General features: G+C 32.5%; 3 protein-coding genes across 4 annotated transcripts; 2 read left to right on the top strand and 1 right to left on the bottom strand.

The window, feature by feature from the left end:
* Nucleotides 1–689: 689 nt before the first annotated feature.
* On the bottom strand, nt 690–2,309 carry LOC114184565. The gene is made up of 2 exons (XM_028071871.1): nt 1,909–2,309; nt 690–1,818 (listed from the first exon to the last, which is right to left on the bottom strand). The coding sequence occupies exons 1-2, from the start codon at nt 2,307–2,309 to the stop codon at nt 690–692; spliced, it is 1,530 nt and encodes a 509-aa protein (XP_027927672.1).
* A 7,518-nt stretch (nt 2,310–9,827) lies between these two features.
* On the top strand, nt 9,828–16,460 carry LOC114182961 (plant UBX domain-containing protein 1). 2 transcript variants are annotated; one of them, XM_028069773.1, is made up of 7 exons: nt 9,828–10,076; nt 13,358–13,451; nt 13,587–13,655; nt 14,614–14,681; nt 15,039–15,168; nt 15,388–15,492; nt 16,017–16,460. In XM_028069773.1, exons 1-7 carry the CDS (start codon nt 9,984–9,986, stop codon nt 16,208–16,210), a joined length of 753 nt encoding a protein of 250 aa, XP_027925574.1. In that variant the 5' UTR covers nt 9,828–9,983; the 3' UTR covers nt 16,211–16,460. The 2 variants fall into 2 exon arrangements, with proteins under 2 accessions (XP_027925574.1, XP_027925573.1); XM_028069772.1 differs by having other exon boundaries at nt 13,584–13,655.
* A 32,211-nt stretch (nt 16,461–48,671) lies between these two features.
* LOC114185287 (glucose-6-phosphate 1-dehydrogenase, cytoplasmic isoform) lies at nt 48,672–56,852 on the top strand. Its single transcript, XM_028072932.1, has 16 exons — nt 48,672–48,916; nt 49,435–49,640; nt 49,944–50,029; nt 50,447–50,513; nt 50,629–50,815; nt 51,407–51,564; nt 51,656–51,724; nt 52,462–52,520; nt 52,797–52,833; nt 53,333–53,404; nt 53,672–53,819; nt 53,994–54,089; nt 55,506–55,576; nt 55,983–56,098; nt 56,338–56,383; nt 56,465–56,852. The coding sequence occupies exons 2-16, from the start codon at nt 49,464–49,466 to the stop codon at nt 56,630–56,632; spliced, it is 1,557 nt and encodes a 518-aa protein (XP_027928733.1). The 5' UTR covers nt 48,672–48,916; nt 49,435–49,463; the 3' UTR covers nt 56,633–56,852.
* Nucleotides 56,853–72,089: the final 15,237 nt, after the last annotated feature.

The raw sequence follows: 72,089 nt of genomic DNA, 5'->3' as shown, positions 1-72,089 counted from the left end.
CCATCTTGAAGAAGCCCTCCACAAAACGCCTGTAATACCCGGCTAAGCCCAGAAAACTCCGTACCTCAGTGACTATTTGTGGCCTCTCCCACTTCACCACTGTCTCGATTTTGGCCGGATCTACTACTATTCCTTGGGTTGAAATCACATGACCCAGGAACTTTACCTCTTCCAACCAGAACTCGCATTTCGACAGTTTCCCATACAGCTGATGCTCTCTGAGAATCCCCAAAACCACTCTCATATGTTTTGCATGTGCTTCTTGGCTCTTAGAATAGATCAAGATGTCATCAATAAACACCACTACAAATTGATCCAATTATGGCCGGAACATCCGGTTCATATAATCCATGAATATGCTCGGCGCATTAGTCACCCCAAATGGCATCACTACATACTCATAGTGGCCATAGCGCGACCGAAAAGCTGTCTTCTGAACATCCTCCGGCCTGACTAGGATCTGATGGTACCCAGATCTCAAGTCAATTTTTGAGAACACTGCAGCTCCCCTCAACTGGTCTAGAAAATCGTCAATCCTCGGCAGTGGATACTTATTCTTAATAGTTAACTTATTTAACTGCCGGTAATCGACACACAATCTGGAGCTGCCGTCTTTCTTCATCACTAACAACACAGGCGCACCCCAAGGCGATGCACTCAGATGTATAAACTTTTTCTCAAGCAGATCTTTAATCTGCTTCTTCAGATAACTCGGCTGGTGCCATCCGATAAGGTGCCATGGACACTGGACCAGCCCTAGGGATGAGATCTATAGTGAAATCCACATCCCGGCTCGGTGGCAATTCCAGAATCTCATCCGGAAAGACGTCTGCGTACTCCTCCACCACAGGAATTTTGCTGATTCTCTCTACAGTACTCAACTTCTCTGCATGAGCCACTATCATGAAACATGTGGCGCCATCCTCTATCTCCTTCACAGCCTGATTAGAAGAGATGAGCTCCAACCCTATTGTCTCAGGGAATACCACCCTGCGTCGTCCGCAATCGATCACCACATGATTGCTCGACAACCAGTCCATACCCAAAATGACATCAAGACCCTTCATGGGCAAGCAAATCAGATTCACCTTAAATCTGCGACCCGCCACCTCCATATGGCATCCCACGCAAGCAGAACTGGTGGACACCTCGCCTGACGCTGGTGTGGCGACTATTAACTCGCACCCCAGCTCCCGTATCACAAGCCCGAGCCTCCTCACACATTCATTAGATACGAATGAATAGGTAGCTCCTGAATCATACAACACTACCACACGGTTACCAAACAACAAACAAGTATCCTGTACCAGATTACCTAACTGAGTCGCCTCTGTGGTCGTCAGCGCAAAGACACGCCCTGGTGCTCGGGGCCTATCTCCCACTGGTTTCCTGATTGGTGCACCTCCAACTGATTTCTTATTAGGACAATGTCTGGCATAATGTCCTGTCTGGTCACACACATAGCACTTGCTAGTGCTACTGCTGCCTCCAGCACTGCTAGAGGGTTTTGGACAGTCCCTCCTTAAGTGCTCACCACCACAGTTAAAACACTGCAGTTTCCTGGATGGAGATGATGGTTTGGTGTATGGTTTCTTTTGTTGACGGGGGTCGGTTGTGGTCCTCTGTGGTCGAGTCCCACCACTGGGTCCCGTCTTTAGCTGCTCCACCGCCTTGGCCTGCTCCACCAAGATCGAAAACTCTCTGATGCGGAGTGGTACTATGAACCGGCGCAGCTCATGTTTTAGTCCGCCCTCATACTTCCTGCACCTCCACTCCTCAGTGACTGCAGGTGAATAGAATCGTGCCAGATACTCAAACCTGTATGTTTATGCCTACACAGTCAGATTCCCCTACTGGAAAGTGAGGAATTCAGCTTCCCTCTCATGTCTCGCCGAGTTTGGAAAATACTTCTCGAGGAATTTGGTCCTGAAGGAAGTCCAGGTGATCTCCTCGTCACGAGTCTGTCTCAACTGTTGCATGCCAACCCACCAGTACTCCGCATCTGCCACTAAAAGGAAAGTGACAAATGACAGCTTTTGTGCATCAGTGCAGTCTATCACCCTACAGATCTTCTCCCACTCTCTCAACCATGCGTCTGCCTCGTCAGGGGAAGATTTTTCAGAGAACTTCGAGGGCTTATGTCTCATGAAATCCTCCATCGTCACCGGGCGTACGGGTGCCACCACGACTCTGGGCTGAGCAGCAATAGGATGCATCGCATCCACCATGCGATGAATCACCTGAGCAATCTCGTTAGCTCCAACAGTGTTTCTCCACCTCCTGTTAGCCATGGCCTGAGCACGCCACATTTTTACAGCTGATTAAATTACACAGCTTAAAGCAGAATTCTACATCTAAGATTAAATCAACATGAAAGCACACAATCAATTTGTCACACAATTCGTGACACGATGAGCTCACTCCCCTTAGCCCCAAAAATCATTTTGAAAACAATGCTCTGATACCAAATGTAACATCCCGTCAGGATATTACTGGTTTAAATAAATAAAAGAATTAAATATATAAAGTCAACGCTTTTATGAATAACCTCATTTCCCAAAAACGCGAGAAATTTAAAATTTATTAAATGTTTGCATAAAGTTTATAACCATTTATTCCATAAACCAAAACATCAATGTTATAGTTTCACCCATCAGGGTTTACAACAGTTTCTAAAAACAATGTTATAGTTTCAACCAAAAGCATTTGTCACACAATTCGTGACACGATGAGCTCACTCCCCTTAGCCCCAAAAATCATTTTGAAAACAATGCTCTAATACCAAATGTAACATCCCATCAGGATATTACTGGTTTAAATAAATAAAAGAATTAAATATATAAAGTCAACGCTTTTATGAATAACCTCATTTCCCAAAAACGCGGGAAATTTAAAATTTATTAAATGTTCGCATAAAGTTTATAAGCATTTATTCCATAAACCAAAACATCAATGTTATAGTTTCACCCATCAGGGTTTACAACAGTTTCCAAAAACAATGTTATAGTTTCAACCAAAAGCATTTGTCACACAATTCGTGACACAATGAGCTCACTCCCCTTAGCCCCAAAAATCATTTTGAAAACAATGCTCTGATACCAAATATAACATTCCGTCAGGATATTACTGGTTTAAATAAATAAAAGAATTAAATATATAAAGTCAACGCTTTTATGAATAACCTCATTTCCCAAAAACGCGGGAAATTTGAAATTTATTAAATGTTTGCATAAAGTTTATAACCATTTATTCCATAAACCAAAACATCAATGTTATAGTTTCACCCATCAGGGTTTACAACAGTTTCCAAAAACAATGTTATAGTTTCAACCAAAAGCATTTGTCACACAATTCGTGACACGATGAGCTCACTCTCCTTAGCCCCAAAAATCATTTTGAAAACAATGCTCTGATACCAAATGTAACATCCTGTCAGTATATTACTGGTTTAAATAAATAAAAGAATTAAATATATAAAGTCAACGTTTTTATGAATAACCTCATTTCCCAAAAACGCGGGAAATTTAAAATTTATTAAATGTTCGCATAAAGTTTATAAGCATTTATTCCATAAACCAAAACATCAATGTTATAGTTTCACCCATCAGGGTTTACAACAGTTTCCAAAAACAAAATAAAGTAAATATAAGAAGTTCCCCTAGAAGGACCCCCACTCGCGACTATGCATCACCGGCTCCACCTGCATCAACATCCTCTGCTCACGTGTACCGCGTACACGATCATCACCAAACACAAGCAGATAGGGTGAGCTTATGAAAACAACATACATCATAATAGATATCATATAATCAATTAACAGATATAAGCCCCAAAAATATCAAAGTACCATCACTTAACCAATTCTCTACCGTCTGGCCACAACCAGACTATTCGGGTTTTACCTCTTCTAGTGATTACCCCAAGGTAATTTGCTGCCAAACTATCGGCCACAACCGACAGAGCACGTGCGGGAACCAATGCCACGGATTACACACCGTAACGCCAGGTGGAGTTCCCAATTACGAACATAGTCCTTAATGTCCCAAGACTACCAAACTCGTTAGTCAACAACTGAGGAGGGCAATCTAACTAGACCCATCCGTACTGGCCACAACCAGCACACTAACACCAGCAACACTCGCCAACCCAAGCTCAACTCAAGGGTTCCACGTGTTCATCCGCCATCCCGAGCTCAACTCGAGGGATGCCATTCCGAGCTTAACACGAGGAATGTACGTGCTTAACCCCTATCCCGAGCTCAACTCAAGAGATACGTTCCGAGCTCAACTAAAGGAACCCAGCAATCTTACCTCTAAAGCACCACCAAAAGCCTTGTAGAACACCGTACAAAGTCCAATAACAAGGACTCACTACAGCCAAATCGCCTAGCGGGGGACACATACCGCTAGGCGCTATCCGCTTCCAGACCGCCTAGCGGGGGACATATACCACCAGGCGCCAAGCGCCTCAAAACTCACAAAGTCTGCAACCACCGCCTAGAGGGACCATTCACATCGCTAGGCGGACGCTGCTCCAGGAGCCACTGTTCTTGTCGCTATCGCCTTGCGGGACTTTTCCCCTCCGCCAGGCGCCACTAACTTGCAACCCCCTCTATTTAACACTATCGCCTGGCGGTTCTCACATTACTGCCAGGCGCCATGACAGTATTTTCAAAACAACCATTCTGTTTTGGTTCAGGGACCATTTACAATGTCTATACTCCATTTCCCCTTATTCAGAGTCTCTATAATTGGTAATCTTTGCTACCTGTAATGTCTCCAGTCCAAGTAATTTCGCAATTGTATTTCACGTTCTAATTGTAACCATGAAGATAGTTCCAACACTCATAATCATCCTGTCACATTCGTGGCAACACTACCACCATATTTCACAACCTTATTACTCACTTGCTCTACAGTCCTTAGATTTCCAATGGGCGAAGTTAACTTATCCAACCATTTAAGCTATTATTTGGACTTAAAGCTAACCCAACTCAACATCATACCCTTCTGTTTTAACTCAGTCATACCACTCTTAAAATCATCAGATTCTACTTCATCCTAGAATCCTCAACTTATTTTATGTATCAATCCCAATCATTACTAATACCGTCACCCTCATGACAAAACTACTTTCACCTATAATCATCAAACATGTAATATAACCCTAGCTTTTTCCAAAATAATCCCAAAACCTCAAACTTTCCGCAGTTATAGACACACCCAAGGTTCTGTGACAGCGTTTGGCGGCAGATCCTGTGCCGCCAGGCGGTTCATGAAGTTCTGGCAATTTTCCAGAATTCCCGCACTAGCAACTCCATCCAATTCCCGCTTTTCTGACCCAATCTGATTCGCTACCCAATGGATGCACTCAGGTATTGATAATCAGGGTCTATTTCCTCAGGTTCCTCACACACCATCTCAACAACACTTCTCATTAACACATGACGAATCGAAATGATCCTACATCATCGCCCCTAGAATATATATATATATATGGCACTGTTCCATTCAATTTAACTATCCATCCCGTGGAATTCAAAGACTAATCCACATCAAATCTTCCTCCCATGAGTAACCCCAATTTTTCCTTTATCAAAACCACCCCTGGTACCTCAACATTGTCAAATCCGAACCAAAAGGGGTCCGTATCGCCTGGCGGTTCGACAGCCACCGCTAGGTCCTTCATAAGACCTAGAAACACTGAGTATAGCCATGTGTCGCCTGGCGGCCAAGGAAGGTGCCGCCAGGCGGTTCCTCTTCAGGAACCCACAACAAGTAAGGAAATGCATGTGCCGCCTAGCGGCTATGAACAGCCCGCCAGGCGGTTTCTGGAAATTTTCCAGAATTGCGAGAATGCACAAACAGCAGAGGTTCAAGATACATTTATATACAATTTGCATACCAGTCATGATTAACATAAAATTTAGCGCGAGTAAACTCCCCTAACCTGGTTGTTCTCCGCTTAAAGCTTAACGAGTGAATATCCTCCCTTCCCAATTTGGCTCCTTCACCTACTCTCAATCCAACCCCAAAATCACACTAGAACCTCTCACACTCTCTATGATTTTCGCTCTCTCTTTTGGTCTAGTTTCCAGCTTGCCAAAACCCTCCCATTTACCTCATTTTCACCTTTTAAAGTATGCCTAAAAACTAGCCAAATGCTTTAGGACGAAATTTACTTATTAAGTGGTGTTTATTGTTATTTACCAACTCATTATGGCCATTTTCCAACCACCCCTCATACCACTAGGGTTTCCTTTAAACCCTTTCATATTCAACCCAATCCAAAAACACCAAAAAGATAAGGTTTAATGTAAGTTCTCCAAGACTTGAACCCACAACCATGCAATTCCCCAAATCAATATCAAACCATCATGCCAATTCATATTTCATGCTAACAATCATAATTCAATATTCATACTATTCCACAACATGATTATCACATTTTAAAAATAACAACGAATAATAACACAAAAAGGCATACATAGGACTCGAACCCAAATCCTCTCACATAATCAAAGTACTCTCAACCACATGAGCTAGTACTTTTCCACATCATTCCCCTCATAATTAATATCATAATTAATTCTCCTACCCGCATTTATTAATTATTTATTTATTTAATTAATTAAATTTCACGGGTCTTACAACCACCCTACAAGTAAACTATGTTAATAAGATATAAAAAAATTCTATAACCACTTCATAACAATAATGAACAAAAAGATTACTTATACCTGTAAGGTACACCGAAATATGTTACACTCCTATACAACTTCATGAAGTCAACTTTAAATTCAGTCATTGATGATTGTTGTGCAACATATGGAACTATAACTTGAAGCGATGCAACTTCACCATAAATGCCAACATCGGATGCAAAGTTCAAATCAAAAGTTTTCCCAACATCATAACCATTCATTCTTTCAATGACATGTGCAGTGTCAGGACAAACTTCATCATCATGCTCACGAGGTTCAACCTCAACCTCATCACCTTCTTCTCCCTCAACATCTTGCCCACCTTCATCATCCCCACCATGACATCGAGAAGATATTTCTTCGCGGAATACACTCATTTCCTCCTTCATCCTCCGTAGGCGTCTTCCATGATTTCTCAACCTCTTTAGCAAATCTTTTGCCGAAGCCAACTTTACATCCACATGCGATTTTTTGGAGTTTGGTTCCTCACCCAATTGCAACGCTTCACGAATCATTTTATTTTGCTTATCTTCTTCTCTCAGCCTCCATTCCTAGAATATCTAAAATAACACCAAAACAAAGAACTTAGTGTTAAAAAATAGTAAACATTGTTATAAACCATAAATTGTATGAACTTTTACTTGGCTCTCTTGGAATAACTTCTCAATGCGTCTTGACTTGAAGTGAACATCTGACCAGGCCAATATTCTCGGAAACATTAACTGCAATTCTGGCCCACACAAAGAAAGTCTTTCTACAGCCCAAATCTACACCAAACAACATACTATATTACGACATTTTAAACATAGTACAAATAAAGAATACGAATTAAATGAAGTACTATGTACCTGCAAAACTGTTGCTGACCCACTTAGGCAAAGCTCCGTCTGTCGGAGTGCCAAAAACTCACGACTTAAACTTTTAACCAAATAATTATAAACTGCTTTACCCCAATTGTAATTTGACAACCTGTCTATATCATCTAAAATGCTACAAGGAATATTACTAATAGTTTTCGAATTCCTAGGAAAGTAAAGCACAACAAAACAAAAAAATATGTACAAACGACATACGTTATCAACTTCATCAGAATCACTCTCAACCAAACTCTTAATGATTTCAATAACAGTTTCAACAATTATTATTCTGTCTTTCAAAAGTCCACCCACTACCCCATAAACATTTTTATCAAAATCTACATCTAACCCAACAACCCCCAATCCTAAACACTTGCAAATGTCAACACAAGTAAATGGGATAGACCGTTGCATCACACGAAACGATTCCTGAGCAGGTAACCAACGCTTCAACATCTCAAGCAAAAGAGGGTTACATATCTGTAATGGTTTTCGCATGTACAAACACCATTTGAATGGTGTATCCTCAATCCTTGCACGATGACTATCCAAGATCAATCCATTCATTTCGGCAATGCACTTTATGTAACAAAATGTACGTAATCGAGCCTAACAATCAACAAAATTGCAAAAATTAATACTTCATTATAATTTTGATAGCAAAAGAATCACAACAGAATATAGAAATAACATCATGCCAATACCTTGTCATTAAATCCAAATTGACCAGCCACAACATTTTCATATCCTACTACTACAAAAAAAATTGCAACCAATGTCATTATTCCAAATACCAACACAAACCAGAGGACATTTCTTACACAACATGAAATACAAACAATAGGACATTGCTGAACCACCACACGTTGAAAACCACCTTCTCTTGAAACCCCAAAAATTACATAACAATCAAGTAACTCACTACAAAATTAAAATCCAAACAACAACACACCAGGACCCAAATACGGAAATACAAAACATGTGCTTTCTTTAAAATTTACAAAGAACCACAACTCTAGAGCACACAACAACAAACTACAACAATGGCCACTAAAAATGCACAAAACACTCATGACAACACCATCAAATCAGTTTTCCAAACTTCCATGAAAAACGAAAATCTTCAAAACCAACTTTTTCACACAAAAGCTCAAAACTTTACGAAAACGAAATAAAATTCATCACCATTGAACACCGTAGGAAAATGTCTAATGGAAGCACAACAAACTTACAATGCAACGCTGTGGATGACGAAATCCTTGCCGTCGACGACGAAAGGTGGCTGTAGTCTCCGCAAACCCACATCGAACTCTCATTCAGTTCTCTCTTTCAGTTGCCAAAGAAACCAACCCCCGCACGTGTAAGCGTTACCTTTTTAAAGCATTTTGTAATAAAAAATTTAATAGTCTGTTGCCACGTCAAATTTGTCAAAATCTTGTAAAAAAATTTGTTCAAATATCATTTTCGATTATTAAATAACAATTTTCCATGTCAGTTATTTATTTCAATTTTATTTGCCTTATCACTATTTCAACACACATAACCATGTCACTTTATTGTTCCCTTAACGTCGTTTACCCCAACTTATCAGAAAAGACATCATTGATACCATTTATCGAAATTGGAAATCTAATTGAGAATTATAAAAATAAAAAGATTAAAAAAAATAGGATCATCAACATAATTTAACCTTTTATTTACATGTTAACTTTTAACAAGTTAAAAAATTATTTAATTATGTAATTTATTACCTTTTTTTTACTATTAAAACATAGTTTTATACAAAACGTAAATGCCAAAATGTTAAACTTTTAATACTTTTCTATTAAATAATAAAAGATCAAATCAATATTTTCGAAAAAAAACAAAGATCATGAACATAATTTAAACTTTTATTTACAGTTTTAGTTACAGGTTAGCTTTTAGCAAGTTAAAAAGTTGATTTAATTATGTAATTTATTACTTTCTTTTTACTATTAAAACTTAGAATTTTATACAAAACGTAAATGACAAAATGTTAAACTTTTAATACTTTTCTACTGAAAAAACTCAGGGTTTATACAAAACCTAAACACCTAAATGTTAAATTTAAAGAATCTAACCAAGATGTCCGGTAAAAAGTGATTTTACAGGGTAGATTATGATCATGAGGTGCAACCCTTGCTTGCATACAAAGAATACCAAACTTGTGAATCTGTGAAAAAGAAAACGAAGAAGATTTTAGTGCCTTTTGTTTAAATAAATTTGTGAAACTACCCCCGTTACCATATATCTAAGAAGAAAATAATCAAAGTGATCCAAAGAGATTATTATAAAAAGGTGGGAGAGAGAGAGAGAGAGGAGAGAGAGAGAGAGAGTGAAACGGCTCATAGAAAACACAAAATTTTCACAATATTAAGAGTCTTGGTTTCATATCGCTTATAATGGTCGTGGGTTCCTGCACACTAACATCTAACACGAAGAGAAGGGCCACCTACAAATTTTCCACCGACATGGACACTGAAGCTGCCACCAAGGTTTCTTTCTTCTGCTATTCCACTACTTCTTCTTTTTATCTTGTTTGAATTCTTTGTTCTGTGCGATTTCTGGGAATTATGTGTTGTCACCATCTCTTTGATAATCTATTCATCTTCTCTTCTGATCTGGGTTGGATTTATTTTTGCCTTTTGTTGATAATTTTAAGAGTTCTTTGGTGGGTTTCTTGCAAGCTTTCTTTTTTATTATTGGATCGTCAACTTCCTTGGTAAGCAAAATATTTTTGTTCTCAGCGCTGTCTATATGTTTTCCCAGCGTTTTTGAATTGACATTGATAGGTACTAACAGGATGCCCAATTAAAAAAAAAAAACAGTTTTTAATATTTTCCTTTCTATTGATTATTTAAGATTTCTTTGATGGGTTTCGCAAGGTTCTTTTATTGGATTGTTTACATCCTTCGAAAGCAAATAATTTTTGTTCTCAGCGCTCTCTGTATGTTTTTCAGTGTTTTTGAATTGACAGTCGTATTTACTAACAAGGTACCCAATAAAGGAAATAGTTTTTAAGGATTAAAAACACAAGAACTAATCATTTAATTGTGCAACCTAAAATGGGGCGGAAATTGTAAAATTTACTCATGTGGTGATCTCCTTTAGTGGTCTGTCTTTCTCATCAACTTGATTATAATCACTTGTTGGAAAAAGTGATGGAGGTAATTAAGTTTAGATCTTGCTCGTGGATTACAGCCAAGAGCAACAAAACATCGTCATTCCCCTTTTATGTTTTGCGGGTTCATCCTTTGCTTCGTATTAAGATGGCAGTAGAATTGGCGATAGCAGTAGAATTTTTCATGCTTTGTTTCTCCTGTTTGCTATTGTGTTGTTTGTTTTTCTTTTGAGCTTGTTCATATTGGGATGGGATGTGTGGTAGTTTTATAAGCTTAATGTCAGGATGGGACTTTCTTAGTGTACTAATGCTAAATGCTGTTCACATCTTGTGAGTAATATCTACCTTTTCTTTTTGTTATAATACATTATTTGGCCTCTTAAAAAATCACTTTTTGCAATTTAATTTTCAGTAGTAGATTACTCCAAACCTTTTCTAGATTCCCTTGCTGTTCAGCCAGCCTTGACATAGAAATATTTTACATACAATTGCATGAAAAGGTTGTTGATTGCACTATGCATTCTTTGATATTTTATACTCACTAACTACAGCAACTATCTCCCACTTTGGTGGGGTTGGCTAGTGTTTCCTTCTATAACTTTTAGCGAGTCTTCCTTTCATCTGTTCAACTCTCCACAAAGGGTGTTCTTATTCCTCTTTTAATTCTTTGGTCGACATTCTCATCAATCATGCCATCACTTCTGGAATTTGGTTTGCAAGAACCCATCCCCTTTTAAATTCTTCCTAAAATGTAAGAATTTGAAATTTGAAATGTTTGTACTTTCTCTTGTTTCATATCTAGTCTCTTCTCTTCTAATTTTTCTCACTAGCTTGGTCTTGGCCTGGATTTATATGTTTGGCCCTGGTTGGGAAGTCGTTAGCCGTTGTTTGGGCTACTTTTCAAGTGATATCAGCTTGTTTTTTTTTTTATTATTAACAATGTGGATGTAACTGTTTTCTTGCCTAGTATAAGTCAAGATTACTTAACCGATATTGATATAGGTTATTTGTTGGTTAAAATTGTTGAGATTATTTTTCCATTGATTTAGAGTAGAGTCATTTCTTAGTCAACATTAGTCAGAGAGTTTACTTAGCCAATGTTAAAGGGACTATTTTTCGGCTGATGTCATCAAGTCTTTTTCCCTTGACGTTTATTAGAGTTGTCTTGGTCGATAATTGCAATGTTTGTATTTTGGCTGGCATCAGCATTATCTTGTTTTTTACTTCGTTGAAATTTTTTATTGTCAATTGGGAAAATTTTCATCTAGCCTTGACTAAGATGTTCTTTTCCAATATCATATGGCCAATTTAGTAAAAATGTTGGCCAAAGACCCCTTGACTGTTGATGTCAAAAGATAAACCGGATTTGTTCGCAAAATTAATTGTTGGTGGTATCTAATGAAAATAATCTCAACCAATGTCCATTGAGAAAAACACCCTTGATGACATTACTAAACAAATCTTCGAAAACTTTGACCAAAAAATAGCCTCAACTAATGTTGATGGAAATATATTGCGAAATGATATTTTTGAATTGTAGAATATTATTTAATTATTTAATATTAAAATATTTTTCCTTGTTTTTTGTTAATTGAAACACTGTATACAACAAGAAAATTAAAATTCAGTGAATTTGAATAGTCCTATCCAAACAAAGCATTTGAAAATTTAATCAGTCCTATTGGCTTACCACCATTTTCCTTATCTTTGTTGTCAAAATCATGACCTAGATTGTATTGCATAATTTTGTGAGTTTTCAGCTATCTGTTCTGGATTTGAAGTAATTTGGTGTGATGGAAGATAACTGATCTTTCTTATCAGATCATAAAATTTGAGATTTTCTCTGATTCAAGCACGGCTGTTTTGGCCCAGGCTTTGGGAGTGGTTTGGGATTTCAATTGTATATAGCAAAAGATTGAATCTCATGTAACACCATTCAAATTTGACTCTCTGGACATTTTTTTTTTTTTTTATCTTGTCTGAACTCATTTTTCCTGTCTGTTCTCATTTTGAGGATGTGTTTTGGAAGTTTCTATGTCTGTTCAGGGTAGAGACAATAAGCGTAAAAATACCAAAGTAGAGGCAGGGGACAATGACCAGTCAGACCTCCCACATTTATTTCAACTGGTAATAAAATAGAATGAAACATTGAATGTATGAAGTACATGCAACTCTATGGGGTGTAAGGAGAGGCAGATAACAAAGAAAAGAAAGATAGGGTTTCTTTCTAAATTGCTGTGGTGGGGATCACAGTTGAGGGTTAAGAGAGGCTGTTTCCCACCCTTCTGGCCCAACCTTTTTAGTATTTTCTCATAACCTCTTCGTGCGTGACCAAACTGGTTGGTTACATATGTGAACCCAGCCACAAGTGAGTTGTGTGATGTGGAATTCAAATGGCAACTTACAGCACTCAAAAGCATTCGCCTTCCAAACCAAGATAAAAATACTCTTGATTCTTTGAACTTGTTAAATTGAAATAATAACAAGGATTTCCCTTTCCCTGTCCTCAGAAATTATTATCTTTGATCTTCCATGAGGCATTTATGTATTTGTACTGCTACCAAAATTTTCCTGATTCAGGTTTATTGCTTGTACACTTCAATGAACTATTTATTTCGATGATATTTCCTTCACCATTATATTGTATTGAAGCAGATCAAGCTTGATGCATTGAAAGAAAGAGCTGGGCGAGAGATCCGTGTTTTTGAAACATATGTTTCTTCATCATCAAATGCTGCATTATCCAATGGTAACTGCACCCTATCTTATTGACAATATCCCAAGGCACTAGAAATGCTTTCCTGCAAATTTTTATTTATTGATATTGTTGGCTTTATTCTCAAATATCCTGATTAAACTTTTGTTTATGGTTGGTTTCTAGAAGAGGTGACTGATGACTTCTATGAGTTTACTGCTGAAGATTATCACAGACTTTTGGCAGCTAAAAAGGAAGGTAATGATGATAATATTAACCATTCCACAAGAAAAGTAAAATTTTATAAACCATTTATTATAAACTATTTTTCTGCCCTGTCTGCATTGATGTACACTTTATTTATTTACTCTCTGTACGGATCTATTTGGTTAATGACACTGAACATGAAAAGAGGGGATCAGCTGGGATGGGGAGAAGTGGCATGGGACAAAGCTACCATTGTGCTAACTGTGTACAACATTCCGTTATCCTTGTGTTTCTCCTCATTCCACCCCAATCAGTGGGAAGTGATATTTTTATCCTCAAGGGGAAACGACAAAAAATAATTCCCCTTCTGTTCCATTTCCCTCCTATCTAATTTAAACTCTCAAACAGGGTAACTTTTATCCTCTTCCCCTCATTTCATTTCCATTTTGATCATTACCTGACGAATTTAATGTTTACTTCTAAAAAAATGATAATCTAATGAAGTCGAGAAAGCAAAAGTTAAAATATGAGGACAAGCTTTTTGGTTCGATATCCTTGTGTCTTGTTTATGTTTTTCTTTCTTTTTAATTTACTTTGACGTGCTGCAAATGATTAGTGGACTTTAAGGTGTCAACTTAATTGGGAATTCATTGTTCTATAGTGATGCTAATAATTTTAATCTTTACAGAAAATATAAGGACGAAATTGATTATCTAGTCAAGGTTAATGAGCCATTTGTTTGCTTAGGAAGTTAGAATTGCGATTTCTTTTAATGCTGTTCAAACCATCCTCTAGTAAACTTTTTTATCTTCTACATTTTGGCTTTTTAAATGCAATTGTATGTATTTGATTTTGTGCTGATAGAAAAATGTATTTGTTTTTATTTATAAAATTCATGGGTGATGGTACTTTTTAAAAGAGTGATGTTAAACAGTTAAGTTGTTATATATGTCAGGAATTGCTTAGACAAAATATTACATTAAAATTTAAATGTATTCAATTTTCTCAGACAAGTTCTTGAAGACTCGAAAAATCCGAGAAGCAGAAGAGGCAGCACGTAGGTCAGAAATGACCAAGGTTGTTGTAGTTGTTATTATTATTTTTATTGTTGTTGTTGTTGTTATAGTTGGATTTGAGACTGTAAATAGTGAATAATGTGTTATGTTTCCATGATAACAGTAAAAAACTTACAAGGATGAGATAATCACTCCAATTAGTTTCAGGGATTAGAAATTTAGAATTTATCTGTTTACGAAAATAATTAGGAAACAATCAGAAAACAAATCAATCTAAATATGGATAGTATGTCACTTGTGTACAAGATTTACTCTGTTCCATATGGGATATATTTTCACTCCTCATAAATGCTTTATGAATAAATCAGATTGGTAAAACATAAATTTATCTTTTATGTTCGTTTGGGGTTTTTTGCAGGCTATAATTAGAGTTCGATTCCCGGATAATCACACATTGGAGACCACATTCCACCCATCGGAAACAGTCCAGAGTTTAATTGATGTCCTGACTAAAGTTATTGCACTGCCAGAGCAGCCATTCTATATATGTAGGCATATTAGTATTTATTTGAGATTAGATTTGAATGATATATGGTGCTTAGAATTTGTACCGACCTTTATCGCATAACTCAAATTCTCTTAACCCATTTACCATTAGTTTAGTGTGGCTTAGAATGAATCATCTCTTGATTATAAATAATTAACCAGTAAAAAGTTGCGTTGGACATGATTTGAGAAATAAATCATGTTAACTTTGAATGATGCAGATACAACTCCGCCTAAAAAGATTATGAAAGACATGTCTCAGAATTTTTATGATGCTGGCTTTTGTCCTGGTGCCATTGTCTACTTCTCATACGATGTCCCTAAAGGTAAGTTCATCCTGTAAAGTCCTTTGAATTAGCAACCGAAGAGGAAATGTTTAGCAATTCTTTCATTTTTTTATCTCACTTCACAAAATCTTTGGAGAATTAACATCGTGACACTAATCTATGAAGGATCAATTTAGGGGTTAAGTATTTTATTACCTGATTTTGATATCAGTACTAATGTATGGAGGACCAAATTTTCATGTCAATACTAAATTTGACCTCTCCACATGCGAGATCAATTTTTAAGAAGATATTTTTGGAGTATTTGTAGGTTGGTTTTGAACATCATTCAATGTTTAAATTCTTCAATGTGATTGATCTGTTTCAGATTTTATATTTAGTCTCTTTCTGTACTGTTTGTGCATTTATATTGTCGCCTAAAATGTGAAATGTGCATTTATATTTTTCTAGTTAATTAGAGATGCACTGCTGAAAAGGCTGCGTGTTTCTTACTACCTTGTATGGGATTAAATAATTACCAGCTGTTATATTTTTCTTCTTTTCTTATTTGATGGGGTGTTTAGGTAGCACTGGTCCTTACCTTGAAGAAGATATCTTGTCTTTGAAGGAACTGCATGCTGCTAATGATGAAGGCCAACAATTTGAGCCTTTAGTACAGTCAAAACCTGAACCTGCTGTGCCAACACATCCTCCTCCTGTTGAACAACGCAAACCTGCCGAGAAAAAACTTGTTAAACCAAAGTGGTTAAAAATGTGATTTCAATTTCTCTTAGATCCAGTAATCATTGTTCAGAAAAGGACCTTCACTTTTCTTGTGGGTCAACGTTATATCTTAATTCAAGCATTTCGTGAATTTGTAGATAGTGTTTCAAAACATTGGATAAGTTTCTTAGTGAATGCAAGCGTCTTATGTGTTTCAAATTTTAACGTTACATTATACTTGTAGAAATTTTCTTTGATACTGATTTGGAGAATGCAAGCATCTTGAAATGTGGTTTGCTACTGTATTTTTTTTTTCATATAGATTGTACTTAACTTCGATCTTGGGGTCTTTCTTCGGCTACACTGCTATAGGGCAATTTCTTCCTGCACTACCACAAATTTCTTTCACCACTCATAAATTCTAATGTTTTTAGATTATGCTATCCGGAATGTGAATTTTGTATTTTTGAATTTAGAATTCCAAATATTAAAAACTGTATTTCAGATTTTTACATTTTGAAATACAAAAATTTATGGAAGTGGAAGTTGAAATTATGGAAGTGCAAGAAGAAATGGCCTTTTAATTTATTGTATTTTCTTCACAAAAGTTAAGGGTAAATTGAGGAATGAAGTTTTAGAAGAAAATGTGGGTAGAATTTCATTTCAAACAAAAGTTTTAATTAGATAGTTTTTCAAAATAGAAATAACAAAATGGATCAAAATTGGTGTGTAGCATGTTCTTGGTTATATTTTTTTAGATTAAAATATTCCGTTGGTTTTCGTTTTTGTCGTAAAATATTGTAGGTGTCACGTGTCAGCTCCTCGTTTTTTTTGAATTTTTTGAATTTTTTTTGAATTTTTTTGAATTTTTAATTTTTTTAAAAATATTTATGCTACGTGTCAAGTTTGTAGTGTGTCACGTGTCAATTTAATATGGTGACACATGTCAAATTATTGTATGAATCTCAATTTGGTTCTCATTTTTGTTAATTTGATTTAATTTCAGTCCCAAATTTTTTTTTAATTTTTTAATTTTATGTGCTCCAAATTTAGAACAACCAAATTTAGAACAAATTTAATTTTTTTTATAAATGTAATATGATACTTTTATTACAAGTGATATTTCTATTATATATTTTTAACAATATTTAATTTATTTAAATTTATATTTTACATTAAACTTACTTATTTTATTTTAAAATTATAAATATGTAGATTAATAAATTTATATTCGAAATATTTGTATAATATTCAATATCAACAATATTTTACAGTTAGCTTAAAAATAACAATTTTATAAATTCAAATATAAAATTTTAAAATAATTTTATAACAAATTAAAATAAATATATTTAAAATTTTAATATTAAATACAATTAATATTATTAAAATATTTAATAAAAATATCAATTTTAATAAAAATAATCATAAATTATATAAAAGTAAAATTTGGTCTAAATTTGGAGTGCCTGAAATTGAAAATTTTTAAAAAATTTTGGGACTCAAATCAAATCAAATTAACAAATGAGGACCAAATTGAGATTCATACAATAATTTGACACGTGTTACCATATTAGATTGACTGTGGCACACTACAGACGTGACACGTGGCATAAATATTTAAAAAAAAAATTCAAAAAAATGAGGAGTGACACGTGGCACCTACTTAACGGTGTTAGTTCTCTACTAACGGAAAGGACCTAATTGATACTAATTTACAAAAATGAGGACCTAATTAAAACTAATAAAAATACGAGGACCAAATTGAGATTTTGCGACAAAAACGAGAACCAACGGAGTATTTTAACCTATTTTTGTATTATAACAGGTGGAATCAAGTCTAGAGGCCAAAGGTGGTCACGTGCGGGAACTATAATATGGAGAGTTAACATCCCTATTTCATTGTAGCACGTTAAACCTTAAACCCATAACTTATTCAACCTCTTATTGATGATTTTCATTTCTTGGTGTTCTTATTTCCTAACTCTTCTTTTGACCATTTAATTTGGCAAAGAGGTGTTGAAGGTGGAGCTGTTTGTAGAGGTTGAAGTCCCAACTCATTTGGATAAGTTCTTGCTTTTCTTTTTCAAACCATTCGAGTAACAATATAGGTGATACTCATTTTTGACCTTTTTTCATTTTTATTTTAAAATTTAGAAATCTCCAAGTTAACACTTTGAAATAGTGAATTTATATGTAGGTATGGAATATACAATTTTGAAGGATAATTATAATATTTTGAATTGCATAATTCGTTGTTGTATGGAATATACAATTTTTAAGGATAATTATAATATTTTGAATTGCATAATTCGTTGTCATAATCTAATCTATTGAGTTTTGGTTTGTATAATATGGAAGGAATACCGGATCACATAACTCTAACTAAGTGACCTATAACTAAAGTTATGACTGGGAGGATACAAGAAGACTGGACCTCCTTTGAGCAGGCCCTAAGCTAAAGTGAGCTAAGAAGGATGTGAAGACCCAGCCTATGACTTTATAATTGTAAATATTATACTAAGATTTAATTTTGGAATTTGTATTCTGGGTCTAATAGTATAGGGTTCTCTTGGGGCCATGTATTTGGGCTTTGATGGGTTTTGGGCCTAGAATGGAGTTCGACTTGAGAAGAGGAGACACATTAACCCTAATTTAGTGGGCTAACTTGGAGAGAAAGTTAGGGTTAATGTTCTCTTTTGGGCACCTATAAGAATGGGAGGTGTGACTTGCTTATGTGACAAGTCACACTTGTCATATGACTCCTTTTGGCTTCAAATTCAATTTCAAGACTAAAAATTTTTCTCTCTTTTTTTGAAGACATTAACACTCCTTTGCTCCTATAAATAGAGGAATCTAGAACTTGTAAAAACCATTCATGAGTGTAGTAAAGTTACTTTGTTGAGATGACTCCAAACTTTACCTTTGTAATCATTTTAGGCTAGAGTTCCTCCTTAGGTTTGCTCTTGCCTCCTTCCTCCAAAGTTAACCTCACCTTGAGAGACATTTTACTTACCATCATTGACCACTTCTTCTCTCCTACTCCTTGCTTCCGCACCACACTCTTTCTAAGCTCCATTCAAGTCATGCATAAGGAAGAAAGCTTGAAGATCATGTGGTATCTAGAGCCATGGTTGGACACATTTGAAGAGATAAGTTCATCTTCTTCATTGTTTCCTCAATTCGAGTTGTTCACATCTTATTCTTCAAGTCGAGATGTTGTTTGGCCAATTGGATTGCGTTCTTATGTCTTTTTGTTTGGCTCAAATGTTGATGACATTGGCCCGGCCAAATGCCTAATCACCATGAGCATGGCTAGAAAGATCCAAGAAGATTGGGAAGCTTGTGAGTGCCACATGACTTATGATCCACCAAAACCAGCACCACTTTAGCACATGTGATTGGAATTTCCCTTATTTCTTTTGGCTAAGAATTTGGAGCCTTCAATCCTATAAATGGAGGCCTCTACCATTGTAAAAATCACTCTTGAATGTTTAGTGAAACTATGTTGAGATTACTCTGGAATCCTTTCTTTGAGAGTCAATTTGTTAGAGCTTTCTCTTTGGAGCTTCCTTTAGCCTCCTTCCTCGAGAATAAGCCCCACCTTTCTAGGGAAACCTCATCATACACCATTTCAAACGACTTCACTGAATGACTTATTCATCTCATCCAATCAATTCAATCCTAACCGTACCATCAAATGGAGCATGTGGAGTCATCAAGTGGTATCATGAGCAAGGTTGAATCCATTGGCTTCAAGAGATAAGTTACAGTTACCTTTCATCTATTATGTGTTGTTCATCACAATTCCTTAATTGTATTACTGTTTTACCAATTTAAATGGAGTGTTAATGCTTGTATTATGATTAGATTCATTTCTCTTCTTGAATCATTCGGTAATTTTGAGTAAGACTTCTATATGTGTTCATCTTTTTGCATTTTTTATTTGTTTGAGTCTTTTATCAATTTTGTTTGTTGAATTGTAGCCGTTTTAAGTTCAAATTTTGTTTGAGCATCCATTCCATATTGTCCAAGTCATGTGCATCCTTTACATGTTACAAAATCTTGGTTTATCCGATTGAAATCATTTTAAAGCGATTCAATTGAGCATTGCAGCATTTTTCTGCAGTTTGCACCATTTGAATCTTTGTTATCATGTTGTAAATAATTTTCATCGGTTTGTTTCAAGCTTTTAGTGCTTTTTAATTTCTATTTTGTATTCCTACTTGATACTAGATCATTATCAAGTTCTTAGAGTTAGATTTTCCATTGTGTTTTTGATAATGTTATCGTTGACACGATCAAATTAATACTACTAAACTATAGCAACCTCAGTATTGTTAAGATAGTAGCTAAAAAAATAGAACGGGTAAACTCAACCCTAAGCCGTCTCCCAACGAACATGCAATTGATTCTTGACAAATTAATTCTTATAAAAACTATACAAAAGGGGTTAGTCAAATAAAATAGTATTGGGAAAAGATAAAAAGATATAAAAACAACTTTAAAGAAAATATATTGATTCCACTACTTTTTAAAAATAGATTCATTATCAATTATCTAAAGATTATTACTTAATAAATTATTTCTTAGTGTTTCTCACTTTTAACCAAAGTACAGTTTCAATTAAAAGTGAGAACTATTAGATTATCCACAGTAAATTCAAGGTTTAAATACTATTTTGATTCCTGATTTGATCCAGTTTGTTCAATTTGTTTTTTTTTTTTTTTGCGCATTCAATTTGGTCCCAGATTTGCTAAGTTATGTTCAATTTCATCCTTTTCGTTAACGTCGTTTAAATTGATAACTATAGAGTGTACATGCTAGTATAATTCACATGACATGGCATTATTCGCATCATGACTGATTGTGTTTTGTTCAAATAAGTTCCTATTTTAGTTAAATTTCTTCAATTTAGTCCCACCCTCCATTTCATGATCCTTCACTATTGTCACCACCACTACCATCACCACCAAAATAAAACAACCATTACCACCCTACAACCACTACCACCACACTAAAACCAAACTAAACCCATAACCACCACCACAATCACTCTGCAACTACCAACATAATCACTCGTTGCAACCACCACCACCCCACCCCCACCACCACACTAAAATCATATTTGCCACAATTACACTAAACCCACAAACAATAACACTGATCGAGATCATACTTGATCAAATAAAACAATTTAAATGTAATATTAAGAAGTGATCCTAAGGTCGTCTCCCATTGACCAATGTTTTCAATCAAAGGTTCCATATGCAAACATAACACAAACAAAAAGAAGGGGGGTGGGGTTTAGCAGATTCAAAATTTCAACACAGAATTAAAAACATAATTCAAAATGTTCAATGAAATAGTGGTAAAAACAGTGTTGACTATTGAATTCGAATGAAATTCCACTTATCATCCGTCACAAAATTAGTGTTTTGGTCTCACTCAATCCACTCGTTCAAAACGCATAAATGAAGGTCAAAAATTTGTTTCAATACAGAATTAAGTAGTGCATACATCCATTAATCTGTGACAATCAAGCTACATTCATTAAGCATGAACGAAACTCAACCAAGAACACATATATCCAATCTATAAATGAAGCATAAATAGAGCAAGATTATCCATTCTACACATAATCAAGATGAAGAAAGAACGAAAACAAAAATAAGTATGCAAAACCTCAAAGCTTCACTGCAATTCTTTCAAGAAGTCAATACAATAAATTAGCAACCCATGAAATTGAAATTGCAAAGCAAAGGTAAACGAAAATACATCACCATTGTGAAGAAAACGAACTGAAAAGTATGCAAAATGCAGAAAAACGGAAACCCTAAACTCTAATGTGTGGAAAGAAGAAGAAAACGAAAATCCCCACGTTGGTGCTCTCCAAAAGGTAAAAGAAATGGTGTAGAATTAGGAAGAAAAAGTTCTCAAAAACCTCTCTAAAACCCTAAAAACGTGGTCACATCAATTATGTAACTCATAATTACAAAAATGCCACTACAAGGCTCAAAATTACAAAAATGTCACTTTGGACCCAAAATGTTGGTCCAATAACGTGGACAAGAAAATTGACATGGCATACACGTGACAATGATGTGGGAATGATGTGGTAACTCTATGTTCAGCTTAAGATTAGTGTCCAAGATCCAAAACTACTCCATGCAAAATACTTAAAAATAATTACAAATGAAAATTAGACCAAACAATCCCAAATTAATCAAAATTCAGAATAATGGCGAAATAAAGCCCAATAGATGAAAATACACTAAAGATAGACAATGAAATAGTAAACATCCATCAAGATGGGCACAAAAAGTTGTAGAATAGAGGAAAGTAAAGACTTAACAAACATTCACGATGGTAGGGTGTGATTGTAGGGAGTGATTATGAACAATGATCACACAACCCTTTTTTGCTCTCACATCCTTCTCCTTCGTGCACACCAACAGAGTCTCCTTAGATACGCACGCTTTATGTAGCACATTGACCGCCTCATCCAAAGTCAAAGACCTTAATTTTGGGATGCAAATACATATCAAGAGGGTAAAATTAGGTTGGTAGTGGTGGTGGTGGTTGTAGGGTTGGTAGAGGTGATGGTGGTGGTGGTTGAAGGGTGGTATTGGTTGTTTTAGTTTGATGGTGGTGGCAGCGACTGTGGTAGTAGTGGTGGTGGTGGTGGTGGCAGTGACATTGGTGGTGGTGGTGGTGGTAGTGGTGAAGGGTCTTTGAAATGAAGGGTGAGACTAAATTTGAACAAATTAAGCTAAAATAATTTGAACAAAACATAACTAGTCATAATGTGATCAATGCCACATCATGTGAACAGTGTCAGCTTGTACACTATGTCGTTATCAATTTAAATGGCGTCAACCAAAAGGACAAAATTGAACATAATTTAGCAAATCAGGGTCCAAATTGAATGCATAAAAAAAGGGCCAAATTGAACAAACTAGACCAAAACAAGAACCAAAATAGTATTTAAACCTAAATTCAACTGAAGTACAGTCTCAATCAAATTTTACTATGCCTAATCATGTTTATTCTTTTATCTCCTCTTCAAATAAAAAGCTTAATTAATCAAAGTAAAGTCTGGACTAACTTTAGTTAGAATAAATACCTTTAACCAAAGTGGTTGGAGGGTGCAAAGAGCAAAACCACACAGCAAGGTTCTCCCTCAGGTTGAGAAGAAAATAAATTCATTGTTATGCGGTGAAATGACAGATTATATTCATAAGTTAACAAAGATGACTTACCCAGCAACATAAGGGACAAAATAAATTTCTTTTCCAAGTGGAAAACATTTGGTCACAAACTTGTTGCCTTCATGAGTGAGTTGGGGGTCTATAAACCCATATAGATCATTCAACCCCATATTTTCAGTGACATCAAGCATATACCTAAACAAAAAATTGATTTGATATAAGTAAACAAATAAATAAATAAAATAACTATATATAATAATTGAAAGGCTTACATCATCCATAACTGAATAATGGTAATATTCAATTCATCTTGTCCCCGTGCAAGATACAAGACATCTTGGGAATACAAGTATAGTGAGATCTCAAGGTCTGTCCCAAAAATATTAGAATCCCAAGGAACCTGCATTGACTTATCATTTATGATTTCAACAAGTTGGAGTAATGCACCAAGAGGATCGTCCAAAGAGAGAGGAATCTTCTTTGGTTGAGGATTTTTCTATCAATGCAATTTGAGTTAAAATGAAATACAATTTAAGGTTGAATATAATAAACTTGTAAACTTAAAAATTTAGTATATGGTGGGTTTGAGAGTTTGTACTAGGGGGTCAGAATCAACCAAATCTCTAGGCCAACGAGGAAACATTGGAATGTTTGTGACACATTATATACGCCATCTGTTGGCACATGAACTAAAGCAAAAGACACGGGAACCTCCTCTACCATGACCTTAACCTCATCCTCTGATAACTCCATGCCATGAAGAATTGTGGCTACCTCAAATGCTTTTCTATGAGCCACTAGTGTCGTTCATGTACCATCCCAAATATATAGCTGACATGGATGAGTGTCGTCCATTTCATCCCCTAGTATGGGTGGAGCTCAACAACTCCCATTTTTGCTTCTACTTATTAGAGTCAATGATTTTTTAATGTTATTCAATTATTTGACTAAATATAATTTATTCAATTCATAAATTATTGAAAAAAGATTGTTAATTTTACATGTTTGAGGCATAAATAAATAGTTATTCAACTCACATTCTTATTGATTTCTTTCGTTAGTCTTTCTTCATAATCAGCACTGTCTTTGCATGAAGACTGCTGAGAGGAGGAACCAAAATATTGGCATATGCTGACTCCTGATCCAGCACCACGCACACGTCTAGGGTCCTCAGGCCGTCCAATTGCAGCAACAAGTATGTCATGACGACTTTTTGGAGTGAATCCTCCTTGGGAGCTTTACTCAACCAACTAGTCTTGAAATGTAAGAAAGAAAAATTACAGAAAATCATTCAATATAAAAGACAAACGAACTATTTAAAGAAAAGTTATATCTTACAATTTTCTCGGAGATTTCTCGTGTAGTTTTAGAAGTGTAGTTGCCCGATATGTGTAGACAAATTAACTTCCACTTTTCATGATGGGATGGTGGTGAAGAAGGCTTTGGATCTTCACCTTCAAAAGGTTGGGGCCTAGATTTTTCTTTTCTGACATTATCTTCTCTTCAAGTTTTCTATACCCATCTATGTGTGGATTTTTTATTTGGAGCACTTATTCTTTGAGCCTTTTTTTCTCTTTTCCTGTAGCACATAAAATCCACTTTATGAATTAGTTCAAATTGTACACAATTATCAAATGAGCAATTGCTGATTTCAAATAAACATACATGTCATCCCTCAAATGTCTGAATCTCAACAAGTTGACGACGGGTCTCTTCATCAATCCATGTGCATGGATTTTCAATCTTTTTAGCTTTAAAGACATACTTAGACATCAACTTGGTCTTAAATCCATGAAAATGTTCAACCACTGATGACAAACATTTGTTTTTAAGCGTCACCACATTTGGAATATGAAATGTTATCTGCAATATAGAAAATGTCATCAATAACATTTAATTTATAAATTATAACATATTTTTTAATTTTGTAGTGAAGAAATGATTAATTAGAATAAAATAATGTCATTAGAGGACTAATTAGTGGATTAGACATAGACATTTGACATTTGAACTTATATTTTATAATATTTGTGTGAATTTATTTATTTATTTAAAGTACTTTTTTGTTGTATTATTTTGTGAATTTATTTGAATTAGGATGTTATTTGTATAAATTAATTTTTTTTCGTGTCAAAGTAAACTTTTACAAGTTTACGACCCAAGTTTATTGGGCTCTCACGAATTTATATAAACTTTCGAGTTTGACAACCTTAGTAACAATGATAGTAATAATGTGACACCTTACCCGATATACCAAATATTTTGTAAATATTTGGTATCAAGGAATATCAAGACGTAATCAAACTACCGAGATTTGTCATAATTATCGTGAATATGTGATTATTTTCCCCAATAGATGTATCTTAGAGTATTCTGTAGTCTTTTTGGTGATGAGGCTAATTAGGCCTTATTGGACCACATTACTTAGCATCATCTATTGGGTCAAGTATAATGACTCATATTACTTTAAATCTAACAGTTGACTCTGTTTATCTAAAGAATTTTAGGAGAAACAAATTGATGTAATATAAAAACAGGGTTTAAAATACTCCATTGGTCATCGTCTTTGTACCAAAATCTCAAATAGGTCCCCAATTTTTTTTGTCTCAATTAGGTCCATATTTTTGAAAATGTGTAACAATTAGGTCTTTTCCGTTAGTATGGTACTAACAACGTTAAGTATGTTCCACGTGTCAACTCCTAATTTTTTATTTAATTTTTTTAATTTTTTTAAAATTTTTTATTTTCATTTATGCCACAGGTCACGTCAGTATCATGTTACGTGTCAAGTCAGTATAGTGACACATGTCAAGTCATTATTTGAATCTCAATTTGGTCCATATATTTGTTATTTTTATTTCATTTCAGTTCTAAAATTTATAAAAAAAATTTCAATTTCATCATTCCAAATTGAGACCAAATTTAAATTTTATATGAATGTTATAATGATATTATTATTAAAAGTGATATTTCTATTAATTTTTTAACAATATTAAGTTTATTTAAATTTATATTTTACATTAAACTTTATTTAAATTTCATTTTAAAATTTTAAGTATATAGATTGATAAATTTATATTTCAAATATTTATATAACATTATATATCAATAATATCTATATAAATGCTAGAGTTGGTTTTAAAATAAAAATTTTATAAATTCAAATATAAAATTTTAAAACAATTTTGTAATAAGTTAAAATAAATATATTTAAAATTTTAAAACAAAACTTAAATAAAGTTTAATGTAAAATATATATTTAAATAAACTAAATATTGTTAAAATATTTAATAAAAAGATCAATTTTAATAAAAATATCATTATAAAAGTTAAATTTTGTTTCAATTTGGGGGGGATGAAATTGAAATTTTTTTAAAAAGTTTGGGACTGGGATGGAATCAAAATAACAAATATAGGGATCAAATTGAGATTCAGACAATGATTTGACACGTGTCACCATATTTACTTGACAGGTAGTACAATATTGACGTGACACGTGACATAAATAATTTTAAAAAATTAAAATTAAAAATAATTAAAAATTCAAAAAATATGAAGTTAACATGTAGCACATACTTAATATTGTTAATATCATACTAACACAAAAAGGATATAATTGTTACATATTTTAAAAAATATAGAGACTAAAAAAAAATCTAAGAAATACTTAAAATTTTGGTAAATAAACAAGAATCAAATAAGTATTTTTAACCAAAAGATAACAAGCTTAATTATCTAAACCACCATTATATTTAATAAAATTAACTATTGAAATTTGATACATACATTTAGACTCATAAGTTGTAAAGACACCTTAATAACCATTTTTAAAATATAAATAATTTTGAAACAAAATTAAAACACCAATGCATGTCAAACCCCACTGACGCCACAGCCGGTCTTTTTCAATGAACAGCCAGCATTATTAAGTCAGAAACATCTTTTTCTATTATATATCCCAATGTGTATTTGAATATCAAATATAATACTATAAGATAGTGTTCTTTTTTGAACAGTGTTATTTTTGCATACAGATACAGTGTTCTTTGATTGGAAGTTTGGGTAGATCCAACGAGAACATGTGAATCGCATGGCTGCAAAATCGGGAATTTTGCACAATGGGCCTAAAAAATGAGTTAATTAATTTGCTGTCCGGGGTTAGGTGGGTCGTATGGACTTGACTACGTACCACTACGACCGGTAGTTTTCAGACAGAGCTGGTGACTTCATTTATTTTTTACAAGGTTCTTACACTATAACGATTTTGTCTTTTTCTATTATTATTATTATTTCATTATTATTATTTTATTGTTTGTTTTACTAGAAAAACTAAATAATTCCACCATTATTTAATTAGATTTTAAAGGAAATGGAAGTTTGACGGGTTTTCATCTTTTGGGTTGGTAGGTGTGTTACAACACCCTCTTTTATGAGCTATAATTTTATTTGTTTTAAAAATGCTCATGTAACAATAATTAATATTTAAATATTTTTTTTCTCTTAATTTTGAATAAAAATTAAAATTAGTCTATTTTTAAAACTTTTTAATTGAATAGTGTCTCAACTCTTAAAATGTATGGATTTTTAATTATTTTAACAAAAAATTATTAAATTTATTTTACATTTCAAACATGTTTCATGATAGTATTTGAGTTATTTACACCATTTAACATATTTTTACTTCAATACTATAAAAAATATCAAAAAAATATATTTAAAACATTACATAAACTTGAAAAAAAAACATAAATAATCCTTTAATTACACTGTAACTATAAGAATAATGTGAAGGTTGTTTGACATTTTTGCCTAACTATTATCCTCTTTCTACATAAATTATCTTCCGGTCATTTTAACCCCTAAAATTAAACAACATAATTAATATTTTAAATTTCATAAATATTATCGATGCATTTCATTCAAAAAAAAATTATATCTTGATAGAAATATTAAATTTATATACATATAGTCAAAAATGCTTTTCCATTTTTCAGATTATTTTATTTAACTCTTTCCATTATAAGGAGTACTATTTTTTGTGATCATAACCAAAAAAATATTCATGAACACCTTAATTTTGTTTACACTTATTATACATTTATTTATTTTTCTTTTATCAACTTTTCTTATCACATCACATGATCTATAAATATATCCGTTTTCTTCTCTTTCTAAGTATAATAAGTTAAACATAAGGAATAGTTTTGAAAGATGAAATGCTGTCATGCTCCTTTTAAACTCAAATATAAGGAAAAAAATGCGTTGAACTTAAATATAATCAAATTTCAACTACTTCTTCAATCTTATTTAATATTATTATTTTAAAATATATTTTATATATAAATTAGAGATGGCAAATAAACCCACCCTTGTCGGTATTGTCCGAACCTGTCTTCGTTTTGACAGGAATCCCCGTATTAACTAGGTATGAATATGTGTATGAAGAATCCCTGACTGTTTTAATTGGATATGGGTAGGAATGTCAAAAATATTTGTACCTGCACGTATCCGCAGATAAAACCCGCAAAGGGTAGGAAATAAATATTGTGAATGGATACTCGCGGATAACAAGTAGGGGGATATTTTTTATGCCCGCATGTTAATAGGGGCAGGTGCGGATATCATAATATCTGCATCTGTGGATATCCGTACCCACTATATTCTAATTTAAATTAAAAATAAAATAAAAAAACATGATTAAAACATTAACACATCAATTTTGAATGGGTTATTTTTTATCAATTGGTTTTAAAAAATCTTTATTTCTTTGTAAATTGTCATTCAACACTGTTTAAATGGGTTATTTACACTTTATTTGAAACTTATGAATATAATGTATTGTATTTTTATTTAAATTTATGGTTAAATTATATTGTTAAATATTAAATTTTTCTTTTATAAATACCCGTAGGTACCAATAGATATTTGTGGATATTAAAAAAGTTATGCAAGTACCTGCATAACGGATACCCGCACAGATATGGGTATAAGTGCAAGGCGGATATTTATTCAAGAGATAGGATACATGGGAGCTACTACCCGTACACTACCCGCCCTGTTGCCATCCCTAGATATGGGTACGAGGAATCCCCCACTTTACACAGCTTATAATTAACTTTGTAAAAATATAAATTTTCTTCTACAAATTTAAAATGTATTTTATATATTAAAAATATTTTTGTTACGAATTTTAATTATAATATAACTTATATGTAAAAGAAATAACTTTGTACTAAAAATTTAAGTTATATAAGAATAACATATATCTTATGTATGACACAAGTTAAAATACTAATCGTTATATAAAACACGCAGTAAGAATAATTATTTTAAGAATAAGAAAACTTTAAATATGGATATTTAAATTATTAAGATTAAAATATTTCAATGAATATTTAATCGTTATATGAACAATAAAATTATTATGTACAAGAAAATTTATGTATTAGTATAAAAGAATACACATTTAATTGTTAAATTATAAAATAAAAACAATAATTTTAAAATTAGTGTTAACACATACCTCCATGAGTTAATAAATTTTCTAAGCAACAACTTTTTTCCCATTTTTATCTTTTCTATTGTTTATTTACATCGATCTTTGTGTCTGTCTTTATCATCAAATTTGTCTTGAAGATAAGAAAATGTATATGACCATGTATCCCTTGGTCATACCAGTATAGGACTCGTCCCTGGTCGAACACATGTCAGACTATTAAGTCGACATGTACTCGATCATTCCCTATTCGACCAGATCGACATAACGCAAGTCGTTTACTCGTAGTTGACCACGATAATTTGGGATTAACATGCAATTGGGTCACGTGGCCTAAGCCCATTCAAGTAAGGCCCCATGAATAGTAATATAAATAGCACATCTTACAAGGTATGTTAATTACGTTCATTAATTACAATATTTATAGCTTGTTGATACACTTGGTTGACTTGGGTGTCAATGTGTCTTCTATAAGCACAACTCCTACTCGGCTTAAGAAGGACAAGTACCCCTTCTTTGGGACGAATACCCTTAGAGTTGAGGACTTGAAGTGTTTGAAGTAAAGTTTTCGAAGGGAAGTGTTAGTGCTTTTGGGGTCTTAACAAGATATATTTTGCCCTGAAAGAACATAAAACATTATATCATATCCTTCCCATGAGCATATGTATATGTTCCGTTAAAAAACTAAGTGCCTTTTGCTGAAGACAAATACAAAGATTCCTCTTGACCTAAAGTGAAGTTGATAACACTTAGGCCAAAATTGTTTCGTCCCTTGGCCATAAGAGTTAATTTTTTATCTATAGGAAAAATAAGTTACAAATCATTTTTATTCTCCAAACCAGAGAATATTTCAGTTACAAGAATCAAAACCAAAAAGATTACAAAATTAATAAAATAATACAATATAGAAAGGAAAAGATTACTAGTACGATAGTGAAAAATTATATGAAACCTCGGCCCAAATCCTAGCAACTTCTTCTCGCACCTTTGACCGATGACTGACAACTCAATCGATATTCCTAACTAGGCCCATCAAATTTCATGGTAATACTTTGGCCTAAACCATGGTCCATCCTCATAGGTCACCTCGGTGCTAAATTGATCTTTGATGAAGCTTGTTGTATAGGTTAAGATTCTTAGAGATCAGAAATGAACTCATAATACTAAGGTCTAGACGGTACAATATATATTGAAGGAAATTTTGTAAGAAAATATTTAAAAAAGTGGTGCTAACAAGAAAGTTTAAATATTTCATAATTATATATAAACAATTGCATTGCACTAAATTTATTAATTCAAATAGTTTTTAAATATCATTAAGATAATATCTATAAATTATGAGTGGTCATTTGGAAACTTCTTAATGATTAAACTTAGAAGAAGAAAAGGCCAACATTTTTGCCCTTTTTCTTAAATTGTAAACTTAAAAAAGTTGATAAAGGATGACATAGAGGCTAGCAATGTTATCCACTAAAGGAACATCCTCACATGTGTCTTCCTCTACTCACACAATTAATTGATCATTGCAAAAGAAGTAAACAACACAAGCGCAAAATACACACCACGGGGTAAGCTAGCATTCAGGGAACAACTAATCAGAAACAAAATAGTTACACAATCACACACACACACACACATATATATATATATATATATATATATATATATATATATATATATATATATATATATATAATGCATATTTAGCAGTTGACACTAAACTCAAATATCCAAAAACATGCCTTTGATATAGATCTCACTACAGGTGTGCACCTGTGATGATTCCTAGACTCAATACAGTCAAATCTAATTAATTGCTCAATTTGGTATTTCTCCTTCAATACTTTGGTTCAAAATAGTTCTAACACATGGAAAGGACCAATTCACTCAATTTATCAGATTCTACTTTTCTCAATCAACATAAAATCTCACCAAACAAATCAAGCATCAAGTCATATATATAACACATTAGTTTACACCAAATCATACACATCAATCTAGATTCATCAGACAAAAACAAAATTTTTCAGGTAACAAAATCCACTTTCTAAACACACACACACACACACACACACACAAACACATAGATAATTACTAGATTCTCTTACCTTGACTTGGCTACTAACAAGCTTTAAACAAAGAAAGCCCTCCCTACACGCCGAAAATCCCTTGTTAGAGCTAGAGACAAAACAAAACGATCCGACCAATCAACAAAGATTCAAAAGGAAACTCAGAAGAACACATGCAAGCCAGAACATCTCGCATGCGACCCAAATCAAGTAGAAGGGACAAGAAAAGACGAAAATATAACTTACCCTAAACGAAGAAAATGATTGGTTGATCTTGATTAGCTCGCTGTAAAGAATAATCCTACAGTCTTTGATTTTCAAAAAGATGAACATGGAGTAAGATATCTTAGAGAGAAGGTAGTGTTAGAAAATGAATAAATAAATAATACTAATAATAATAAAAATATGAATAATATAATAATAATTATTATAGTAATAACAATACTAAGACACACACACACACACATAAATATATATATATATATATATATATATATATATATATATATATATTAAAATATTTACAAAAAACTGCCACATAATTTAAAAAAAAATAAAACAAAACAAAATATTATCTTTTGAAACAAAATATTGTAGTTCAGCGTAAGGAACCTTGTGGGTTTGAGCCTTACACTTAGTGCTTATAAACTTTCACCCGAAAAAATACATAAACTTAATTGTCTTGAGCTACATCTCCTTTGACCAGGTTTTAGTAAATAACACATACAATATCGATGTTCATTTTAGGTTCTAATCAATGGTGGCACGTTACCGTCTTGTGCATATATCTTGTTTCATGAATGTCACTTAGAGGCTTGCTCATGTCTCATAATAGCAGCCCCACCATCACACTCACTGGTAAACCCTCAAGTGGTGGTTTATGACTCACCCCTACAATAATTGTCATTGTGTTTTTAAGAGGCTTATATATATATATATATATATATATATATATATATATATATATATATATATATATATATTCCTAGAATTAGAGCAATAATAATACTGACATGGATATAAATAAATGAATATTAATAAGAGATCAACAATTATAATAACAATAAGAGATAAAAAGTAGATGAGAAAATGAGTAGAAATATCCTGGGTTGAGGCACACATAGTTATATCCTTAGAGAGAAAATGCCCCTACTGCACAGGGCTAAACAAATACACAATAATATGTGTTTCAAATCAAATGCATTTCTCTCCCAAGATACAACAACCCGTCACATCGGTCAAGTGCAGCGAAGGATCTGTGAACCTTTTGAACACCATTGTCTTAAAGATAATATAGAGAAGAAAAGAATAACACTTTTAAGAAAGACTCTAGTGTTTGTTGTCTCTGTTGTTGTGTCTTTTCCCATGCACCTATGTGGTATTTATAGGTAGAAAAGGGAGACAAAGAAATAAATAGTAATAAGAATATAACCGTTAACCATAAAAAACATTAACCCATAAATTAAAGGTCTATAAAATCATGAGTAACAATCAGATTTATTTTAATTATTTATTTTTTAAATTATATTAAAATATTTTCAACAATCCTCCACATAATTTAAAAAATAAAATAAAACAAAATATATTATCTTTTAAAACAAAATATTGTAGTTCAGTGTAAGGAACCTTCCAGGTTTGACCCTTACACCTAGTGCTTATAAACTTCCTCTCGAGAAAATGCAGAGACTTGATTGTCTTGAGCTACATGCCCTATGACCAGGTTTTAGTAAATAACACATACAATATCGGTGTTCATTATAGGTTCTAATCAGTGGGTGCATGTTACAACCTTATGCATGTATCTTGTTTCATGAGTGTCACTTAGAGACTTGCCCATGTCTCACAATGGCAGCCCCACCAGCACACTCACTAGGTAAACCCTCAAATGGTGGTTTGTGACTTACACCCCTACAATAATTGTCATTGGATTTATTAAGATGTATTTTATAAAATAATGCACATATCTCAACCATTGGGTTTATTAAGAGGTCTTTTATAAAATAAGCATAATAATGCACCTACCTCAACCTTATTATTGCCACAATTTATAGTACACCTCACCATAGGAATGAGACATAAAATTTAATCAAATTATTTGGTATACTTTAGTCAACAACAACTTCGTTGTTACCCATTGAACTTCATTCCATGGGATCGCCATTCATGTGGAGATGGGTGTCCATTGTTGCAACAAATTTATGAGTTATAGTCTCATTCCCCTCGATGATTCGAATAATTGTTGTTGATGCATCAACCTTTTGATAAACAGATCTACAATAATTCTTTTTGACCTGACAAAGTCAAGAGAGATAACCATGAGTAATTAAGTTTCTAATACATTTGTCTATCATCATTATATGTCAATTATTCATTAACATTTTTACTAGAAACTTCAAATATAACAATTGATTGTCATGATGCATTGAACAAATGGAATAATTTATGCTTGCATAGTAGATCATGATAGAACAACAACTTTTTAACATATTTCCATGATAGGGCACCTTCATCCAAGGTTAAAACATAATCATAACCAATATTTGATATTTTGCCACTAGAATCAATATCCAATTCACATTAATATATATCATTCAATAATCTCAAAAAATTGGACATATTGCCATAAGTAGACACAAATAATATTATCACTAGATGGCAAAACAGTACTAGAGGTATATTTTCACTCACTTCAAAATATATAACCAATAATTTTTGTTTCTATTAAGAGGTATGTTAACCATTGCAAGATAACTCCCACACTTTGAAATATTTTAAATGTGATTCTTTTTTCTTTCATAACTCATAACAAATTTTATCACAATCTATTGTGTTCAAAATATGGTAAACAGGATATAAAATTTCACTAATATAATGTTAGGCAAGCTAGAACTTGTAGAATAACATTTACCATATCAGAACATTTCTTTTTTCTTTCTTTCTTTCGCTGCACCATTAGATTAACAATATATGAAAATGTTGCTTAATGAATAATACCATGAATTTCACATAAAAACACTCAATTATAAAGACATGTATCATCACTTCTCTATTTAATTAATTTTGTACCTCAAAATTTCATAATTTGAATGGTCTCTAACCAAAATTTATCAACTTCTCAAATATTATAATAATATCATGTCATAAATCACAACTTAACATTTTGTAATAATCAAAGAAAACTTATAAATATTTTATTATAAGATAAAGATACTTAACTCAAACAAATCATCACAAATATATTATTTACCAACCAAAACACATGTCTAGAAATAATAATCTTATTGCACTTGGAAATCACTTCATAACCTTGTTGAGCACAAGAAAGTTTCTAAATTCAGAAACATGAAAAACTTTTTTTTTTTTTTAATAATTTCTGGAAGACAAGTTTAGTTTTTACTTGACCATCCCTTCAATTTTTGATACGAAGATTTCTTCTTTTATCAGCATTTACATTATCTTAAACATGATATCAATTAAAATAATTCATTTTAATTTCATGGCATAAACAATAATTTTGAATTCATAAATTTGATAAAGATTATACTTATTATCAGTCATTTTTTTCATATAAATATCAAGCTAATTTTCTTTCCTTGCAAATGCAAAGTTTCACAACTCAATAATAGTTTTAGTATGAAAAATTATTTTATAATTGTTTTCATACAAAACAATTAAATTATATTCATGATATGGAACAACTTTATCAATGGTAAGAGTAGACAATATTGAAGCATGAATTAATATAACAACAAAAACATTAGCTTTAGACATCATAAAAAATTGTTCAATGAGAAGGAATTTCATTTATCCATAATTTCATTTATTGTTACCAATAGAAATAGAAACAATTATACACACAAGATTTTAGGCTTAGTTGAAACTGATTTAATTATAACCATAAGAAACACTCATAACATGTGTTTTCAGTCTTCAACTATATTTTTTTTAATTTTAGAAATGAATACAAACGAGTAATCAAAAAATAGAAATAACAAGAACTTATTTTTCTCTCTAAGAATGTTAGAAAATGATTACTCAAATAATACTAATAATAATAAAAATATAAAATAATATAATAATAATAATTAGAGCACTAATAATACTAACATGGATATAAATAAATGAATATTAATAAGAGATCAACAATTATAATAACAATAAGAGATAAAAATTAGATGAGAAAAGGAGTAGAAATATCCTGGGTTGAGGCACGCATAGTTATATCCTTAGAGAGAAAACGCCCCTACTGCACAGGGCTAAACAAATACACAATCATATTTGCTTCAAATCAAATGTGTTTCTCTCCCAAGATACAACAACCGGTCAGATCGATCGAGTGTAGCGAAGGATCTCCGAACCTTATGAACACCATTGTCTTAAAGATAATATAGAGAAGAAAAGAATAACACTTTTAAGGAAGACTCTAGTGTTTATTGTCTCTGTTGTTGTGTCTTTCCTTATGCACCTATGTGATATTTATAGGTAGAAAAGGGAGACAAAGAAATAAGTAGTAATAAGAATATAACTGTTAGCCATAAAAGACATTAACCCATTAATTAAAAGGTCTATAAAATCATGAGTAACAGTCACATTTATTTTAATTATTTATTTTTTAAATTATATTAAAATATTTCCAACATATATATATATATATATATATATATATATATATATATATATATATATATATATATATATATAAGCATAATAATGTATATACCTCAACCTAATTATTGCCACAATTAGTACACCTCATCATAGGAATGAAGGAATGAGACATAAAATTTAATCAAATTAGTTGGTGTACTTTAGTCAACAACAATTTTGTTGTTACCCATTGAACTCCATTCCATGAGATCGCTATTCATGTGGAGATGGGTGTCCATTGTTACAACTAATTTATGGGCTTTATTCCCCTCGACAAATCAAATACCTGATGATGCATCAACCCTTTGATAAGTAGATCTGCAATATCTATTTCTAACTTGATAAAGTCAAGAGAGATAATACCATGAATAATTAAGTTTCTAATAAATTTGTCTCTTATTCTCATATGCCCTTTTTTTCATTGACATTTTTACTAGAAACTTTAAATATAACAATTTGATCGTCACAATGCATTTAAAAATAGGAATAATTTATGCTTGCATAGTAGATCAAGACAAAACAACAACTTTTTAACATATTTCCATGATAGTGCACCTCCATCCAAGGTTAAAACATAACCATAAGTAGTAGTTAATTTTGTGTCACCATAATCAATATCCAATTTACATTAATATATCCTTCAATAATCTCAATAAATTGGACATATTGAATGCCATAAATAGAAGAAACACAAATAATACCACTAGATGACAAAAATAGTATTAGAGGTGTATTTTCACACACTTTAGAATATATAACCATGAATTTTTATTTATTTTATTAAGAGGTATATTAACCATTGCAAGACACCCCCACACTTTGAAATATTATAAATGTGGTTCTTTTCTCTTTCATAACTCATAAGAAGCTTTATCACAACCTTTTATGTTCAAAAAATGACAAGCAAAATATAAAGTTTCATTAATATAATGTTCGACAAGCTAGAACTTGAAGCATAACATTTACCATATCAAACAAAATCATTTTTTTTCTTTCGTTGTACCATTAGATTACCACTATATGAACTTAATGAATAATACCATGAGTTTCACACAAAAACACTTATTTATACAGACCTGTATACTCATTTCTAAAGACATGCATTCATCACTTCCCTTTTTAATTAATTTTATACCTCAAAATTTTATAATTTGAATGATCTAACTAAACTTCTCAACAATTGTAATAATAGTATGTCATATATCACAATTTATGTTTGTAATGATCAAAGAAAAAAATACTAAATATTTTATTATAAGATCAAATTACTTAACAAACCATCACAAATATATCATTTACCAACCAAAACACATGTCTACAAATAATAATCCTATTGCACTCAAAAACCACTTCATAACCTTGTTGAGCAACAAGGAAGTTTCTAACTCCAGAAACATCAAAAACTCCTTATTTAAAAAATAAGACAATTTCTATAAGGCAAGTTTAATTTTATTTGATCATCTCCTCAATTTCTGATATGATTTTTTTTAATCAACACACACATGATCATAAGCATGATATCAATTAAAATAATTCATTTTAATTTCATGTCATAAACAATGTTTTTAAATTCATAAGTTTGATTAAAAAAATTATTATCAGGCATTTTTTTCATATAAATATCAAGATAAACTTTTTTTCCCTTGCAAATGCATAGTTTAGTTCAAGTGTTTTTCATAACAGAATAGTTATTTTAATATGGCAAATTATTTCATAAATTTTTTCATACAAAACACTTAAAATATATACATGATATAGAACATCTTAATAGGTTGTAAGAGTAGAAGACATTAAAGCATAAATTAATATAATAGAAAAAATATTAGCTTTAGAAATCACCAAAAAAAAAATCAGTGAGCAAAAATTTCATCTATCCATAATTTCATTTTTTGTTATCAATAGAAAACAAAAATAATCATAATCTCACAAACACATTAATTTATAAAAATGTTTTGAGAGTCTTCTCCTTATATTGTCTTTAATGTTAGAAATGAATAAGAGTTTTTTCTCTAAGAATGTTAGAAAATGAATAAATAAATAACACTAATAATAATAATAATAAAAATATGAATAATATAATAATTATTATTATTATTAGAGCAATAATAATACCAAGATATATATATATATATATATATGAATAAAATAATATTAATCAGACCCAACAATTCTTATAACAATAATAGATACAAAATAAATAAAGAAAATAGTATAAATATATTGGGTTGAGACACACAAAGCGCTCTCCTTAGAGAGAAGATGCCCTTACTGCACAAGGTAAAACAAAATCATATGCATTTTTCTCTCAATATACAACAACCCGTTAGATCGATCGAGTGCAGCGAAAGATCTCTGAACCTTATGAACATCTATATCTTAAAAGATAGTATAGAGAAAAATACAGAACACTTCACTTTTATCTGGCCTCTAGTGTTTCTTGTGTCTATTCTCATACAAATAATGTGTATATAAAATATTAATTTGTAATACAAAATATAGTCGTTAACCATAAATAACATTTATCCATAAAAAGTTCATAAAAGTATTAGTAACCGTAAGATAATATTTTAATTATATATTTTTTAAATTATATTAAAATATTTCTAATGACTCTTAGAGAAGAGTTTTTAGAAAGACTATTTTCAAGTGTTGAGATTCTTTTATGAAATTTCTATTTATAATTAAGCATTTTATTATTAAAATAATATGATTGTTATAAAATAAAGCTAATAATAAGGAGAAGAAGGAAGAAAAGAGAATGAGAAAATAAGGAGCAACTTTTCTATGTGTCTTATTATTGATAGGAAGAGTTCTATTTATAGATACAACATGGTAACCCATAAAGGATACAAATCAAATAGTTAATACAAATATTTACAAGAAGAGCAATGAATCATATGAGTATCAATCATATGAGTAAATGTATCAAATCAATGGATGACCATTAATTCATAACACTCCCCCTTGGGTGTCCATTGATAAGAGAATATGCCTTTTAAAACTTTACTAGTAAAAACCCTTTAGGATAAAAACCTAGTGAAGGAAAAAAATTACATCATTCTATATAATATTGTTCTTTATATCTTCTATATCTCCCCCTCATGTAAACTTACATCATTAAGATGACGAAGTCCAATATTGTGAACAATTGCTCAAAAGTTCTCCTTAGCAAAGACTTTGTAAATAAATATGCTAGATTTTCACATGAGCGAATCTTTTGGATCTCTACATCACCATTTCTTTGAAGATCATGAGTGAAAAAGAATGTTGGAAGGATATGTTTTGTTTTGTCTCCTTTAATATATCATTCTTTCAATTGAGCAATGCATGCATTATTGTCTTCATATATGGTTGTTGATTTCATTTTTCCCGAGGATAAACCACAAGTTTGTCGCACATGTTGAATTATAGACCTTAACCAAACGCATTCACAACTTGCCTCGTGTAATGCTAAAATTCTCGCATGATTTGATGATGTGGCTATTATTGTTTGTTTCACAGACCGCCATGAAATTGTTGTGCTACCACATGTGAACAAATATCCTGTTTGTGATCGACCATTATGATGATCTGATAAATAGCCTGCATCTGTATAACTTATTAGATCTATTTTGGAATCATTTGGGTAAAATAAGCTTATATTCATAGTGCCCTCAAGGTAACAAAGTATTTGTTTTACTCCATTCTAATGTCTTCTTGTAGGTGAAGAATTATATCTTGCTAACAAATTTACAACAAATGTTATATCAGGCCGAGTATAATTAGCAAGATACATTAGTGCTCATATAACACTAAGATATGGTACTTAGGGACCAAAAAGTTCTTCATCTTTTTCTTGAGGTCTAAAAGAATCTTTATCAACATCTAACGACCTCACCACCATTGGAGTACATAATGAATGAGATTTGTCCATATAGAACTTTTTAAGCACTTTCATTATATAAGCTTCTTGATGTACAAAAACATTTTTGTTTAAATACTCAATTTGTAATCTCAAACAAAAAATTTTCCTTTTCAAGATCCTTCATCTCAAATTCTTTCTTTAAGCAATCAATTGCCTTTGTGAACTCATTAGGAGTTCCAACGATGTTTATGTCATCTACATAAACAATAATTATGGCAAATTTATTTTTGGATCTTTTCATATAAATAGAAAAACAAATAGGATCATTTCTATATCATTCTTTAATAAGTACTCGATAAGACGATTATGCTACACACGTCCTGATTGCTTTAATCAATAAAAGGGTTTTGTTCAATTTTATTGAATAACCCTCTTTAGAAATTTTCTTGTTGGGCAAATAAAATCCTTCAAGAATTTACATATAAATATGATTCTCAAGAGAACCATACAAATAGTTTGTAACATCATCCATTAGATGTAAATGTAAACCTTATTGTGTAACTAAGATAATCAAATATTGCAATGTTGTTTCATCCAATACCAATGAATATGTCTTTTCACAAATCAATATCAAGTTTTGTGAAAAATCTTGAGCAACCAATTGTGTTTTGTATCTAACAATTTCATCATTCTTAATTTGATTTTTGTGCAAAAATCCATGTACCCAATGGGTTTCACAACTTCAGGTGTGCGAACTATAAGTCCAAAAACCTTTCATTTAACAAGCAAATCTAATTATGCTTCTTTGCATATTTCATTTTGGCCAATCTTTTCTTTGTCGACAATCTTCAATAATCATTGGTTATTGATCCTCATTGTCATTCATATCATTCATCGTTATATTATATGTAAAAGTTTCGTCAATGTTGACTTCATTTTGGTTCCATATTATATGATTCATGACATAATTTATTGAGATCTCATCATTTTCAACAATTTCAGGTACCTAAGGTTCTTCTGGAACCGAATCATTAATTATGTCAAAAGAATCTTTTGGGACTTTTACTCCCTCGATTAGGCCATCTTTCCTTTTTCCCTTTTTCTCATCCGATGATTTTTATCTTTGGAATCGACAGGCTTTCCACGCTTCAGACATGTTTGAGATTCATTTGCTATATTAGATTGTCCAACAAGAATATCAATTCTAATTGGAGCATTAACAATGGGTATAGGTGACTTAGTTACCCTTTTTTGTGTCAGTAAAAGCATCTGGTAATTGGTTGGCCAATTTTTGTAAATATTATTCGTTGAATTTCTAGTTCACATTCTTTTGTACGAGGATCAAGATAAGATAATTCATTCCAACCAATATCCTTTTCCAGTTTCTTTCTTTCTCCCCCTAACGTTGGAAAAAACTGATTCAACAAATGGAGCTGTAAATAAGTCACTTGTTGATGGTTCAAAATATTTTATTATTGACGGAGAATCATATCCAATATTTATTCCTAAACGTCTTTGAGGACCCATCATAGTCCTTTTTGGTGGGGAAATTGGGACATATAAAGAACATCCAAAAATTCTTAAATGAGAAATGTTAGGTTGCTGACCAAAAACCAACTATAGAGGAGAGTATTTGTCATAACTAGTTGGTCTGATGGGAATCAATACTACAACATGCATAATTGCATATCCCCAAGTAGTAATTGGAAGATTAACTTTCATAAGTAATGGTCTTGCAATCAATTTTAGATGTTTTATCAATGATTTTGCAAGTCCATTTTAAGTATGAACATGTGCTACTGGATGTTCAACGTCAATTCCAATTGACATACAATACTCATTAAAAACATGAGATGTAAATTCACCAGCATTATCAAGACGAATTTTCTTAATTGGATAATCTGGAAAGTGGGCTCTTAACTTGATCAATTGTGCTAAAAACTTAGCATATGTCTGATTTCGAGTTGATAGTAAACAAATATGTGACCATATAGTGGATGCATAAATTAATACCATGAAATATCTAAATGATCCACATGATGGGTGTATTGGACCACAAATATCACCCTGTATTCGTTCTAAAAATGAGATTGAATCATTTCTAATTTTTTTTGGTGATGGTCTTATTATCAACTTTCCCTACGAACATGCAGTACATAAGAAATCATTGAACTGAAGAAGTTTTTGACTTTTAAGTGGATATCCACACAAGTTTTCAACTATTTTTCATATCATGATATATCCAAGATGACCAAACTGATCATGCCAAATAAGAAATTTATTTTTATGTGTAAGCTTCTAGCTTACATTGACATGCATCTCAATCGCATTAATGTATGTGTAGTACAAGCCATAAGAGAAGGCAGATAATTTCTCCAATACACATTTTTTTATTCGACTCAATTCGAGTGATATAAAGATATTCAATATTTCCTTCATTATTTGTCTCAATATGATATCCATTTAAATGAGTATCCCTGAAACTTAATAAGTTTCTATTGGACATACGAGAATAAAATGCATTTTTAATTTGCAATCTTGTACCTCTTGGTAAAAGTATAGTAGCTCTTCCGGAGCCTTCAATTATATTTGTAGTACGAGAAATAGTACTAACATTGAATTCTCGCATTACCAAACAAGAGAAAAATTTATTGCTCTTGAGAATTGTATAAGTTGTTGCACTATCAATAAGACATATATCCTCATCATTGGTGCTAGTGCTAACATTCATTCTTCATATAAACATAAATATTAATATGAGAAAATATTTTTTTTAACACTCTCATAACCAATGAGGTGATCAATGCTTCCATTTGGTTTAAGAAAATAATAATATCAAGATGAGTAGCATCCATATGGCCTTAATCAGAATCACCATCTTCATAAACAAAGTGTGTTTCTATGTTCTTCTCATTATTTGTAAGATGTTTTGGTGTATAATAAGTACAACTCAAATGGCCTTTACCATCGTAATGATAATATATACTTTCATCTTATTTGCCAATATTTTCACATTTTTCTTTTCCCTTTTTCACATTATTGTGCCACTTTTGGTAACAAAATGTGTCTTTGAAATTTTCTTTATAATCATGTCCATAATCAATATCACGATCATGAAAATATAGATCAAATGTTGTTGCATTCACTTTAGGGAATGAAACAAAACCAATTGGACAAGTTTCATGATATTCTGTCAAAAGTCCTTGCTTTGTTCAGTCATACAAAGGTATGAAATAAATTTATAATATTTATTGTTGCATTCACTTCTGGGAATGAAGAGCAGATTAGGCGGATCTCACGATTTTTCATCAAAAGCTTCATCGCTTTGTTCAGCCATACAAAGACATGGAATAAATTCATAATATTTGTGAAATATCTTTTCATAATATTGTTGTCGTAAGAGCAAATTAGTTGCTTAGATACTTTATTTATTTCTTTAATGGTATCCCAAGACCCATTGCATCTAAATGTAATTCTTCCTTATAATATCAAGGATGACAAATTCAAAATGTGCAAGATTTGACAAGTTAAAAATTAGTACATAAAATAACAGTAATAATCATCATAAAAACAATAATAATAATCACCATCATAATAAAAATAAAAATAATAAGACGGAGATGAAAATTGGTAAAGTCAAACAATTATTATCACAAGAATAAGAATAGAAAGTAAAATTGTAAGTGAAGAAAGAATTAGAAAGAGCTTGGATTGAGACATGCAGAACATTGTCGTTAGAGAGAAAAAACTTCTATTAGTCCACATTTGATTGGAGCGCATCGTGTTGATAATGTGTTATAAAATAAAACTAATAATAAAGAGAACAGGGAAGAAGGAAAAATGAGAAAATAGGAAACAACTTTTTTGTATATTAAATCGTTGTACGACCATTAATTCATAACAAAGATTTCATTATTTTAAAAGATTGTCATTTCTAATATACTATTTTCTAAGTTCTCACACGTTAAAAATGTGTCTCAAATTGAATTTATATTTTTATTACAACTTATATGGTCGTGGTTACCGGGTTAAAGATTTAAAATTGAATTATGATTAGAATTGGAAAAGATTTATAAAATTATAAATTATAATATATATATATATATTAATTTAATTTTAATTGAAACTAATTTAGTTAAGAAGGAGAAGAATATAATAGGAAAGTATTTATAAATTTAAATTTTGATTTGAATTTTTGTTTCAATAGACACTCCATTTGTTAAAAAAGTGAATAAATGTTAATATTTTCAGTAATGGAGATCAAATTAATACGTTATCACCGTATTTGGGACCCTCTGACTAATTAATTTTTTATTAATTTTTAATTGAAATATGTTAAGTTGAGATAAGATAAAATTTTAATTGTATAACTTTTAATTTTATTTAAACTGAGTTTATAGCTAAAACAAGTGAATAAATGGTACAACAAACAATTTGATGAAAACAAGATCAACACAATTTTATGATTTCGCTGGATGGTTCCGATGATTTTACAGTTTTATTTGACAATTTTAATGATTTTAATGATATACAATAATGAGTATCTAATTTAAAAATATTTTATAAAATCATGTAATTTTACGATTTCATAAATTAAATTTTGATTGTAAATAAAAAATTGAATAATTTTGTACAATAATTTTTAGATTGGATAATTTGATTATTTTAACTTTTAAATTAATAAATATTTTTCACTTATCTTTATTTCTTAGTTTTAGTTATGATATTTATCTTTTCGATGGTGGTCAGCTTTGTCAGAAATGCCTCCTACTATCCAACCCCTTCATTCTCCCACCTGCACTTATTAATGATTTTAATTTTTATTGATAATGTAATAAATGCATTGAAAATTTCGATGTCAGCACATAGAAGTAAATAAACAATATCTTAAATAATTTTATATTTCAAATGTCATTAATTACATATTTGTATTTTTCTTATATTATGAACATACTAAGAAATAATTTCCCCATCTTACTTTTCCAACAAATTCATATTTGGCTTTTTGGAGTCCGTAAATGAATACAATTTACCGGTTATTTTTAAGTTAGATAAAGGGATAATTAATATATATATATATATATATATATATATATATATATATATATATATATATATATAAATCCTTTAGATAATATAATATTAAATAAAATTTGATCTGTAACTTTTATTTTTGAAAAAAAAAATTCATAAATATTATATTTGTGTATTTAATATTCATAAATAAAAATTAAAAATTAATTAAATAATAAAATAATTACATTTTAATATTGTTAAAAATTTAATTAAATATAAAAAATTTATATTAAGAAAAAAACTAATAAAAAAATAGTTTTAAACATCTAAAAATAAAAAAAAAAACATAAGAAAGTATAAATTAACAGAAAAATCAACAAAAAAATTAGTATTAAACATCTAAAAATATTACAAAAAAAAAAGAACAATTAAAGTATCAATTTGAGACTTAATTGAATTTTTTTTTTTATTAGTAGATATCTTAAAAATTCCAAAGTTCTTGTTTTATAATAGTAAGTTATTGTCAAAAAATTTAAAAGGGTATTTTTGTCTTTATAAAATTTATTATGTGCATTTATACTATTTTAATTATTTCGTCTTTCAATGTAAAAATGATGATAGCAAAACACAATTATTATTCCTTAACCGGTGCCCTTATGGCATTGGTTAGCAATGCATTCTCCTTTTAATATTAATTCAGAGATTTATATTTAAAGACTATTAATACTAATTTGGTCTCAAATTTGAGAGGGACCAAATTGCTTCATTTTAAGAAAAAACAGGACCAAATTGGATAAAATTATAAATAAGGGGACAAAATTGGAAACAAGCACTGTCAGGTGACAATAATATGACACATGGCATTGTATAATTTAACGAAAAGGACAAAAAGACAAAAATGCTCATAAATATTGTATATGTGTATTTAATATTTTATTTAATGTTCTTAAATAAAAATTAAAAACTAATTAAATAATAAAATAATTATATTTTAATGTTGTTAAAAATTTAATATAATTAAATATAAAAAAGTTTATATTAACAGAAAAACCAATAAAAAATAGTGTTAAACATCTAAAAATTAAAAAAAAACATAAGAAAGTATAAATTAACAGAAAAATCAACAAAAAAATTTACTGTTAAACATTTGAAAATGTTAAAAAAAAAAACAATTAAAGTGTCAATTTGAGACTTAATTGATTTTTTTTTTCTTTTTAGGAGAGACCTTACAAATTTCAAAGTCCTTGTTTTATAATAGTAAGTTGTTGTACTTTATTTAGACAAAAGAACTTTATATTTAAAGACTATTAATACTAATTTGGTCTCAAATTTGAGAGTGACCAAATTGCTTCATTTTAAGAAAAAACAGGACCAAATTGGATAAAATTATAAATAAGGGGACAAAATTGGAAACAAACATTGTCAGGTGACAATAACATGACATGTGACATTGTATGGACACCACGTTAACGTCAATTTAACAGAAATGACAAAATTGAACATTTTTAAAAAATTATAGGACTAAATTGAACAAATGAAAAATTAGGAGTCTTTTTAAGAATTCGAAAAAAATTAGAAGACCAAATTTTTTCTCCATAAATTTAATGAAAAGTATATTTCAAATGTTACATATTTGTATTTTTCTTATATTATGAACATAGTAAGAAATAATTTCTCCATCTTACTTTTCCAACAAATTCATATTTCGTTTTTCAAGTATGTAAATGAATACAATTTACTAGTTATTTTTAATATGGGTGTTGCTAACTAATGTCCTTATATCACTAGTTAAAGATAATTAATATATATTAGATCCTACAAAAGTATATAGATAAGTATAATATTAAATAAAATTTGACCTTATAATCATTAATGTAACTTTAATGCTCATAAATATTATATATGTGTATTTAATATTTTATTTAATGTTCATAAATAAAAGTTAAAAACTAATAAATAATAAAATAATTATATTTTAATGTTATTAAAAATTTAATATAATTAAATATAAAAAAGTTTATATTAACAGAAAAATCAATAAAAAATAGTGTTAAACATCTAAAAATTAAAAAAAAAACAACATAAGAAAATATAAATTAACAGAAAAACCAACAAAAAAATTAGTGTTAAATATGTAAAAATGTTACAAAAAAAAGAAAAGAAGAACCATTAGAGTATCAATTTGAGACTTAATTGAATTTTTTTCTTTTTAGTAGAGATCTTAAAAATTTCAAAGTCTTGGTTTTTGTAAGTTATTGTCTAAAAATTTAAAAGGATATTTTTGTCTTTATAAAATTTATTATGTGCATTTATACTATTTTAATTACTTTATTTAATTATTTCAGTTTTCAATGTAAAAATGATGATACCAAAGCACATTTATTATTCCTTAATCAGTGTCCTAGGGACACTGGTTAGCATTTTCTTTTTAAGATTAATTCTCATACTTTATTCAGAGAAAAAAACTTTATATTTAAAGTATTAATATTAATACTTGTTTTCTTTTCATAAATTTAATGAAAAGTATTTTAACATATTTAAAAATATTGTATAATTATTTTCAAATAAAGGTTAAATTAATTAATATTTATTATCACAATAATTAAATTCAAATCTAAATTTTATTAAGAATGAATTTAGTATAGAAATGTACGAAGTTTTAATGAGTATTAAAATTTTTCGAGAGAAGTACTTTTTTTTTATGTGATTCTATTTATAAGATTGTAGCCATTCAAATTTCTCATGTGAGCAAGATTTGGTTCTAGAGTCAAATATTTTCTCAAAAATAAAAAAGTAATAAAAAAAAAATTTTATTTAAGTAAAATTATTGTCTCTAATAATAAATTTATGAACAAAAATTTATTGATTGATAAAGTGTGACCAAATACATACATTAAAAAAATTATTATAAAAAGTAAAATATTTTTATATAAACTAAAATTAATTATTACATATAAGTTAAGTTATAAAATTCTTTGAAAATAAGTTTTTCAAATGATTTATAATATACATGTAGATTAATTTCAATTTGTGTTTCTTTTTCTAACTTCTCATAAATTTATCAAAGAAGATAAATAAAATTTAACTTTAGATTACCGTTATTAGTTAGTCTGAAAATGTCAAAAAGAAGCATCTGTTTCAGTGAAAAGAATTGACCGTGCAATTTTGTACAGGATCAATTCTTTCTGTACTGGTAAAACACTTTATCAGCATGATCCAAAATAGGGGTCTAAACAGAAAAAATGAGAGTTTGGAGGAAATGCGGAAATAAGTAAAAGACTAAATATGCGATGAGGGCTCTGACCTATGAGCTGACATTGGCAACAATTACTACAGAGATAGTTGGTGAAGAAACCAGCAACTGTTTCTGAGTTTTTCAGCCTTAAAAGACTCTCTTCTCTCTTTCAATTCTCTCTCTCAAACAACACAGCCTTTTCATCAAAATCAGCCACTGTTTCAGCTAACTCTCCATCACTTGGTATCCCCTCTTGCTCCTTGCATGTCTAGTGAAGAATCACCAATTTTTTCATGATTTTTTTTTAATCTTTCTACAAGCAAAATCTCTTCCTTCCCGATCCTTTCTTTCCTTTTTGTTTTCTTTGCGTTCAAGATTATTTCTAAATTCCAGTTGTTTTTGCTATTCTAGATTCTAATTGTTTTTACTGTTTTTACCCCCTTCTGGGTGAGTTTCAGAAGATGATATTTTAGTCTTGTGAGTAATGTCTGAAATTGGACTGAAATCACTGTATTCACCATTCCAAAGGACATTTTTTTGGATGTTTTTATTTGTTACTGTATGATTGGTGATACTCTCTCAGATTGCTCTTTTGGATGTCTATGTTATGGGTAATCAGGGTCATCATCCCTGTTGCTTTCCCAATTCTGGACACATATCATTTTCAGTTTATCTTTATCAATAGAATCTATTTTAGATATTATCATATAATTTTCTTATCAGATACTAATTAGATCACACTGATTACCAATTTATTTCAGTGGTTCAAGTACTCCGGTGCTGGTAGAAGATGGGAACAAGTGAATGGCACATTGAACGAAGAGCTAGCTTTGGCAGTGAATCCACCATAGCAAGAGAGCCAGGAAATGTACCTGAGAGTGGGTCACTCTCTATAGTTGTGCTTGGTGCTTCCGGTGATCTTGCTAAGAAGAAGACATTTCCCGCACTTTTTCACCTATACCGGCAGGTAAAGCAGAACCTTGGTGGATAATGCTGATTGGCGTTTGATAACCTTTGTCCAAGTGAGGAATATTAAGTGCTGATGATCATGGAACTGATACTGGACTAAGGGACGCATTGCAGAATGTGTTTCATAATACCGTGACTCTCTTTTGTGTGAAAAGATTCTATTCACTTGTTCTACATGTTCTGACATTAAAATTAAATGTCCCATTACTAGTTCGTCATTTTGTGGAAAATTTCCTGGAAAATTTTATAAGATTGTTCCCTTAAATCAACTATTTCCAACCTTTAGCGTCCTTATTTGCAGGGATTCCTACCACCTGACGAAGTTCATATTTTTGGCTATGCAAGGACAAAAATCTCTGATGATGAATTGAGAGACCGGTTGCGGGGGTAAGATTTTTTGTCAAAATAAAAGTCTATGTCCTTTTCTAATGATTTCTGTGAAGAGTAAATACATATATATATATATATATATATATATATATATATATATATATATATATATATATATATATATATATATATATATATATTAATTTGATGTTGCTGGATTGTGTTTGCAATTGCAGTTTTGTCCTTAAATTGTGCAAGTAGTTAATGCAGCATACTTGAAGGATGTTTATTTTCTTTTAGCCAAACAATCTATTGTGAAATTTTTTCTGTGAACAGTATGTCATGAATTTTAGTTATGTGCTTCTTTCACCAAGTTGTTTTAATGTATGCTTCATCCTATCCTATTAACTCAAGTATTATCTTGATACATGTTTAAACTATTTCTAAGCCAAACAAATATGATTTGATGTGCAGCTATCTTGTTCCTGAAAAAGGTGCATCTGCCCAACAGTTGGAGGATTTAGAGAAGTTTTTAAAGCTGGTTAGTACTATTTGGTTGTCTTGAACCACTTTACTAATATTCTGTGGGTCGTACTTAACAATTTTTTGGTTGATTTAAAATTATCATTCCCTGTCTCCCCGTTTCTTCTTTTCAGATCAAATATGTATGTGGCTCTTATGATTCTGAGGATGGCTTTCGCCTGTTGGATAAAGAGATTTCAGAGCACGAATATTTGAAAAACAGTGTAGAGGGATTATCTCGGAGGCTTTTCTATCTTGCTCTTCCTCCTTCGGTATATCCATCTGTTTGCAAGATGATCAAGACTTGTTGCATGAATAAATGTAAGTTTATCATGCAATGTATGACATTGATAATTACCTTTTTGGTTGCAAATGTTTTAAAAGGACCACTTTTTTGAGGGAGGGTCGTGGATAGAATAGCAACAGTGATCCATAGTTCAACATTAGTCTTCTCCGAACCACAGGACCCACTTTAAGAAGCTCTTATTTTTTTAATTTTATTTAAATATAGGATACTTGTGTAATTTCGAGCAAGATCTTTTTCCTGACAAAATGGAGCTAATAGTGGTTATTGCTTAGAGATATAGCTCCTTCCAGTGGTTTGGCATAAGATTTTGGCTTCACAAGATTGTTACTGGTGGTTGTATTACATTTATGGTTTTTAGATAAAAGGAAAGAATAGTGGAAAAACTTGAACTTTGTATTAGGCAGCTAGCATTTGCAAAACGGATTTTTGGCTTCAAATCATATTCAGTCCCGTTTCTTTATCAGCACAGACTAAAACTTTTTGTGACGAGAACAGTTATCTTTACTATATTCTTTTACATTTCAAGTTTCAAGGTTTCTGTTTATTATCCACAAATCAAATTCTGTTTGTATTGATATATGGCTGCATCTGGTTCCTTTTCTTAGCTGATCTTGGTGGATGGACACGTGTTGTTGTTGAGAAACCTTTTGGTAGGGATCTACAATCTGCTGAGGAACTCAGCACTGAGATCGGAAAGTTGTTTGAGGAACCACAGATTTACCGTATTGATCATTACTTGGGAAAGGAACTAGTGCAGAATTTGGTATTTAATGATTACGCAATGGCTCACTTCTAATTTTGTGTCATGAATCTTGTCTGATGACTAATCCATTTTATTTAACGTACCCTGGCAGTTGGTACTTCGCTTTGCAAATCGGTTTTTCTTGCCTCTTTGGAACCGCGACAACATTGACAACGTGCAGGTGAGAATTTTTAATTGTTAAAGAGTTACAATTTTTGGTTAACAGTTACTTAAATTTCCTCTGTTCAACTTGTTCATACCCAAAATAAGCATGGTTCTCCCAATATGGAAAAAGGTGGTATTCATGAGAAGCCAAATTTGTGCTTCTAATAATTGATTGCACAGTTGATGATTAAGATAAAAAATAGATCCATCCTTAGAAGATTCTCCAATATTTAAGTCATTAAGAACAAGAAAAATTATAGAAATATGAATATAAAAGTGGGTAAGAGAATTTAATGAGATGGATATGTATTTATAGACTTTTAAACTCTTGAATAAAGGCAGAAAAGATAATGAAAATAAGTATAAGATATAGTTCGTTATTGAGTACCTACAAAAGAATATCATTATTCAGTTACAACTAATATTTCTTATCATATATATATATATATATATATATATATATGTTATCTGGATAGCATATAAATAATTTGTTAGATATATTAAGTTAGAAAAATATCTCTGAATATCTCTAAATATCTACTACACAACAGTAAGGAAATGTACTGTTTGTCAAGCTCTAGCAATTCATAGTCTGTCCTATCATATGTATCCACCTTTTTTCATTCTTCATGTTTTACAACCATCTCAAATATGGCTTAACTGTCTTTTGTTGCCTAATCCATTTAACTACTGCATTGCCAAAGTTGGCAAGCCACACTTTTAAACTTGAATGGGCTATTAACTCTTTTGCAGATAGTTTTCAGAGAGGATTTTGGAACTGAAGGCCGTGGTGGATATTTTGACCAGTATGGGTATGTGCGGAAATTTGTTTAAGCGAAGTTCTCAAATGACTAGTGATTTCCAATTGTAGATTATGGAATGAAATGATAATGGAAGAAAATAAGTTTCTGCTTGCCAATTTTAATTTTGTTGCTGATATTGAATAGGAATTTCTAATTTTGTTCCTACTACTTCCATGGTTGAAATATTTTTGTGGATTTTTCAATAATTATTTTAAAATTTAGTTATGATTATTTATTGCAGTAAAGAAACCAAAATCGTCAATTCACTGTGTTTTTATTTTGCAGAATTATTCGAGATATTATCCAAAACCATCTGCTGCAGGTGATGCCCTGCTTTTTAATGAAAGAGTTTCATATACTGACTTTTATAATTATGATTGTATTGTGAAGTAGGAACTTCTAATGAATAATGAGATACAAAAATAATACTTGAATTCACGTCTCTCGTCGGTTGAAATTTTATTAAGGGTCTGCTTGATAAAACTAAATTTTATCATAAAATCTTCAATGCTACCATGTTGAAATAAGTTATTAGCAGTGATTGAAACTACAATTGTTAACTATTTAATGTGCACCGAAGGAAACTTTGGCATTTAAAAAGATAAATAAAAGGAAACTACTCAAACTAGTAATTCAATGATTGAACTGTGGACAGCCTTGTGCCGATCCTTTTGATTTGCTGAATATCTGAAAACTGTCACTTAAAATTTATTTTTATAATGTACTAAAGAAATAACAAATGCAAAATGGTATCCATTAATGAATTCATCAGAAATTTATTACCCAAATATATTTTTCTCTTTATTTTTCTACCAACTCAGGTTCTGTGCTTGGTTGCTATGGAAAAACCAGTTTCTCTCAAGCCTGAGCACATTCGGGATGAGAAAGTGAAGGTGTGCCTCTTTCCATTCAATTTTACTTCAATTATTACTCTCCTCACATTCCTCCTATCTAATCCCAACGCTAAGTGATCAATATCTGTACCAATCCCTTGCTCTCTTTTAAAATTTAATTTTGCATACTAGCGCTGCATCAGAGGGATATTTTAGTAACTCGTATGCTGAAACTTTCCATGTTGCATTTTATGGTAACCTAGTTTTGAGATTAGTCTCGGATGGCTCTATAGATTATAACTCTTTCGGGTTGATATGAAAATGCAGGTTCTTGAATCAGTGCTCCCTATTAGAGATGACGAGGTTGTTCTGGGACAATATGAAGGCTATACAGATGACCCAACTGTGCCTGACGAGTCAAACACCCCAACATTTGCTACTGTTATTCTGCGAATTCACAATGAAAGATGGGAAGGTCAGATGAAATTTCAGCATTTCTTTCCAAAAAGAAATAGGATACCGGAGCATCTTTTAATTTCTTTGATGCTAAATATTCAGAAAGTAAATGAAGTTCAAATTCACTCTAGTGCCTAAAAGATGTATATATATATATATATATATATATATATATTTTTTTTTTTTGCATCAGGTGTTCCTTTCATACTAAAAGCAGGGAAGGCCCTAAATTCTAGAAAGGCTGAGATACGGGTCCAATTCAAGGACGTTCCTGGTGATATTTTCAAGTGTATGTCACAATAACTTTTAACTTCTAGGTGTTCTCTCTTTAACATGCTTTGGCTTGTCATGCATCTTTTGTTTGCTGCACTCTACATCAATCTTGAAAGTGAAAGTGGATTTAGTAAAGAATGTCATTATTTTGAAATATAAGATGATATGAGGTGACCTGGAAAACCAGAGTAGAAATAAAGGAAAAGGTTGTGAATTAAAGACCTATCTAAGCAGAGGGTTAGATAAAAATGAATATCCATAGGAGATTTTTTGTCATTTGCTAAATAAACATTAGCAGGGTAGAGGAAATGAGGTTGACATTTTCTTACAGTGCAAAGGGGATAAGTATGAGGAAAAAGTGGGGGAGAGTGATAGCCTGGCGACGGAGGCTTGCAGACCCTCAGTCGACTTCACCATTTTCACTATTGCTTCTATTCTTTGTTTTTTTTTTTTTCTAAGAGGGGTGAAGAGTAGGGAACAATCCGTTTATTTATCATCTATCCAGTCTATTTAGAAGAAAATTCATCTAAACCATCCATTAAAAAATTAAAACAAAAAGGACTAGATCAAATATATCAATTTGTTTTACGGATGATTAATGATCCATTCAATGTTTTTCAAAATCAAATGGATCCTCCCATCAATACTCAATGAATAAAATATAATCCAACCAGTTTTTTTAACGAACTATTGTTTAAACCCTAAACAGTTTGTAAAAATGTATTTTTAAAATTTGTTTTACATCTTCTTTCTGAAAATTGTTTTAAAAGCATATTGTTAATTTTTTTAAATATATCATTTTTATGGATGGGTTGGATATCCACCCATGAAAAAATTGTTAATGAATGGATTGAGTTTTTATGGAATGGATCAAGATGGATTTGATTTTTAATTAAACTTTTTAATAGATCAAAATAGATTAATTATTTTTTTTATTCAATTCATTAGATCCGAAATTAATTTTATGGGATCCATTCAGTTTGCCACCGCAGGGTTACACTCAATTACATAGATAACAATCTTCCCAAACTGATGATGACATTTTCTACATATACAGAGAATAATTTTCTGGGTTTTTCAATAAAATATTGTTTGCATTTGTTGGCTCCTATCGTTCTAGTTTTTTGTGATGAGTCGTGATAGTCTAGGAGGATGTCTTCTGTTTGAAGAAGTTGGCAACATTTGATATTGATGAGTATTGCACTACTCAAACATATTTCACACTCTAAACTAATCTTATTTCATTGGAAACTGAAAAATTTTAGAAGGGTGATTTCATCTCCATATTCCACAATTACAAAGGAGACACCTATTCTTTACGTTTTTATCCAGTATGAATACACAGACTATTAATATCAATGTTTACTTGATTCTTCATTTTCATAAAAATGACAGTTTAGCATAAACATGACTCTGAATTTTAATATTTTAGGTCAAAAGCAGGGGAGAAATGAGTTTGTTATCCGCCTCCAGCCTTCTGAAGCTATTTACATGAAGCTTACGGTGAGGCCGTCCTTCTAATTTCCCATAATGAGATTGATCAAGTCACTTATTTGATCTGATTCAATGTTACAGTTCTCTTTTATATGTTATATTAATTTATTTAGGATCAGAAGTAGAGCACTGAAAGAAGGACTTTGCTTTATAGGATGAATGTTCGTGTACTGGATATATATATATATATATATATATATATATATTTCGCAACACAGATTAGAGTAATTTTTCTACAAACGTAAATAGAATAATATGCTTTTCTTTCTCTGTTGCTTAGATTAAATCTATTTGCCAAATTATTGAAGAAGTTCACCCATCTACTAGTTTTTTGTCAAATAACACTTGAAGAAATGCTTCATGGTTAAATAAAATAAATATTATGAACTGACTTGTTGAATGTCTTATCATGCAGGTCAAGCAACCTGGACTAGAGATGTCTGCAGTGCAAAGTGAACTTGACTTGTCATATGGACAACGGTATCAAGGGGTAACCATTCCAGAAGCTTATGAACGCCTAATTCTTGACACGTATGTTCCTTTTCCTTGTTCATAGTTACAGCTTGTCAATGGTTTCTAGGGTAATACTGAGGCAGATGGATATATAAGATGTCCTTTGTAAACTATTCTTATACATAACTTGATACACAGAAGTCCACCGAGCAGTAGTGACAGAACTGCAAGCATTGCAGTACTTAGAAATATGTTGCGCTGTCAGAAACAAATAGATGAACATTAAATAACAATGGAAATTGGATTGTTTTTTGCAGAATTAGAGGTGATCAGCAACACTTTGTTCGGAGAGATGAGTTGAAGGTAAGATGATTGCATGCTTGATAGAGATTGCAACAAAGTCTGCTTCACAAACTTAATGGCTTTATGGTTGTTTCTTATCAGGCATCGTGGCAAATCTTCACCCCACTTTTGCACAGAATTGATGATGGGGACTTCAAGCCAATCCTTTACAAACCAGGAAGCAGGGGTCCTAGAGAAGCAGATCAGTTACTTGAACAAGCTGGCTATGTTCAAACACATGGCTATATTTGGATCCCTCCTACCTTGTAGAGTGACCAAATGTTATAAAATGGGGAGGTTTTAGTTGGTCATGAATTCACAATAAGCTTGAGAGGGTTCCCTTTGAAGCACTCCTCATGGATGTGCATCAAGCATTTCAATTTATGTTAAGAGTGTTTTGACGCAGTTTGTGTAATAGACTTGTCTTTCTATGCAAAATAAAAGGAAAATGAAGTCTTACTACTATACTAATGCATTCCGGTTTTAATTCCGCTCTGACGTGTCCAAGGCACACAGGATCATTATTATTCTAATTTATATACCAAGCAAACCAATTGGCCACTAATCATAAATTATTCGTGAGCATGAAATACTCACACTGATAGGATAAAAGACAATCTTTTTGCACATTCCTATTACATTATAGTAACAAAAATATTTTAAAGAAATTTATATCAAGAATGTATACAAAATTTCAGATTATACAGAGGCATTTTAGTAAAAGTATATTTCACAATTAATAATACAGAGTAAAGTTTTAAGTTTTTCAAATACTAAAAATTTTATCATTACATGTATAAGGTTTTCTGAACAATTTAAAGTTTATTCTAAAATATTTTTTTCAGAAGGAAAGTCATTTATTTAATAGAAGTGCTTTCCAAATTCACTTCCTGGGAGGGTAAGTGGTATTGTAGAGGAATAAGCAGGGCGAGAGTCTGAAAACTTCGTGTGGCAAATCTTCTAGAGTATGTCTTCTCAAGTCGTTGTGTTAATTTTCTTTTATTCTTAATGATACTATTTATCCTAATCTTCTGCTTATCAACAGAGAATGCACAAACACCCGTAAAAACAATAGACAAGTCCATATAACATATCAAAATATTTTATATCACTTAATGTAAACACCCATTGTATTAAGCAATTATTTAGGATTATTAGGGTGGGAATGAGTAGTCTCCCAAAACTTTTTAGAATTATGTAAATGGATATAATGAGAATTAAATTAGAAGGATTTTCATTTATATTAAACTACACCTAGTTTAATTTTAATAAATACTACAAAAAAAAAACTAATGAAATAAACAGGAAATTAAGATATTTTGTACGTGGTTTAATTAGTATTTTAGTTCTTATATTGAAGATAAATATTTAATTGTTTTTTAATATTTTTTTACTTTATTAAATCCTAATTTTGTTTAAAATCATGCAATGATTGTTTTTTGTTAAATTGACATTAACGTTCACTTGGTGGTACCACGTGATAGTATCTTTAATTTTTATATTTTGTAGTTTTTAGTTTTATTTTATTTTTCATCTTTCAACTCTTTCTTCTTTCTCCCTACATTATCCCTCCACCTCTCTTCTGCTCGGGATTTGGAAAACTTTTGTACCTAACAGAATTGGAAAATCTCAAAATCTCATAAGCAAAGTGTTAATTTGTCTCACTTTTAAAATGTAACAATTGGTTTCATTGGTTTATTAGAGGTTTCATTCATATTTGATAAAGCATAAGTTGTGATTATGATGGAAAATCATACAAAAATGATTAGGTTTTGTACCGTACCTGGCCCTATTTCACTAAGGTCAGGTATGGGATACTGGCCACTTTAGGGCTAGAAAGCCTCTATACTATCTGTACCCGATCCTATCACACAAGAACCAGGTATTGAATACTGGCCACTTTAGGGTTGAAAAGCCTTTGTACTATCTGTACCTGACCCATCACACCAAGACCAGGTACTGGATACTAGCCACACTTTAGGGTTAGGAGGCTTCTGTACTAACCGTACCCAGCTCCATCATGTCAAGGCCGAGAATTTGGCACACTAGCCTCCCACCTCGCCACAAGCTTACTTATTCCATGCATATCGACCCTTGGACCAACATCCTCTTTAGGAAACCGACTAACGAAAACCGTCAAGGGTTTTGTGGTAGTTTCGCCTACCTCGATGGATCCAAGAGTAGCCAAAAAGGTATTTTGGGCCAAAAAGCCCACCCTAGTAGGACCCACAAGTAAAATAATATAAATGACACGTTGTTCTAGGCATTCATTATCCAATTACTATTCTCTAAAATTCCCTGAGATTCTCTCACATCACCAGTGCTAACTTAAGCATCAAAGTGTCTTTTGCAGGCACCCCTTGTGCCCTGAATGAGAACCCTAGAAGTGAAGGACATTCAAGAAGAAGACTAGTGACCAGAAGGACTTGACAGAGTACAACTTGGTCCTATACAAACAATTGGCGCCCATTGTAGGGCCGACGAGTATTATGTGAAGTTAAGAAGCATTGTTGTCAAAGAAAAGGGAGATAGAGATAGTGTCGACCGAAAGCAAAGTGGCTGGAGTAAGGGGAATCGGAGTCACCGAAATAATAGATGCCAAACCCTCATATGATGTTTCCCGTATCCTCAAAGCGTAGATGAAAATGCAGCAAAAACTTGCTGAGTATAGGAAGAGAAACGTTGAAGAGATGGAAGCACTAAGGAAAGAGAACGCCCGATTGAAGAGAAAGATTGAAGCAGACAAGGCTACTAGTGTAGTAGCCGACTTTGATGTTTTGTGGAGAGAATTCCCAAGCGCCACTGAAGAGGAAAGCCAATATTGGCCCACGACCCATATAATAGGGGTATCTATAGTTCTTTGGCCTCCAAGAAGAATCACAGACATCCTTTCATAGATGGGTTTATAGAGACCCCGCTTGTAAGACCCGGGAGTATTAATTAATTATTCAATTAAATTAAAGAATGTTAATTGGAGTAGAAAGTTAATTATAAAAAAATTAATAAGAGGTTTTATGGAAAAAGAACATTTCTTTTACATGTGTGCATGATGTACATATTTATGTTGTTTATGGTGTGTATTTGTTACAAGATAATTGTAATAGTTTGTTTAGTGAGGAGCATATGTTTGGTAATTGGGAGCTATAGGGTTTAGACCTTGGCTAGAGCAAAACTTTAATATATATATTTTTTTCAGTTTTGGTGGCTTGTCTTGAATTTGAAATGTTGAAGGTAGGTACATTGAATCTAGACGCAGACAAGGACAATAATTGATTATTAAGTGTGTTCAATGGAGCATAATTAATTTATTTTAATTTTAATTTTTATTATTAAGATAAAGTAAAATAGTCAGATACTCTAGTTCTAGATAATTATTTCAATTTTATTTTCGTCACCCTTAATTAGCCAAATTCTAAAGGGTGGGTTAGAGGAGAATTAAGGCTTTTGAGCATAAGGATAAAATTAGGGCTTTTGACGACAAGGATAAATTGGGAGAAGGAGACTACAGACTGTGGAAATCTTCTGAGCATAGAAAAGCTTAGTAGGAGGAGTGTAGAGCCAAAAAGAGTAGTTAGGATCATAGCTTGGAATTCCGAGTAAGGGGAGCTAACTTGTTTGTCTTTGAAATTTGTTGTTATTTTTGTGAATGTATGGTATGTGTGCTTTCTTCTTTAATTGAATTTCATTATTTCTCATTATTTTGTATAGCTAAATCTATAGTAACAAAAGTGAATAATGTTAGTTGGAAATTTTTTTTATTACTATTTTTTTATTACTTTTGTTATTATTATTGTTTTATTTATTTTATTATAATTGTTATTATTGTTTTATTTTATTTTATTATTATTTCTGCAAGAACAATGATATATTATAATGGGACTCAAATCTCGTCTTACCGCCATCCTTGAATCTCTTGGCTAGATACTCTTCAATTTCGTCCGTTATGTTTTCGCATCTCAATGCTTCATGGAATATTTGGGGATTACCTGCAGAAAAGGCTCTAACGATCAAGTCAACAAAAAGTTCTCAAAGTCAAATCTTAGTTTTTAGCACTAACGGGTTGCGTACCTTTAATTGTTGAGTTCCACCCGTATTTATAGAACATTAGTTGCATTCTGATTGGTTTAAAGTTATGGATTGGGTCCTTGTGAGGTTGTAAGATCCGTGATATTTAATTAATTAAATAAATAAATAATTAATAAATACGGGTAGTAATAGCCTTTATGCCATTAAATATTGACTATTGGACCCTGAAAAGTACTAGCTCAAATGGTTGAGAATACTTATTTATGTTGAGAGGACTTGGGTTTAAGTCTTATGTATGCCAGTTATGTGTTATTTTAATTATGTATTATTTTAATAATATAATTGAACGTGAAAGTGATAATATAATTATAGGAATTATCATGAAATCTGAATGGATTGAATGATTGTGCATTGACTTGAAATTGACATAGTTATGGGATTGAACCATAGGAAAGACAAAACCCTAGCTGACAAAGGGATAGCCAAGAGGGGCTAGAAAAATAACCACTAAATGAGTCTTGAATGATAATTAAGGTCATGTTAATGCCAATTATCGTTTTTCGCCATTAACCTTAAATAAGAACCAATTAAAGAAGGAATTAAGAGGAAAAAGAGAGAGGTTGAAGGCTGCCATTGTTGTGCACAGAAGGGAGAGAGAGTTCTGAGTGAAAATTGTGCTAGTGAATGAGATAAGGACCTGAAAGGAGGAGAAAGCAAGAGAAGCCATTGTAGATCAAGAAGAACTTTGGAACTCTCAAGCTTTAGCAAGGAAACCAGGTTAGGGGAGCTGGAACCGTCCTTTTAATTCTCATTGTGTAATTGTATGAAATGTATGATTATTGGGTGCATATACTCTGTCCAAACTGTATAAAATTTACGTTTCTGGAATTTTTCCAGAGACTGCCTGGCGGGTGATGAACTACAGCCAGGCGACTCATCACTGATGTGTTATTTCTGGGTTCTTGAAGAGGAACCGCATGACGGTATGTTCCTACTCGCCAGGCGACGCGTGACTGATCAACCCAGTTTTTGGGCTTTGTTTGAACTGCCTGGCGGTGATGAACTACCGCCAGGCGACACGAGCTGTTTTGGCTCGATTCTTGGGTCTTCTGTGTTCTGGGTGATTTTTAATCGGGGGAAAGGGTGTTTAGGTCATTAACTGATTAAATGGAAATGAATAATTATGAAATCATGGGGTGATAAGGGAAAATTGGGTGATTGTAGCATATCCTCGTTCTAGGGTTGAACATTTAGGGATTTTGGGTTTTGGAGGAATTTTCGTGGCAATTGTAATGTAATTTAGTGTATTGAAAGTATGATGTATTAATAATACTCATAAGCGTATGACAAAAGTGTATTCGGTGGAAAATTTGAGAGATTGGCATGGAATGGGGAAGTTTGAGTTCTCGCAGATGCATGACAAAATTCTGGGTTTCCCTGAACTGATGCATCGCTTGGCGACAGGCTAGGTGCCGCTAGGCGCCATCACAAAGGCAAGGAACTCTGCATGGCTCTTGGGTACAATGGTGAGTTTGGGTCTCTACGGATGTAGGAAGCAATTAGGACACCAATTTTGCGTTATTGGACAAAGGCTTGGGATAAGTCATTAATGAATTAGTAGTCTGAATTAATTTGGGGTTAATTGGAATTGGAAGAATCATGGAAATAACGACGTTTCAGTAGAAGCATCATTAAATTAGATTCCAGCTGGGTTGAAAGGCCTAATACAATTTGGGACTTGAGTGTCACTAAAGATGCATAAGTGGGGTTGTGAGGTGGGATTGCATAAGGTGAAGAGGGATATAATGCTAAGGTTATGTATAAATGGGTATATTGCTTGTGATTGATTTGAGATTGATATGGCAGTGGAATGCCGTGATATCTTCAGTTCTGCTTGTGACTTTGGTCTAAATTGGAGTGATATTGTTTGACCTTAGTTGATTCAAGGAGATTTGTGTAGCCAAGAGAGTGAATCCATCAATGGGGATGATTATGATAGTAAGGCATAAGTAAGGTAAGTTCAGCAAAATAGAATGGAACTTACATGATAGATAATTATGCGAGGTATCATGAATGAGAGGAAAAGGACTGGAATCGGATCAGAGAGGCCTAAACCAGTACAACTCGCTGTATTGGTGTAGTGCCTGGCGGTAGAGTCTAGATCGCCAGGCGATAGCTATCCTACCAGTGGTTACTAGAAAGTGTGGCGCCTGGCGGTGAGGGTCGTCCCGTGTAAGGCCCACTTATTTTATTCTACCCTAATTCTAGAGGGGCTGCCCCAAATCAGTTGGGCCTAGGGTTGGCCCATAAGGAGCCAAATACCCTAAACCATCTAACACTCTCATTTTTGCCACTTTACAGAAATGCAACCACCTTACTCTTTCAATCTCCCCAACTATGCTTTGCTAGGGTTTTGAGACCCATTCGATTTCAAGTGAGTTTGGCTCATTCTCCCATCCACCTCCTCACATCTGTTCTCAAAACTGTGGTGCTCGTAGCTTAAGTGTCGAGGTTTTTGCTAGCTCTTTCCAGGTAAGGGAAACTAGGGCTTTGTTGTTTTCAAGATTTATATGCATGTTTGATTGATTTTACGTATTGGGTGATTTATATATGTTATTAGTTGCGTGAAGATGTATTGATTGTACTGCTATGATGATGTGAATCTGTTTCTGCGCGCGAGAAAATAGTGAGCTCTACTGAACTCGCCTAGGCGATCGGGTTGGTCGCTAAAAAAAAAGCTCTCACTTAAGCGAGGAACTCTCGCCTGAGCGAGAACAACAGCAGCTCACCCCCTCTCTGATTCGAGGGCTCGCCTAAGCAAAGGCCACTCGCTTGAGCGAGTGTAGTCTCGCCTGAGCGAGTTGGGCTAGCTTGAGTGAGACATCGACGTGACCTCTATTTGCAGTCTCGTTGAGGCGAGAGCAGGTAGCTTGAGCGAGGGGTTCCTCTCGCCTGAGCGAGAGCTCTTTAGCTTGAGCGAGAATGGTAGAGTTGAGTGTATATGCATGTGTTTCACATGATTGGTTGATGTGTGTTTTAAACAGTTCAAGTTATGATGCTATATATACTCTATATGATATATTGGGGCTGGAAGTCGATGTGTTTGGCATGAGCTTGGTATGATATAGGCTAGGATAGTTGGTTATATATATATATATATATATATATATATATATATATATATATATATATATATATGTTGGCATGAGATTGATATGCATGGGAACTCCATGATTGGTTGGTGAAACACGGACAAGGTATGGGTAGGACGTAATCCCATAACTCTCATGGTGGGAGCTCATGGTGGTGCCTCATCTAATGGACGTAATTCCATGGACCCTCCCAGTGAGAGTTCACGATGGTGCCTCAATGTAGGGACGTAATTCCATGAGGGTATCGTAGTGGTGCCTCAAGGCCAGGACGTAATTCCACGAAGGCCTCGTGGTAGTGCCTCATGTAAGGACGTAATTCCACAAAGGCCTCGTGGTGGTGCCTCACTACTAGGACGTAATTCCACGGTGTCGTGGTGGTGCCTCATTTTACGTATCCGGATAGTCAAGTCTAGGAGTCTTAAATGGTTTGGTATCTCATGTATGGATGTCTATTCTTTATGCTTGATTTTGAAATTGCATGTTGAGTGTTATGATTTAAGAATCTCTTTCACTAGCTTACCCTTCTGCTTGCTTGTATGTTTGTGTGTGGTCTTTCTCCTTTACGATGATCATCAATTTTTTTTCATGTGAGCAGATGTGAGAACCCTTGGCAGTGGTAATGATGATAGGGATGCTGTAGCTTGATGGTCATGGATAGGTATCAGACTCACTATGGAGCCCACATCTGATGGAGTTTTAGTAGTTTAAGATTCTCTTGTTCTGGAGAAGACTTTGTGCTACTTTTGAAACATTGTACTTTATTTTAGGCCATGTGGGCCTCTTTTTATTTGTTATAGATATGTTTAGTGTACTATATACCTCCATATCCCAAACTCTATACTCTCTGAATATTTATGTATGCAATGTCTTATTAATTTGAGGTTACCCAAATTTTTGGGACGTTACATTTATGGTATCAGAGCGGTCGTTCCTTAGGATCTATGGTCTAGTGTGCCTGCTTAGCCAACGTTGTATATTTTGTGGTGCTAGCTAAGTTTCTCATCTAATCAAGTCTGACTATTATTTTCCTGTGTGCCAGTGGCATGGCACCTCCGCGTAGGAATGTTCAATCTTCTCAGGGCGACGCACTAGATATCGCTAGGGCGATAGAGGCTATGGTGGCCGCCTTAACTCAACAAACACTAATATGATGCAATAACATGAGACATCGATGCAGCGCCAGACGACATCTCTAGAGCAGCAAAAATTGGTGATGCAGTAGATGGAGGCTGCAAGGTTGGCTGCTGAAGACGCCCATAGGCAGCACATGGAGGCCTTCCGCCAGTTGGAGGAAAATAGGTCCACTGCCCCTGCCCACGGTCCTGAACCAAGACCTCTCCATCGGGAATGGAGTTTGAAGACTTCATGAAGCACTATCCAGTCAAGTTCAATGGAAAGACCAGTCCAAATGTCGCAGGTCAGTGACTGAAAGACATCGAGAGAATATTTGATGCTAAGATGTGCCCCAAGGAGAGTAGGTTGGCCTTCGCGGTGTACATGCTCACGGGTGAGGCTGAACACTAGTGGATCAGTATGAAGTCCATCATGGAGGAGAGACAGGAACCAGTTACTTGGGATGTCTTTAGGAGGAAGTTTCTCTCTGAGTACTTCCCTAACAACGTCAAGTATGCTAAAGAGGTGGAATTTTTGTAGTTGACTCAAGGGAACAAATCTGTAGCTTAGTACGCAGAAAAGTTCAAACATCTCAGTCGTTTCTACACCATGCCACTGGATGAGGAGTGGCGATGTAGAAAATTCGAGAATGGCCTCCGTGGAGATCTTCGTTTGATGGTGGCCCCGCTATCCATCAAGGACTTTGCAGCCTTGGTGGAGAAGGCTAAGGTTATGGAGAAGATGAAGGTGGAGGTGGAAACCCAACACCCACATCAGTAGAGGGTAGGAGGACAATCTGGGTCCAGGCATAGGCACGAAAAGAGGAGGAAACCCTATACTAGGCCTCATTTCCAGTTTCAGGGCTCTAGGGAGTCTTCTTCCCAACATAGTAAGATTTAGTGCTACCAGTGTGGAGGACCGCACAAGAGGAATGTCTGCCCCCGACTTGTAGGCTTCAAGAGGTGCAACAATTGTGGCAAGGAAGACCATTTTGGCAGGGATTGCCCCACCCTTACGATGGCAGTGACATGTACCACAGTTTAGGCCCCAGCTCAGAACCAACAGAGGAGAGGGGGCAACATGCCTCAGGCATCGAGAAGAGTTTATGCCATGATTGGAGCAGAGACAGCAGGCTCAGGTAACCTTGTCATGGTCGTTGTATGATTGTTGGTGAATCTGTGTGTGTATTGTATGACTCTGGAGCGACACACTCTTTTGTGTCTGAAACTTGTGTGCAAAGACTAGGTCTACCGGTTTGTGAGCTACAATGTGACCTTGTGGTATCTACTTCGGCGTCCGGTTTGGTCAAGACCTCGTCCTTGTGTGTAGGTGTCCCGTGGAGGTAGAAGGACGTGTGTACAAGGTGAATCTGATATGCCTACCTCTACAAGAGTTGGAGGTGATCTTGGGAATGAATTGGCTTTTTGCCAATCGCATTCTTATAGATTGCCAAGAGAAAAATTTATTGTTTCCCAACTCAGAGGAGCCTGAGTTGTTGTCATCCCAAGGGGTTGTGAAGGAATTACAGGGTGGCGCGTAGTGCTTCATTATTTTCACGCATTTGGAGGTGGAGAAAGAGGAAGGGATGTAAGACCCACGAAATTTAATTAATTAAATAAATAGTTAATTAATAAATGCGGTTAATGGGATCCTTTATGACATTTAATTCTGACATGTATGTTGTGGAAAAGTACTAGTTCAAATGGTTGAGAATGCTTTATTGTGTGAAGGGACTTGGGCTTAAGTCCCATGTATGTCATTTATGTGTTATTTAAATTATTACTATTATTTTAATAATGTGCTGGGTCATGAGGAGTGATAACGTAATTATAGAATTATGTGAAGTATCATGAAACATGAATTGGTTAAATGGTTGTGCATTGGTTTGAAGATTGGCATGGTTATGGTTTCGAATCTTAGTAGTCTCACATTAAACTTTCTTTTTGGTAGAATTATGTTGGCATGAATATGAAATGCCATAAAACCCTAGCAGCCAGGGAGGGCTATTTGGCTTTTGTGATCCAATCATTGCTATGATTATCATGATTTTTCTTTTTCGCTTGACGAGATGTTTAGAGTTTTTTTTTCTAAATACAACACACTTAATATTATTCTTATTATTCTTATTATTAATTTTATTTTATTTTACCATCATAATTATTATTATTATTATTATTATTATTTTATTTTACTATTATTATTATTATTTTATTTTTATTATTTATTATAATTATAATTATCATTATAATAATAATAATTATTATTTCTATTGTTATTATTATTATTATTGTTATTTTTTATTATTATTATTATTACAACTACTATCATTATTATTATTATTTTTATTTGTATTATGTTTATTTTTGTTATTATTTTGATTATTATTATCAATTTCATTTTATTTTATTTTATATTTATATTTATTAATATTATTATTTTATTTTATTTTACTATTATTTTATTATATTATTTTTATTATCATTATTTTGTTTTAGTATTTATTTTATTATTTTGATTTTATTTTATTAATATTACTGTTTTATTATTATGCTTCATTTTATTTTATTATTATTTTTATTTTAATTATTATTTTTATTTATAAAATGTCATTTTATGATTATTATTATAATAATTATTATTATTTATATTTATATTCCTATTATTATTTATATTATTATTATTATTATGATTTGTATTACTATTTTTATTTTTATTTTTATTTTTATTATTATTATTACTATTATTCTCATTTTATTTTATTTTATAATTATCTTTATTATTATTATTATTTTATTTATTTTAGTTTACTATTATTTCATTGTTATTATTATTGTTATCATTGTTTTGTTTTATGATTCTTTTATCATTATTATTGTTTTATTATTGTTGCTATATTTTATCATTATTATTATTTTATTTTATTAATATTACTATTTTATTATTATTGTTTCATTTTATTTTATTATTATTTTCATTATTTTCATTTTTATTTTTAAAATTTTGTTTTATTACTATTATTATTATAATAATAATAATTATTATTTATATTATTATTCTTATTATATTGTTATTATTTTTATTATTAATATCACTATTATTATTATTATTTTCATTTTATTTTATTTTATAATTATATTTATCTTTATTATTATTGTTATTATTGTATTTTACTATTATTTTATTATTATTATTATTTTTATTATTATTTTATTTTATTTATGATTTTATTATCATTATTATTTATTATTATTGCTTTATTTTATTTTTATTATTTTATTATTATTATTATTATTTTATCTTATTAGTATTATTATTTCATTTTATTTTATTATTATGTTCATTATTATTTTTTTATTTGTATTGTTTCGTTTTATTATTTTATTATCATTATTACTATTTTATTGCCCGTGCGATATTTTGGGCAACGGTTATGTATTCTTCCTGCTTTTGTATATTGTTTGGTTGTTTAGGATTGTGTTGGACTATGATCCAGTCATGTGATTATGACTGGATAATCATATTTCTTGTTATGGATTGTATGTATAGTGCTTGGAGTTCTTTGGAACTTGCTTCAAAGTGCCAAAAACCAGTAGTAGTGACGCTACTGGTGTGGTGCCTAGCGGCTTGGGGTGTGCTGCTTGGCAGTTTAGGATGTGCTGCCAGGTAATAAGGGAAAACCAGAGAAGCTTGGAACGCATGATGTCTGGCGAAAAATGTGATCCCGCTAGGCAGAAAAGATATGGTAGAGGCTTTAAAAAGCGTATGGTGCCTAACAGCGCAAGGTGTCCACTAGCCGGTCTGGAAGCCTTTTGCGCCTGACAACTCGTGTGGAGTGCCAACCAATTTTTTGATGAAGCAGACATTGTGTTTTGCTTGCATTGGATGCGCGTGGTCTACGAGGCTTTGGGCGATATCTCAAGGGTCAGATGCTAGAGTATTCCTGGAGTTGTGGCTCAGATTGGAGGGTAATACGAGCATTCTTTGAGTTGTGGCTCAGAATAGCGAGTGTTCCCGCATGTGTTTTACAAGTGGTGGCTTGTAGGTTGGATAGCAATGATAGCTTGAGATTATCAACCAAAGACGTAGAACATGGATTACATGGTGGTGGCCATGTGTGATGAGACCAAAAGATGGAGTTCCTTTAATGTGTGTGTTTTGTTATATAAATTGTTGCATATGTTTATATTCCTTTAGCTCACTCTATGTGCTTGTGTTTGGCAATAATCGTGTACGCGGTACACGGGAACAGATGACGTTGCAGGTGGTTTTGGTGGAGCGTAGAACCGGAGAGGGGCTAGACTTGGGAGAAGGATTTTCTCAGAGTTTTATATTGTTTTTATGATTTCAAATAAATTGTAAACATGGATATTACTAGACTTTTGGACAATTATAATAGTATTTATTATCATGGATTTTTGGATTATTGTTGAGGTAATAAAAGTTTTAAATTTTCCCGTGTTTTGGGGAAATGATATGTCAGTAAATGCAGTTTAATTATATTTTCTCTATTTTGATATTTAAATCCGTAATATCCGGTCGGGATGTTACAAGGGACATCGGTTATACCAATAGTACATGAGTTTAAGGATGTGTTCCCAGAGGAAGTACCAGGGTTGCCTCCCAATAAAGAGGTGGAGTTCTCAATTGACCTAGTGCCTGGAACGGGTCCAATGTTGATGGCTCCATATTGTATGACTCTAGCAGAGTTGGTGGAGCTCAAGAGTCAGATTGAGGTATTATTGAGGAAACAATTCATTCGGCCTAGTACTTCACCTTGGGGAGCACCAGTGTTATTGGAGAAGAAGAAGGATGGGAGTTCACGCCTGTGCGTGGACTACAGACAGTTGAATAAGATGACTATAAAGAACAAGTATCCCCTCCCGAGGATAGATGATTTGATGGATTAGTTGCATGGAGCATCAGTATTCTCGAAGATTGATTTACGGTCGGGATACCATCAGATTTTAGTGAAGGCTGATGATGTGCAGAAGACGGCCTTCAGGTTTCGTTATGGGCACTACGAGTACGTGGTTATGCCTTTTGGTATGACCAATGCTCCGACAGTGTTTATGGACTACATGAACAGGATCTTCAGGCCATTCTTGGATAAGTTTGTCATGGTCTTCATAGACGACATCCTTATTTATTCCAGAACTCAGGAGGAGCATGCCGAACACCCGAGGCTAGTGCTTGGTATTCTGAGGGAGAAGCAACTATATGCTAAACTGTCTAAGTGTGAATTATGGATGGATGAAGTGCAGTTCTTGGGCCATGTGATATCTGCACAGGGCATAACAATGGATCCAACAAAGGTTGATGCAGTGGTTAAATGGGAAAGTCCCAAGTCAGCAATAGAGATCAGAAGTTTCGTGGGTTTGGCTGGCTACTATAGAAGATTCATAGAGGGATTCTCTAAGATAGTGACGCCTCTGACACAGCTTACCCAGAAGGACCAACCCTTCACCTGGACGGATAAATGTGAGGAAAGCTTTCCAGAGCTTAAGCGAAGGTTGACGAATGCCCCTATATTGGTGATCCCTAATGTTGGTAAGCCCTTTGAGGTTTACTGTGATGCATCTCATCTAGGTTTGGGCTGTATGTTGATGCAAGAGAAGAAGACAGTAGCATATGCTTCGAGACAACTCAAGGTGCATGAGAGAAACTACCCCACTCATGACCTGGAGTTGGCAGCTAAAGTGTTTGCCTTAAAGATCTGGAGACACTACCTCTACGGTGCTCAGTTTCGAGTGTTCAGCGATCACAAAAGTCTTAAGTATCTGTTTATTAGAAGGAGCTGAACATGAGACAGGGGCGGTGGATGGAATTCTTGAAAGATTATGATTTTGAGTTGCTATATCACCCAGGAAAGCAAATGTGGTGGCAGATGCCTTGAGCAGGAAGACGGTGCATGGTGCACACCTTATGATTAAAGAGGTGGAGCTACTAGAGAAATTCAGCGATATGAAGCTGTAGGTTGAGTTGGAATCAGAGTTCATTAGATGTAGTACTTTGACTATATCTAGTGACTTCTTGAACTCAATTAGAGAACGACAGTTATTGGATGTCAGTTTGAACAGAGTGAGAGAACATCTTGGATCAGATGAAGCGAAAGATTTTGCCTTGGGTAATGACGGGATACTGCGGTTTCAGGACAGGGTGTGTGTCCTGTAAGACCCGTAAAATTTAATTAATTAAATAATTAATTAATTAATAAATGCGGTTAGTGGAAGCCTTTATGGTATTTAATGTTAAGGTTTATGATGTGGAAAAGTACTAACTTAAGTGGTTAAGAGTACTTAATTGTGTGGAAGGACTTAGGTTCAAGTCCTATGTATGCCATTCTATACTATTTATTTTATTATTATTTTTAATAATATGCTTGATTATAATGAGTGATAATTTAATCCTATATTTATAGGAATTATCACAAAATATGAATTAGCTAAAGGATTGTGCATTGGTTTGACATTGGCATGGTTATGGGTTCAAACCTTAGTGAATCCACACTAGTGAGTGTTCCCACATGTGTTCTACAAGTGGTGGCTTGTAGGTTGGACAACAACGATAACTTGAGATTATCAACCAAAGACGTAGAACATGGATTACATGGTGGTGGCCATGTGTGATGTTCTACAAGTGGTGGCTTGTAGGTTGGACAACAACGATAGCTTGAGATTATCAACCAAAGACGTAGAACATGGATTACATGGTGGTGGCCATGTGTGATGAGACCAAAGGATGGAGTTCCTTTAATGTGTGTGTTTTGTTATATAAATTGTTGCATATGTTTATATTCCTTTAGCTCACCCTATCTGTGTGTGTTTGGCGATGATCGTGTACGTGGTACATGGGAGCAGATGATTGTGCAAGTGGTACTAGTGGAGCATAGAGCCGGAGCATGGGCTAGTTGGGAAACTTTATGACAACATTTTATCATTTTTATGAGTTTTAAGGATTTTCTTGTAATCATTTGAATTACAGAACTTGGCTTTATAATGAGACTGAGTTGATAATGTATTGTGTTTAATAAATATTTCAATTGGATTTGGTTTTATCAGTGTAATAAAGTTTTAAATTCCCGCGATTTTAGGGAAACGATTTATAATAAATGAAGTATTATTATTATGTTTTTGTTTTATTATTTAAATTCGTAATATCCGGATGGGATGTTACATGTCCTGGATGATGTTGAGGTGAGACGGTTAATCCTTGAGGAAGGCCACAAGAGCCATCTTAGTTTGCATCTTGGCATGACTAAGATGTATCAGGATCTCAAGGAAATCTTCTGGTGGCAGGGAATGAAAAAGGACGTAGCTCAGTTTGTATCAGCTTGTCTGACATGTCAGAAGGCAAAGGTAGAACACCAAAGACCTAGTGGGATTCTACAACCTTTGGAGATATTAGTGTGGAAATGGGATAGCATCGCTATGGACTTT

The sequence above is a fragment of the Vigna unguiculata genome, chromosome 5 (genome assembly GCF_004118075.2).
Source record: "Vigna unguiculata cultivar IT97K-499-35 chromosome 5, ASM411807v1, whole genome shotgun sequence".
Classification (NCBI taxonomy): domain Eukaryota; kingdom Viridiplantae; phylum Streptophyta; class Magnoliopsida; order Fabales; family Fabaceae; genus Vigna; species Vigna unguiculata.
Note: the sequence above shows the minus strand (reverse complement) of the source record. Positions and strands in the feature narration are given on the sequence as shown.

Excerpts from the sequence above, each read along its gene's own strand:
- LOC114184565 (XM_028071871.1), bottom strand. The coding sequence starts at position 2,309 with ATGTGGCGTGCTCAGGCCATGGCTAACAGGAGGTGGAGAAACACTGTT. Across the intron at positions 1,819-1,908 it reads AGGACCAAATTCCTCGAGAA|GTTTGAGTATCTGGCACGAT; the intron begins GTATTTTCCAAA and ends ATAAACATACAG.
- LOC114185287 (XM_028072932.1), top strand. The coding sequence starts at position 49,464 with ATGGGAACAAGTGAATGGCACATTGAACGAAGAGCTAGCTTTGGCAGT. Across the intron at positions 50,514-50,628 it reads TAGAGAAGTTTTTAAAGCTG|ATCAAATATGTATGTGGCTC; the intron begins GTTAGTACTATT and ends TCTTCTTTTCAG. Across the intron at positions 55,577-55,982 it reads CTATTTACATGAAGCTTACG|GTCAAGCAACCTGGACTAGA; the intron begins GTGAGGCCGTCC and ends CTTATCATGCAG.
- LOC114182961 (XM_028069772.1), top strand. The coding sequence starts at position 9,984 with ATGGTCGTGGGTTCCTGCACACTAACATCTAACACGAAGAGAAGGGCC. Across the intron at positions 10,077-13,357 it reads ACACTGAAGCTGCCACCAAG|ATCAAGCTTGATGCATTGAA; the intron begins GTTTCTTTCTTC and ends GTATTGAAGCAG. Across the intron at positions 15,493-16,016 it reads CTCATACGATGTCCCTAAAG|GTAGCACTGGTCCTTACCTT; the intron begins GTAAGTTCATCC and ends TGGGGTGTTTAG.